Consider the following 71,152-nt stretch of genomic DNA (forward strand, 5'->3'; position numbering starts at 1 on the left):
CATCCCTCTGGCATGTCAACCCTCTGCTCAGCTTGGTGTCATCTGCAACTTGCAGAGGATGCACTGGATCCCACTGTTGATGTCATTGATGAAGATATTAAACACCACTGGTCCCAGTATGGGACCCAGTTGTGGGTCCAGGAGGAGAGTGGACAAGGTGGAAAGTTGACTCCCATTCAGTTTCTGGGGTAGCTGGGTGGATGAGGAAGGCTTTGCACTCTGGTTCAAGGGGCTTTAGAGTTACTGGGTCATAAGGTAAGGGACAGGGATGGCTGCAGGGGTGCCTCTCTCCCACTGGGATGGAGGGCTGTGGGGTTTGGGGACCGCTCAGCATGGCTCATGCATTGGAGGGGAACATCAAGGTTCTACCTTAGAGGCTAAAAAGCCTCTTTTTAGCTTCCCACCTTCAAAACCATTTGCCTATTTTAAGAAAAAGCCTGTCCTGAACCCGAGGGGTCTCCGTACCCCCAAGGGATTGATCCATTCACTTCATCTGCTTTTATCGGATGTGGAGTTTCCTTCCATGATTCCCCCCCTCGTGCTCACTGTCTCTCATCACAGTTAAATGATGCAGTTTTCGAAATACACCACAGTGAAGTTTTCTGGGCTGTGACAGCCCTCCATCTCCATCTGGATCTAGCAATGTCCAGAGCAGGTATGATGCTCCTCAACATGAACTTGATTGTTGGGGTGCTGGGGAGTCACCTGCACCCCAACCAGAAGCTGGAAAACTGTTTGGACTGGTGGCTGGGCAGATTGGGGTAACCTGGTCATGTAGCTGGAGGGGACATGCCTGAAGGTGGGTCATCAATGGCAGATTAGGGTTGTAGGTTGGTGGGGATGGGTGCAGAGATATGCTCCAGCCTGAGTGGCTTCTGCATCACTGTGGGGTGCTTCCGTTCTCCAGGATGGCAGGACAACCATGAGCAGATATGTCACATCCCAGGTATTTTACCCATGAGGTGGCATGGGTCCAAAAGGGATCCCAGGGTGAGCACTGCTGGGTGGTGGGGCCGGTGGCTGTGTGAGGGGCAAGGGGGAGTTTGGGGAAGGTGGGATTTGCTGGCTGTGGTGAAAATCACCCGTCCTGGTGCCCTGGAGTTCTGCACCCCACCATTGGCAGAGCTCACAGTGGGGATGCCCTGACGTGCTGTTCCCCAGCACAGGCTGCTGGGAGAGGTGCAGCTCTGGGAAAAGCCACCTCCAGCACCTGCACCCAGGTACTGCAGCTGTATTTTCTGCCTCTGGGCTTTGGTAGGAGGATGCAGAATTTCAGCTTCTTGCCTGGCAGTGGGGCCTCAGATCCTGCCCACAGACGTAAATCTGCACCTCAAAGGCAGCAGAGGATGGGGTTTTAAAGCAGCCTGGTGCATCCAGCAGCTCCTGAGCACCCAGTGAGCAACTTCCCTTTCCACAGGAGATTTGTATTTCCTGCCCTGTAGAGTCAGTAATGGATTTGCAATAATTCCTGGGGAGGGGCAGTGGGGCAGAGCAGGCGCTGCACTGGGGAGCTGTGTGGTCCCATCCTGTCCTCGAGGAATGTTTTTTTCCAGTGTCAGGGTACTCGTGCTGGGGGTTTGGGAGATATTGGAACCTCTTTAGCATGGAGAGCCCTTCTTTGCCATCCCAACTGGGGCACCTGTGACCCCCATTGCCCTTCTCTATCTTCCCCTTCCTCCTCTCCAGCACTATCAGAGCTGTGTCTTTTAAGGAGCCCTGGGGATCCAGGGACACCACATCTGCTGGGGACAGGAGTAGCCAGAGTATCAGGGGCAGAGCTCAGAGCTCAACAGGTTTCACCACCCTGGGGCCAGGATCTGCCCCGCAGGGCAGGAGATGGGACATCTTCCTTCAAGACATCCCATCCTTGGGAAGCACCAGCAGGGCCATGGCCAAGCTCAATCCTATGGAAACAGGGACTGGTGGGGCTGCAGCCCCAGCGCAGAGGGGCAGGATGGGGAGGCAGTGGCTGTGTTCAGGCAGCCCCTGGGGGTTCGTGGGGGAGACATTCTCCTGTCCTTCAGCCAGCTGGTGGTGATGGGCTGTGAGTAGAAGCTGTAAGCACAGCAGTGCAAGGTCAGGATCCTCTCAGCTTTTCTCTCCAGCACAGCCTGCCCGTAGCTCAAGTATTTGCTCAGCCACGTACAGGTGCTCTCCATGTCGAAGGCAATGAAGTCCCTCCCATCATAGGGGATTTGCCAATACCCCCTGGTGCTATTGTGCTCCAGGAGGTCACAGCCGACTCTGCTCTGCAGTGTGTGAGCCCCCTCAGTGAAATGGGGCTGAGGGGCTGCTGCAGCCCTGGGCCTTCAGCTGGGCAAGGACCCCTGGCAGCACCCCCCACTCCAGCCCTGTGTGAGGCCTGGGGAATCGGGCACTGAAACGAGAGCTGCCGCCACCCTGCCCAGGGCCCACAGCACTTGGGGCACCATGTAAAGCTGTGACACAGACACATTGAACCCAGGGTGTGGGAGCCCCTCTGGTTCTGGGGGTCTCGAGGGCCATGGGGACCATGAGGGCTTTGAACATCCAGCCCAGCACCAGCAGTAGTAGTGCCAGGAGCTGTGCTCCCAGCTTATTGACTGCCTCCCCTGTCTCAGAGACAGGGCAGGATGAGAAGCTGAAATGTCCTTGACTGCTTAGCAACAACTAAACCAATAGGGTGGTTCCATCACCCTAAATCCCTAACACAGCCCTACACTCACTGCAAGATTAACATTAACTCTAACCCTGCTGAAAACAGGAGAGCAACTGTCACAGAACCTCACACGACAGGGCAGGAGAGTTAGGAAAAGAAAAAAAAAACCTACAACAAAAACCCCACATGAAACCTCTCTGGCTCTAACAGACATTAATGACCCACTGGTTCAACGTGTTGCTCAGGATGTCAGTACTACACCATTGACTCAGAGCTCCTAAGAATTATGCTTGATGACTCAAAGCACATAAGCACTCACCGATGGGAGATGAGGTCTGTCAGTTTCTGCAGAAGGTTTTGTGGAGGTCAGTGTTGCTGAGGTGGGTTTGGTGCACGTTGCAGATGTGAGCAACGGTGGGGATGTGCGTAAGGAAGGCTTTGGGGTCTGTTTCTCTAGGTTTCGGTTCCATGAACCCTCAGCACTCCCCGTGTCCCCTCCTCCTTTTCCCTGCTGCCCACTGGGAGCCGCCGCTTTTGACTCCCGGCTTCCCACTGTGTCTCAGTCAGTGGGAGTCGGGAGCCCTTCCGGGCAGCATCCTTTGCCTGGCTGCCCCCAGTCCCCCTGGGGTGAACAGTATCACACCGCACTGACCCGTTTGGAGTTCCCAGCTTTCCCCGTGTCTGGGGCCCTGCTGAGCGCTGCCAGAGCTGTGCCCACTGAGCCAGCTCTGGGATGGATGGGCAGCAGCCCTGCACTCCTGTCCCCCTGGGCTCTGGGTGATCAGCCCTGGGTACCAGCGAGATCAGACCCGGCCTGGGTACCCCCTACTCAGGTGGGCACTGGGTGTTCTGCTCTGGCTTGGACTCAGATCCTTGATGTGTGTGGGCACAGAGAGCTTCCTCTGTTAAGGACAGTGTGAAGTCCAGTGGAGAGTGGAGAGTGACAGCAGGCTGTCGTGGGCTGGATGGAGTCACCCTGCTCACCAGTGCCTCTGTGCTGGACATGCTGGAGCTCCAGCAGGAACTGGAGTCAGAGGCAGCGCAGTGGGACACCCCAGTTGATATCACTACTGGATTTTTCTGGATAACTTTGGCAGAAGAGAGTAGGGCACAGTTTGCTGTCCCTGGGAGGGTGCTCAGTCCACCTGGAATCAACTGCCCCAGGGGTGGAAATACAGCCCCACCATCTGCCCTGGGCTGACCCCGACTGCGCTGGAAGGGGTGAAGCCCCAGAGCACCTGCAGTACTCTGATGACATCATCATATGGGGCAGGAGAGCAGAGGAATTCTCTGAGACAGGGCAGAAGATAGTCCAGATCCTTCTGGAAGGTCTTTTTGCTGGTTTGAACTGGTAAGTTGAAGGACCTGTGCAGGAGATGCAGTACGAGCAGTGCCAGGCAGGAGTGCTTCCAGGTCTGAGGCACGCTGGGTACAGGTGATGGAAGGCACAAGCAACCCAGGGCATGAGGGGCACTGGGCACAAGGGACAGCAGGGTCAAGGGACACCTCCCCCAAGCCCTGGGGTTTGCCCACACTCTCCCCAGGAGGTTTTCACACTTGACCCATCTATTTCACCCACAAACCCCAAGGGTGTCAGAGCCGGGTGGGGAGAGCCATGGGACACCAGGCGCCTTGGTCCCCCCGGGACAGGCAGGTCTGAGGGTCTTGGGGTGCCCCAGGGGAAGGGGAGGAGAGTAGGGCTGGGGTGGAGGGGAGATCTGTGACTTGGGGGGGCAGAGGTGTCCCCAGGCTGGGAGATACAGATGGTATGGGGCCATGGTGGGGTCTGGGGCCCTGAGAAGGTGTTGGGGTAGGGGGGCGTGTGGGGACTGGGCGGTGCTGTGGGGGAGTCACTGGTAAGAAGTGTCTCAGGCTACCATTGGCTGTTGGGTGGTGGCAGAGCCAATCATGGGGTGAGGGGTGGGGCTTGTGGCAAAGTTTGTCCCAGAGCTCCTTATTCTCGTGATATCGGGGACCCAGAGAGGAGTGATGAGCAATGGGGCTGGGCCAGGCGCTGGGGCTGCTGCTGCTGGAGATCCTTGGCTGGGCAGCGTGTGGTGAGTGCGGGCGGGAATCCAGGACCCCCCCTGGATCCTGTTTCTTGACAACAGTTCTCCATTCCCTGTGCACCAGACCATCTCAGGGCACAGGGACCCCTGATCACAATCCCTGAAGAACAGGTGCCCCCTCGGAATAGTCCCCTTCCACCACTTTCCACCCCCTTCCACCCTTTCCATGCCATTACAAGATGGTCCCACAGATCTGTTTCTCTTTGATGCTGGGGACCCCTTGGACCCCTTCCTGGGAACCTTGGGTTTTTCACTGCCATGGCCCCCCTTTCATCATCACCAGGACCCCCCCGGCTTCCCTTCATGGGAAGGAGGAGCCCATCCTGGACACATACCCGTCCCCAACAGACACTTCCCCTTGAAGCTGACCCCCACACCCCCAATCTGCTGCTCTGTGACCCCCACCCAGGCTCACCACCCAATCCTGCACCCCATCACTATGGGAACCCTCACCCTGCACCCCCAACACCTCACTGACCCCTGTGTCCCCACAGAGCTCTACTCCCTGCGCTACCTCCACACCGCAGTGTCAGAGCCCAGCCCAGGAGTACCCCAGTTTGTGTCCATGGGGTACGTGGACGGGAACCTCATTGTGCACTACGACAGCGAGAAGGGGAGGGCGGTGCCCCGGGCAGACTGGATGGCGGCCAACCTGGACCAGCAGCACTGGGACCAGCAGACCCAGATTGGACAGCAGAATCAGGAGATTAACCGTGTGGATCTGGACACACTGCAGAGCCGCTACAACCAGAGTGGGGGTGAGTGTGGGCTGGGAAGGGGCTCTGTGGGATGGGAGATCTCCACTCCCTTCTCCCCCATGAAGACACTAACCTTCCTCATGGTACTGGCCCAGCACGTGCCGATCCTTCCCAGCCCAGTGCTGTTGGCAGAGGGCTCCATGCACCCCTGTCCCCCAGTCCCACACTCCATGGCATACTTTGTGCCAGATCCAGGGAGGCTTCTGAGTGTCCCACCAAGCACATTCTGGCCTTCTCCCCACCATGCCCTGCACCCCATCCCAGACCTGGGTGCTACATCACAGCCCTCACCATCCTGTGGCAGTGAGTACTCTCAGAACCTGAGAACTCTCAGAGGGGATCCCACCCTGTGTCCTAGCCCCGCACCATTCCTATGGTACTTTGTACACCCCACCTCAGAGCCAGAGGGGCTCCCACTACCCGTGCCATCTCCTATCTGATCCCTCTCCCAGCATTCAGGACCCTGTCCCATTCCCTTGCTGTTACACTGTGCCATGGGGCTGGGTGCCAGCCCAGCCATACCCTTGGCACAAGGGGTCTGTGTCACAGCTGTATGTGATGCCCCAAGTGCTGTGGACCCTGGGCAGGGTGGGGGCAGCTCTTGTATCTGTGCCTGCTTACCTCGAGCCTCACACAGGGCTGGAGTGGGGGGTGCTGCCAGGGGGCCTTGCCCCACTGAAGGCCCAGTGCTGCAGCAGCCCCTCAGCCCCATCTCCCTGGTCATGTTTCAGGGGCTCACACACTGCAGAGCACAGTCATCTGTGACATCCTGGAGGACAATAGCACCAGGGGGTATTGACAAATTGCCTACGACGGGAGGGACTTCATTGCCTTTGACAAGGACAGGATGACATTGACTGCGGCAGATGCAGCGGCACAAATCACCAAGAGGAACTGGGGGGGCAGACAGAACTGTCATTAAGCACATGAAGCACTACCTGGAGAACACCTGCCCTGAGTGGCTGAGGAAATACTTGAGCTACAGGCAGACCGTGCTGGAGAGGAAAGGTGAGGGGAGATGGGGACCATGGGGAGCAGCCAGCATGGATGTGTGTGCCAGCCCTCACTGACACTCCCTCCCCAGAGCCCCCCATGGTCCAAGTCTCCAGGAAGGAGACCCAGGGGATCCTGACCTTGCACTGCCGCACTTACGGCTTCTACCCACGGCCCATCACCATCAGCTGGCTGAAGGACGGTGAGGTCAGGGACCAGGAGACCCAGTGGGGCAGCATCGTGCCCAACAGCGACGGCACTTACTACACCTGGGTGTCCATCAAGGCCCATCCTGGGGAGCAGGACAAGTACCGGTGCCATGTGGAGCATGCCAGCCTGTCCGAGCCAGGGGTTTCTGTGTGGGGTGAGTCTGGTGGCCTTGGGCACATGAAAGAGTGGGCTGGGGGCTTCCCTTTCCCCTCCTGACCACCCTGTTCATCCCCAGAGCCAGAGTCCAACTCATCATCCATCGTGCTGTGGGTGGTTGTTCCCCTTGCCATCCCGGCTGTCATCATTGGCATCACTGGATTCATCATCTGGAGGTACAGACCAGGTAAATCCCCAGGGTGTGGGAGGAAGGCAGAGCCAGGGGGGCTGGTAGGGGCTGTGGGCACAAGACGCAACTCTCTGCAGAGCCCCTGAGCCTGAGGGTAAAGTGCAGTGGATGTTCATGCCTCTTCCCCTCTTCTCTTACGTGCACTGTGCCCACAGCGAGCATGAGGTGGCAGCTCACAGCTGTTTCTCCCCTATAGACATGGATGGGAGCTCTGGCAGCTTGGCCAAAGGTATGACATGGGATTGGGGGGGTGGATGGGGTAGGCCCAGCTCTCTGTGCTCCCCCTTGATACCCATGGTCAGAGCGACACTGGGCTGCCTGCGGCGGATGCTGAGGCAACCATAGCAGAGGGTTGGGGACAGGGTCTTTTCCCAGGGTGACACTGTCTCTTCCTGCCATCCTTGCAGTGATCTCAGTCTTACTGCTCCATGAGCAACCGGGGCAGCTGGATGTGGCCCCTGTGGTCTCACCAGCTGGAGAGGCTGGGAGCTGCCTGCAGAGAGCTGACCACACTGTGCCAGTACATGGTTTATTAGTGACCATGCTTGTGTTCTGGAGCAGCCACTGCGTATACTGAAGCCCGGCTGCCCGGGATGTTGCTGGGCATCTCCTGATGATGGGAAATAGCGAATGATTCTTTTGTTTTTCCTTTGCTTCTCCACATGGCTTTTGCTTTTGCCTTAATGAACTGCCTTAGTCTTGGTCCCCACAGGTCTTTTTTCATCTTCTTTTTCTTCCCTGCAGCTCGGGCACCTGATGCCACCAATCATCACCCTGTGCCCACCTTGTGCAGGCACTTACCTTTTCGGCATGAGAAGGGTGCGTGCACTCACCAACACTTCCTGCCTGTACTGCAGTCTCCTTCCTTACACCTTCTGTCTGTGTGGATGCATCATGAATCTTGGCTTTTGCTCTCAGAAGAGTGCCCACCATTTTGGCAGAGACCCAGAGCACTTCCCTGGGCTGTGGACCTACAAGCAGACCTTGATCTCCCCTCTTTCAGTAGCAAACCATGGCCCTTCACCTGCCACTCCAAGACTTGGTAAAAGTCTCTCTCCATCTTTGTTCCTTCATGGGGAGTTGCAGCAGTCAAAGCCAGGCAGCTGGGCCTGGACATTGCTGCCTGCGCAGACTCCCATTACATGTCGAAGGGCTGTGTCCCTGGAGACCATCAAGACAAGGACCAAGGAGACCAGGTGGCTAAAATTGGAGATGCTCAGGTAGACCTGGAGTGGGAAGGTCGTCGTGAGCTGTTCGTAGTTCCATGGGCCTGTGGGACATGGGGGCTGAGACACCACGGACAGCTGGGCTCATGATGGAGGGTGCACCTGACCTGAGCACTGCAGCCATCGCCCAGGTCATGCATCAAGGTTAACAATGCACTGGAATCGAGGCAGTGAAGCTTCCTGGTACAAAGGACAGTAGACACGAGAATCCATCACCAGGGCCTGAATTAGGGCCACCCTCTGCCACTGTTCCCCGAGATCTGTATCCCCAGCTCGCCCACCTCTATATGAGATGGGGGTGAGGCTGGGGACACAGGGACAGTGAGATTGGGGGTTATCTCCTTCCTGTGATATAGCCCCAGGGCTGGTGGGTGATAAAGGTGTGGGCACCCACCTGGGTGGCTGCTACTGTCACCTGCGCCTGGCTCCAGTTCTCCGGTCCACACACGATGCTGCGTGGAGTGAGTGGGAGAAGAGCAGTGGCTCCTGGGGGATGGCAGCCACATGCAGCAGAGGGGATGGCTGGGGACACGGTGGGGATGCCAGGGGGGACATGGTGAGGATGCGGCAGGTTATGTGATGGGAACAGGGCTGGGAAAGGGCTGGGCTCTCAGCAGGGATGCAGAAGGAGATGTTGGGGATGGGTGTGGCAGTACTGCTTCCCTGAGGGAGCAGCAGCATTAAACACCAGCCGAGCGAGCTGGCAGCAAAGTCTTGTGCTGTTTGGTTTTAAATCTGTTGGAAGCAGCAGCACTGAGGGACTGACAGGCTGACTCTTTGTTCTTCCCTCTGCTGTCAGAGTGGATCCAAAGAATGTTTGTCAATAGGTGCATTATAAATAAATAAACAAACAAACAACTAACTAACTAAGTAAGTGTCTATATTTCTATCCCCCCTCACTGCAGGGGACATAGCAGGGGACTTGGCAGGGACATGGAAGGGAAAACTGAGGACATGGCAGGGATGCAGTGGTGACATGGCAGGGACATGATGGGGATGGGAACACAATGGGGATGCAGCTGGGAATGTGGGGGAGACATCTGGGGACACAGCAGGGATGTGTTTGGGACATGGTGGTGACGGCTGGGGACATGTCAGGGACATGGTGGGGATGTCCCATGGGCATGGCAGGGATATCTGGGGATGCTTTGGGGATGGTTGGTGATACAGCATGCTGATGAGCTGTGGTGGGGATGGGTGGTGACAGCAGGTGGCAGTAAGGACACATTGAGGATGGGTGGTGGCAGCAGGTGGCAGTTGGAACCTGTTGGGAACATCGTGTGTGACAGGTGGTGGCAGCACCTGGCCGTGCAGGTAGGAGGGCTGGTAGTCAGGGAGGGGGTGACTGTCCAGGAGCACCCCCTGGCTCTCAGTGTCACAGGCACAGGACCAGGGACACCAGGGGGATCTTCCCTGCCCCCGGGGGGGCACCACCGCCAGCACCTCTCAAAGTTGCAGCTTGAGGGACACACTCTGGGTGACAGAGGTGACACCCTGTGGCCCCTCCCCCAGTGCCCCCAGCCCTCACAATGCAGTTTTACCTTGTTCACACCATGTCCCAACACCCTCCCCACCACATCCATGTCCCCATGCCCTTCCTGCCATGTCCTCACTGTGTCCCCACTGTCCCTGCCATGTCCCCACAGTTTCCCCACCACCTCTCTATCCCCATGCCATGTGCCCATGGCCCCCACCACATCTGTGTCCCCATATGCCCTCTTCACCATGTCCCTATGTCCACCTGCCATATTGCCACCATGTCTGTCCCCCTGCTATGCCTCCAAACTATCCCTGCCAAGTCCATATCCCCATGCCCTCCCCACCATGCCCTCCTGCCCTGTCACTGCAGCCCCCGTCCTTCCCCCATGCCCACCTTGAGGATGGGCTTTTACTGCTCAGGGTAGCAGAACCAGACATCCTTGAGTTGGAGGTGGCCCTCCAGGACATCAGGCAGCCTTGTCCCCATGGCTGTCACCAACTCCTCCCTCCACCATATCTCCACATGCTCTCTACCACCTCTGGGTCCCCATGCATTCCCCATGTCTCCCCATCATGTGCCCCACTCAATGTCCCACGCCCTCCACACTGTGTTTCCATGTCCCCCTCTATTTCTGTGCTCAATCCCTGTGGAGACCAGCAGAGAGCAACACCCAATTCGAAATGAATTTTAGGTGAAGTCGTTTATTGGGTGAAATCCCACAGATTAGAGACATTTGTTACTGCGTGGCAAGCTGAAAAACTGCTAATTGCTTACACACACTGTTCACACCCCACTGATTGGTTAGTGATTATAACGAGTTCTGATAATCCATCTTATTGCTAAATATCCTTAGTTTACCTTTGATGCCTAAAAGCATCCGCACACCGGCTGTTTGACCATCTTATTATGGCTGGTTCTTGACATGTTCCATTACTCCCAAGTTCTTCCCATCACAACTTCTTGGTTTAGGGCAGCCTGTACCCCTGTCAGCAAGGCCACTGTGTTTTGAAAGTGTGATTATTAAGATCCTCTCAGCATGAGTAACTTGTCCTGTCTCATGGGCACACAAGGATGTTGTCAGGGCCTATGTTTTGGGTGAAGAGAGCTAGGCCACTGCCAGGCCCGCTGTCTTCCCTGACAATTCCCCCTTTTTGTATTTGTGTTACAAAAACTGCCTGTAGAGATCTCTGCAGGGCCCTTTGCAGAAAGCTCAACAAACATGGCAGTAAGAGTAAGACAACCGCTACAACTGCTAAAATCAGCAATCCGGTTCTGGCCAGTGACAATACCCATCCTGAAATTCCCCACCCATGAAGCCAATTGTTCAATCCAAAGAATCCATTTTCTTGTAGCTTTTGTGTTTGATCTATTAATTTCTGAAAGCTGGTGTGAATTGACTGAGAGTGGTCAGACAGGTTCCTGCAGCACGTGCCATCAGAATCTTGACACCCGTGTCCGTGAGCCAGTGATAGGAAATCAGTTGCTGCAGGATTCTGTGAGGTGGCAGGTCTCACAGAATCCACATCCATAGCCTTAGCTACCTTTGCTGTTGTATTTGTTTGCTTTGCCAGTCAGGAGTGTCAGGAGTGTCTGGGTGTAGGTAACAGCAGCTTCTCTTCTGGTACAGGCAGCCATTATTGTCCGTGACCTTAGGCTGTGTGGAAGTCACTATTTCACTAATTTACAGGCATATTTCAAAGACTGTTCAATAGTTCAATATTTCCCATAACAAAACTCCAGTCCAGCGTGGCTGCACTTGGAACACTTGAGTTCAGTTCCTGGGACCAGGATCCCATCCTGGTTCATGCAGACTTGCTTTCTTCTGGATCCACAGCTTCATCCACTTGGCTGGTCCCCACTTGGTTCCCGTATCTGTAATGACACAGGCAGATCTCCTTCCCCAAGTTAGTACCTGTAATTTCATTTTTTTTTTACTAACACCTGACATTGACTTTCTTTGATCCCTTCCAAACCTCCTTTCAAACCTACTCCATGTTTCATCATTGGAGGTACCAAACTGTCCTGTGGCAGACATAATTAGTTCAAAACATACAGAACTTTGTTTAGTTGATCAGCTGGGGAGATCTCCTTCTCCCCCTTTTTGTTTGTGACGCAAATGCTTGAGAGTTTGATTCATACATTCCACCATGGCCTGGCCTGTGAGCAAATGTGGTGTCCCTGTGACATGGGGAATGCCCCAGAACTGGAAGAAGGTTTGTGCTGCCTGTGTTATATATCCTGGGTTGTTGTCAGTTTTGATTTCAGGGGGTACCCCAAGTGCTGCTGTGGCAGAGCACACGTGGCGTTGGACATGTTTACTAGATCCCCCCTTTGTGCAGTAGCCCCACACTGCCAGAGAAAAGGGATCTAGACAAACATGGACATACTTTTGCCCACCAAATTCTGGGACGTGCGTAACATCCATTTGCCAGACTTCTAGTGGGGCTGTGCCACAAGGACTGACGCCAGGGCCAAGGCCACTGGTGAACTGCTGACAGTCCAGGCACGACTGTACAAGCCCTTTAGCCTCAGCAACTGACGGGTGGTGTTGTCATTGAAGCACCCTGGCAGATTGGTGAAAGGATTGATGTGATGTCCGAGCCTGTGCACAGCGCTCTGCTGAGGGAGCAGCCCACGCTGGTGCTGCCAACCTGTCTGCTCTCTCATTGCCTTCTGCCAGACCTTGAGTTAGTGCAGTGGGGCTGCAAATATGGGTAATAAAGTACTGATGCTGTTGGTTAGACAGGAGGAGCCAGAATTCCTTAAACAATTTATATAATCTCTCATCTGAAACCCCTTTCAATAGTGCCCGTTCCATTCGGGTCACTATTCCCACCACACACAGGGAGTCACAGACCAGATGAACCGGTTCGGCTTTCTGCTTGTCACACACTCTCACAACCGCCTGCAACTCCAACTGCTGATTGAGGCTTGGGCCCCTTTGAATATCAAATCCTGCCATTTCCCATTCTCCTGCCATGTAATTGCAGCCTTCTGAGTCCTTCCCCCTGCATCAGTGAATACTGGAACACCCTGAACCGCACAGCCAGACAACAAGGGCTTTTCTTCTGTTGGACAGTTCCGTGCTGCTGTAGAGATTCTGTGTGGTGCGTAATGCACTTTCACTTCCCCTGCACGGTCTGATAAAGCTATTTGCAGGGCAGTGCTGTTCCTTATGGCCCAAGCTAAATACTCTGCTGCTAATGGAACAACAATAAATGTGGGTTCTGTTCCTGCAGATTCTACTACCTGATTGTGGCCTTTTACACTGACCTGGGCTGTCGCCTCCAAACACAGAGTCACAGTTCCCTTTGGCTGCATGGGCAGGAATACCCATTCTAACAACCTTAAGGGATCTTTGTCATTAGTCCACTGCATTATAATAGCAACCACATGTTCTGTTTGATTAATGACTGTGACTCCTAAGTCCCACTCAGCATCCCATCGATGGGTATATGTATTTTTGATTTTGTAACCTATGACTTGGAGGGCCTTTTTAGCTTCTTCTGACAGGATTCTCAGTGCTCCTGCACCACCTTCTCCCTTTAGCAATGCCACTAAGGGTTCCAATTCCCTATTCGTAATGCCACACAATGGTCTTAAGCCAGTTACTATCTCCAAGCAGCTTTTGAGCATCATTTAATGTGCTGACCTCAGCTGGGATCTCAATCCTTTGAGGTGTTATGGTACTTTTATCAATCTGCCACCCCAGAGATTTCCACACTGGCTTCTTTTGAATTTTCTCTGGAGCAATCTGTAACCCCTTGCTTTTCAAATGCCCTGTCAACTCATGAATCAAACTTTCAATGTCCAAGTTTTTCCCACAATCAGTACCTCATCCATGTCATGATAAAGGATTAGATCAGGATGCGCTCTTTGTACTGGAGCAAGTGCCCAGGCTACATAAGCCTGGCACATAGGGGGTGAATTTTTCATGCCTTGTGGGAGCACCACCCAATGATACCTTTCCATGGGTTCATTTTTGTTTACAGTAGGGACTGAAAAGGCAAATTTTTCATAATCATCAGGGTGTAAGGGAATAGTGAAAAAACAATCCAAACGTCCCAATTTCTAGGTCTCACGTTTGGAGGTGGCAGACGGGGCTGCAAAGCTCTCGTGTCTTCCATCACGTCATTGACTTTTCTTAACTCGTGCACCAAGCGCCATCTCCCGTCCTGTTTAGGGATGGTAAAAATAGGCGAGTTCCACGGACTTGTGGAGGGCTGGATGTGTCCCTTGGTCAGTTGCTCCTCTATTCAATCTTGGAAGTGGGCAAGTTTTTCTTTAGTAAGCGGCCATCGCTCGACCCAAACGGGGGGTTGTATTTTCCAGGTTAATTTTCAAGTAAGCTGCCCACTTTCTATGGTCACCATCAAAACTCCTTTTGCTCTGTGCCCAGCCTTGCTCTCAGTGGATAAACGCATCCCTGAGCCTGTGGCACATACGAGCAAATGCTGCAAACCGATTCATCAGGAGACAGTGATTTCTGGGTGGGTTGGGTGGGAGGTGTGGATGGGAGCAGTGGGTGTAGAGACCAAGTGGGTCCCTGATCCGATGTCTGACAAGGCAGATTCTGGCCAGGCGGCTTCGGGACCGTCTCTGTAGGGCTTTTGTCCGTGTGCACAGGCTCCTTGTCAGTGTCCATGGGCTCAGGAGGTGCCGTGGGGACAACACTGACCGGTGCTTTAGTCTGTGTTTCTCTGTATCCGTAGCCTTCGGGTGGGTGGGCGGTCGGTCCTGGGACTGGGGGCTCAAACCCTTTCCCAGCAGGCCATGCCATTGCCGCCAGAGCTTTAGCAGCCCCCGTGGCATCTGTCTGCTCCGCTTTTATGCTTTCCAGAGTGGACATCCCAAGTTTCCCAGCAGCAGCAACTCTCTTGCCCTTCTTGTCTCCCCTAGAGACTGCATCCCATAATTTATCCCCCACCCCTTGCCAGGTGTTTACACTGAGCACTAAGTGCAGTTGGAGTGAAACTCCATGGTCACAACCCCACCGCAGCAGACACTCCAGTGCTGGCTCATCCTGTTTTATGCCTCTTTGAAAGGGTTGTTGCTTAAATCCTGACTATGGCCCTTTCCTCACTAGAGAACTCATTCCCCAGAGCTGTAACAGCTGCTCACCTTCTCAGCCATACTGCTGCAGGGTGTTGTTTTCTCTTCTCTCCATCATCCTTGAGCACTGTCTGGTTGCTGCAGGGATTGTTTCCAGCTGCTCTTTCCCTCTAGAGTTTTGCTGGTTTCTTCACTCATGGTATCAGGAGCTGGTCGGTCGCAGGTTCAGGTTGTGTCAGTCAATCTCGGGATCACGTCGGGGTCACCATTTGTGGTGACTGGCAATGAGCAACACCCAATTCGATATGAATTTCAGGTGAAGCCGTTTATTGGGTGAAATCCCACAGATTAGAGACATTTGTTACTGCAAAGGTGGCAAGCTGAACAACTGCTACTTGGTTACAGACACTGTTCACACCCCACTGACTGGTTTGTGATTATAACGAGTTCTGATAACCCATCTTATCGCCAAATATCCTTAGTTTACCTTTGATGCCTAAAAGCATCCGCACACCGGCTGTTTGCCCATCTTATTGTGGCCGGTTCTGGGAAGGAAGAAGCTGGGTGCTATCTGGGGAGGATACCGGGCAGAGGAGCGGCTGGAGAGGGGCGTGTCTATGCAAATAAAGATCAGAGGTGCGCGCAGGGGCTGCTGGGAGTGCTCGGTGCGGAGCTCTCCGCCGGTTAACGGAGCCGGGAGCAGCGGATCCCGGCGGGAAGAGGGGGATAGGCAGGGGAATATGAATGTGAGGGGGACCTGAGGGTGTTTCGGGGCAAATGTGTATTAACCGTGTTTTGTGTGAGTGCCGGCGGGGGTGTGTAGAGGTTCTGGTTGGCTGTTAGGCATCGCTTCTGGGCTTCTTGGCTGAGATGAAGCATAGTATCTGTTCTTAGCTGTTTAATATCTGTCTTCAATTAGAGGACTTTATATTAAGCGATTTTTTAGTCCTGCGTGGGCACTCCGATCACTTCTCCCCCGGAGGGATGGGGGTGCCTGGAGTCGGATCCCGGTGTGGGGGATAAACCCGGCTTTCCGCCTGTCTCTAAGCAGACCGTCTGTCTGCTGACAGGTGGTCCCTGTCTGTCGCGAGTCACAACCTTGCTCTCATTTATTTTGTTCTCCTTAGCACCTTTCCCTCCAAGCATCTTGCAATAGTTAGTGATTGAATTTACTCTTATTTATGTGTAAATTATAAATGCGATTTCTTATGCTCCCTTCTATACGTCCACCCCCATCAACCATGCCACTGTCTTGGGAACAGCCTGTGCAGTTTGCTCTGTCCCCAGATCACAAACGTTCCCTTCACACCCTGAGCTCCTGAGCTCCTTTGTTAATTCTTTCTCCCCCTCCCTCCCTTCTGCCAGGATGTTCAGCAAGGAGAGAAGAAGACGGACAAACAGCTCCTCCAACAAGGGAAGGGAGAATGGCCTGGAAGCCCGGCTGACCCGCTGCCCGCCAGCACCAACAAGTCATGACAGGGAGAATAAGCCCTGCCCTTGTGGTGGGGACTTTGTAGCTGGTGTAAATGGGGCTGGGGGCTTCATCTGCTCTGTGCTGAGAGAGGCAGCATCTAGTTCTAGTGCTGGCAGCCTGACTTGAAGGCAGGAGATTCCCGGTGCTGGCTGTTCAAAGGGATCGATGCTCCTCCCGTCTGACACGGAGGAGTTTTGCCTCGGTGGGGAATCCTGTTCTCCCCGGGAAGGAGAAACGTGAGGTAAACACAGGGGGGGCCGGGACTCTCGGGGTGGAAACCCGGGGGCACCCCGAGAAGCCTCACCCCGGCTGCCCGCGCAGCTCCCTCCCTCCCCGCATCCCCGCCCTTCTGGCTCGGTCAGGGCAGGGGGAGCGGGGTGGCTGCGGGACCCAGCCGAACCCAGCGGGACAGGGGAAACCCACCCCGTTCCCGCTCGCAGGGTTCGGCCATTCCCGCTGGGTTCGGCGGCCGGTCGCGCGTCGCCGTTGCCCGGGCAGCCGGTCCGGCCGGTCCCGGGCGGGGCCGTTCAACGCTTCCCAAGTCCCCGCTCCGTGTCCCGGGACACGCGTCCTGCCCACCCGCCGCTCTCGCTCAGTCGAGCCTTCGGCCATGGCTGAGCCGGTCTGTGCAGCGGGAGCGGGACAGGAGACCGGCACCGAGCGCCGGGAGAGCGCTGGGGAAAGGGCTCGGTAAGCCCCGGGTCTCCGTCCTCTCCCCCGCTGAGCCGGGGGGAGGAGACCGGAGGGGGAACCTGCCCAGGGGCCGGGACGCCGGCCGCTCCCACCCACCTGCGTCCCTCGGGCCGCAGAACCTGCGGTGGGGGGGCGGAGAGAGAGAGGAGAGGAGAGGAGAGAGCCGCCCCTCTCCTGCCCGGGCTCTGCCTCCCCAGACAGGCGGCGGGAGGAGCCAATGGCGGGGCTGCCCCGCACAGCCCTGGGAGGGGCGGCCGGGCAGGGCCGGGCCGGGCAAGCGGGGGGCAGAGCCGGGGAGGGACGGCCCAGCCCGGCCCAGCCCAGCCTGGCGCTGCCGAGGGAGGGGGAGCAGCACCACGCATGCGTGGCCGGCCCTGGGCCACACACACCCCCACCCCACACACCCCCCCGTTGGCTCCTCCGCGTTCTCCCTGCCCAGACAGGCAGCGGTCGGAGCCAATGGCGGGGCTGCTCCGCACCCTGGTGGGAGGGGCCGGGTCGGGCCGGGCGCGGCGCAGGACGGGCGCGTTCCCGCCGCGTGCTGCCGGTGCTTGTGTCCCGATGGCTGCTGGGGCCCCTCGGCGGCCTCTTCGCCGCCGTCCGCCGCGCCCCCGAGCTGTCCCCGGCCGCGCCGCCGCTGCAGAGGCCGCCCCCCAGGTCAGCGATCCGCCCCGAGGCCGCACGGCCGCCCGAGGGCCTCGCCCCGTCCCTGAGGCCCCGCGGCCTCCCGGGTGCGGCCTGCGGGACCTCTCCTGGGCGTTGGAGCCCAGGGCGGGAGCGGAGCTGCGGGTCCCCCCGCCCCGAGAAGGCCCCTGGCGAACCCGCCCCCCTTGGCCCCCCGGGGGCTTTTCCGTCTGGGAAGCGGGGAGTTGAGAAAGAAACGGGCCCTGGGAGCGCGCGTGGGGCAGGAGCAGAGGGCTGTGTGTGTGTGTGTGTGTGTGTGTGTGTGTGTGTGTGTGTGTGTGTGTGTGTGTGTGTGTGAGCAGCGGCTGGGGGCGAGTCCCGGCGTAGGGTGTGTGGAGACACGGGGCTGCCTTCCCGGGGCTGAACCGGTGCCGGCGTCCCGGAGCTCCCAGGCACAGATGGTGGGTGGTTGTGGGGTTGGAAGGGACCTGAGAGACCCATCTTGTTCCGGCCCCCCTGCTATGGGCAGTGATGGCCGTGCCGTGGCTGTGGCTTCTGTGTCCCAGGGTAGAAAGAGGCAAAACTGCGGGTGTGGGTGGTGAAACCCCCGGGGAGAGTAACTCAGCGTTGTACACAGGGGCATTGCCCCGCTGAAGGGCAGTGTGTGGCTTGGGGGGGTGTTAACCTGTGCAGAGTAAAAAAAAGCCCCTTCCACGTTAGCCAAAGCCCTGTGTTTGGTGCTGGGAACAATCGTAACTCATGAAGAAGTATTAACAGAAAGGAATTACCCCACTGTAGTGGGATAATTAGCAGAGCCTTGGCTGGGAGAGGTGGGGGATGCTCTGCGGTGTCTGTGAGTGTGTCTGAGATGATGCCAGGGGGGCTTGGAAAGGGAACTCCAGCAATTAGCTGTGGGAGTTTTGCTTGTGTGAAGCTGAGCCGTGGTTGTACATCCCTGTTCTGTGTCTTCTCTCCACAGCCCTCATCTGCCTGTGGAACATCCTGATGGGCAGGAACCTCCAAAGCTACAACCAGGTGGCGCCCATGACAAAGGTAGTTCACAGCCCTGGTTCTTCTGGGGTTTGGTGTCCCTTGTAAAACTGAGGGGTGTCTGAAACTGCAGAAGGGTGTGCAGCTTGGAATGAATCCCAGTGCTTTGGGTGGGATCGAGGAGCTGGGCTGCCATGCAAATGGCAATCTGAACCCCCTCTTAAGTCAGGCTGTCATGTGTCCTGCCTTTGTTGTTCAGATGCTGCCATCCCTGGGTGTGAAGAGAAGGCTGAAGAAGTTTCTGCTGCTGCGGTGAAGGTACCAGCCAGGGCAGCAAGGAAACGCCGAGCTTCGGGCAGCGATGCCGCTCCAGGAGCAGAGTCTGTGGGAGAGGTTAGCAGAGACTTTCCTGACCCTGTGCAGCCTCAGGCTCTTCTTTGCCCTTGACAGCAGGCGCCTCTTGTGTGCTGGGTTTGCCTCGCCCAGATTTTACCTGCTCTGCTCTGGCACGTGGAGCTGAGGAAGGAGCACCCAAACTACATGACCATGTGAGAACAATCGCCTGCTTCCTCTGGATAAAGCCCTCTCTGCTGGGTTGGGTATCCACCGGCCCGGGAGAGGATTCCCCTAGGACTTTGGCTCTGTAAAAACGAGTCCTGAGCTGCTTGACCCCTTAGTTTGGCTGGGAGGTGCAATGTTCTTTTTCTTACTGCCCCATAGGGTGAGAGGAGTAAGAAACCCTCATGCTCTATTATTTGTCCCTGAGAGCACCATTGACTCTTTGTTTGTACAAAACCCCTTTCTGAGGGGCTCAGCTCTCCCCCAGCCAGAGTCAGGGCTGAACTCTGGAATGCTGAGGAGCTGCCTGAGGGGAACTGGGCAGGAAGCCTGAGGGGGTTTAATCCCTGCACATAAGAGAGCCCCTATTAACAATCAAACCCAAAGGGCAGCGTGCTGGTCAGAGATCCTGCCAAGATCCTTCTGCTGTGCTCTGAGCCAGCAAATCCCAGTCCCTAAATGGGACCAGAGCTGCCTCCCTTTCCAGAAGCTTCCGCTGGCTTGGGCTGGTGTTCAGGTTAAACTCAGGGTGGTGCTTTGTTTGTTTCTGTTCCAGACTCAGGCCCTGTCATCTGAGCCTGCAGTGAAAAGACCCAGAAGTTCTGTGCTGGAGGAAGAACTGGTGCAGACTGGTAAGGCTGACGTCAGGGCGTGAGCTTGTTTCTCCTGCGCTCTTCCTGGCGTGTGGTGCGACTCTCCCCCTCGGCTCACGGACGGGCTGTGGCGGCATCGCCCCTCGGTAGCGTCTGGCAGTGCTGGGGTGGGAACTCAGTCTCTTCCCTGCAGCTCCAGCTGCGATACGGCTGCTGCCAGCTGGCCAGAAGGAAACTGGTCTGGTTTGGGGTGTTAGATCCCCAGAACCCTTTTTGGGTTTGAATCTGGGGTTCAGCCTGTCAATACCTCATGCCCAGCGCAACTTGCTGCAGTTGCCAGTAAGGAAATCTGAGACTGTTCTAAAGCAACAGAATACAGGGAATGTGGGGATGTAGGGGAGAGAGTAAACATTGACCTTTGGGGAAGCTCATCAACCTCCTCAGTTGCCTTTAACAGTGGCTGATTTGCTTATGCTCTCCTCTTGTAGATCAAATGCCTTGCGGGACTCCCTTGGGCAACGGAACACTCTCCCTTTGGGACAAGACAGCTCCTTGTGCCAGGTAAAACCCTTCTGTTTGCTTTGACTTTCTTCTCTGACAGGTTTGCTTTCCATTTCATTCCTGAAGATCCTCTGTGCTGCCCAACATTTGTCTCTGTGTCCGCACAGGGATGTTCTTCCAAGGTTTCCTGGGCTGCTCTCCTAAGGGAGGTGAACCTTCAGTAGCTTTTTATTTTTCCTTACTCCCCTTCCAACTAGAGATGTTTTTGTTGTTTTTTTTTTTTTTTTTTAATCTGGGGCCGTGAAATGTAAGGTAATGACAGGGGATGCCAGGATTTTCTCTCTTCCTTTCCACCTCCCCTGGTCCTTCTCGCACAACTTAGAGGCAGTTTTCTCTTTTGGGTAACCGTGAGGTGACAAATTTGATTCCTGCCCCTCTGGTCTGCCCGAGTTCAGAGTCACCCAGCTGAGTGTGAAGAGCCTCTGCACAGAAATGCCCACTGTGTTTTGTCATGACACCAGTGCAGGATGTTTGACAGTCTCGTTGTACTTTAGGTATTTGTTTTCCTTTAGCTGTGGCTCCCCACTCACATGTAGACAGTTGTGTAGGAATAAATTGTCTCCTTTCTGGTGCTCTGACACGTATCAATGCCAAATGCCGTGCTTATAAACACTGTGGTTCCTTTCTGTTGTTTTTTCCTGCCCCACAGTGCTCCAGCCTCCTCAACTGCTGAGGCCCCCTTGACTGCTCCAGCCTTCTCCCCTGCTCCAGTCTTGTACAGTGCTCCAATCTACACCGTTGCTCGAATCTACTCTGGAGTTAAATCACACCCCAGTCTTCCATCCTACTGCTGTGTTCCATCCTACTGCTGTGTGCCATCCTACTACTGCCATGTGCCATCCTACTACTCCAGCTTGCCATCCTACTTCCATTTTCCATCCTACTACTGCCACATGCCATTCTACTCTGCTGTTCCACCCTTGCTCCGTCTTCCATCCTTGTCCGGTTTTCCAACCTTCTCCAGTCAACCAGTGACAACTCTGTATCAGCTGGACCAACAGAAATATGGAGGAGATCCCTTTCCATCTGGGACTCCAAAGACCTGTGAGTATCCCCATGATTCGTACCTGTCCCACTTGGTGGGTAGACTGTAGCTGCACCACACAGCAGGAGGACGTAGTATCTGGTTGTCGGGACTTGTGGAGGGTGACACATTACTGCACCCCCTTAGGTACCCGCTACTTAACTCAGGCTTGTGGTTACATGGTGCTCTTCAGTCCTTTTTTCATGCTGTTGGTGACTCTCTCTGTGGCAGCAGAGCTTTGAATCCCCGTAAGCTGGTGGTTGTAACACCATGTGTTGGAGGGCAGACAGCAGGTATTGTCCCAGCCCCCGGCCTGGGAACTTCCTCTGCTCAAAAGCTTTTGTATTTCCTCTTCCTGGAGGTGCACCTGGTATGTGGGTACAGGGTGGGCATTGCAGTTCCTTGCTTGGTTCTCCTGTTCCTCCTCTGACAAGGGGTGATCTGGAGGGTTCCTAAATGAGCTTCTGCTGTTGTGGGAGTCTCCTTCAGCAGCTGGCTTTTTGTGGGAATAAATGCTGGAGATAAAGAAGATCTTTTGTTCTCTTTTGGGTTAAACAGCAAATTCCTGCAAGAAGAAAACCGGGAGAAAAGAAAGGTGGAGCTGGCTTGTTCCCAGGGGACTCCTCACAGCACGGAGCCCCACGTAAGTGAGCGCTGCTTGGGTTTGGAAAATGAACTGTGGCTCCTTGTGGTGAGGGTCTGAACCCGTCCGAGTTCAGCCCAAGTCATCAGCCCGAAGCTTCTCCTGTTCTTATGGCACCTCCTCTGGCTGCGAGCGGAGCGGGAAGCTGGGTTGGACTCTCCAAGCAGAGCCTCTTCTTGCTGGCCCAACGCTCTCTTTGCTGTTTTGGGGTTGGGGTTTGTTTAATCAGTCTGCCCCATTCAGGTGAATCTGACTTTGTCCCCATTCCATAAGTTTTTAAGGATCTGTTGAGCCCTTGTCAGAGACCGTAGGCTGCCAAACCCAGCTCTGGGATGAGGATTGATTCTGGCTTGGAGCACAGAGCCCGGTGTGTGACAGAGCAGGGGCTGGTGCCAGTGTTCCTCAGGACATTCCCTCAGAGGGAAAAGCAAGGCCTCAAGCCTTGATTGCAGAGACACGGCGCTGTGCAGAGCTGGGTGTGCCGAGAGCTGGGGGGACCCGCCGAGGCTGCGGGAGTGGGAAGCGCATCCCGAGTTGGGTGCGGTTAGCGCAGGGCTGGTGTGGGTAACGCCTGCTGCTCGTCCTCTGAGGGAACGGCACATCCTCTGCCTTCCTCTGCCTTCCCTAGGAAATCCCTCAGCAGCAGAACAGCAGCGACTGTGGGGGTTTCGCCTGCCAACACGCAGACAGCATCTCCCAAGACGAGCCCATGACCTTTCCTCAAGTGAGCGAAGGTTTCCAACAGCTCCAGAGCTTTTTGCCCTGGATTTTTTCAAGAGCTGGGGGAGGGGAGTTCAGGCAGCAGCCTGGGGCAGGGGCTGAGGGTTTGTACCTCTCCTTGGGCGCGCGCTTGCTGGGGTCGGCACTTTGGGGTGGCCTCAGCAGGGCAGAGCTGCGCTCCCCGTCCCTAACGAACTGGGTGTTTGTGCCTCCTTGCCACCCTGACTTTCTATTTAATGGCTTTCTCTCTCCTCTTTCCAGAGTCACATCCCTCACTTCCACAGGAAGATGGTGTGGGACATAATCCACCAGCAGCTGCTGTGAGACGGGCACCACTGCAGTCACACTGTGATCCCCTTGGACTGACCCTCATTTTAGTTTCTCTTCTGAAGTTTGACCAAGTCCCTGCAACGTGGGGTTGGGTTTGTTGTTCTGTTTTTGTCTGTTAAATGTGCAAAGAGAAATATTTATTTATTTTATTGCATTAAATATTTAAATTCTATAAGAAAAAAAGCCGTGCTGGTGTGAAGCTGTTCGGGACCGGAGCGGCGTTGACCCTATAAACAATATTTCATCAATCATGTTGGAGTGGGTTTTTTGGGGGTTCTTTCTGTTATTTCCCCCTTATATTCTCACAGCTGCTCTAACTCCTTTAAAATCAAAATCGAATCCTACACTAGAACCAAAATAACGTAGAAGTGAAGCTATTTTATTAGGGTGACTGTCACATTTCCCCCTTTGAAAGTTTTGATAATCATACTCAATACTTTCACATACTCAAATTGTGGCTTCATTGAATGTCAAATTGTCATGTGCAACTTCTTTAAGAAGTTGCAATTCAACTTCTTTAATCAAATTATAATTTATTTTTTAGATTGAACTGCTATTGATATTAGATTTGTATTTATTTTCTTATCCAAACTTGTTCACCTGCTTTTACTTGCCAAGTTACAGGTTTGTAACGGGGCCTGTGAGTGTGATAAACAGAGATACTTCAGGTTTTATTCATTCTCACTTCTTTTATTACTATGACGTTAGTGCTATGCCTATTCTCTTAAAAAATAGTAATTAAAAAAAAAACCCAGTCCTGTATCTGCTGCAGATGGACTAAAAAAACTCTAGTTTGACAGGATCTTGAATCTCCTGGCTTTGTCCCCATCTGCAAGATGTGCATCCTGGTTTTCTGCCTGCTGCCCCCCTGTCTCAAGCCAACCCACTAGAGGTCTAGAATTGCAACAGTTGCCAGGGACCTCTGGTGACCAACCAGTGACATCTCTGTCAGAGGGGCATCACCTGGGAGGTCACTTCCCAGAGGGGAAGCACCTCCAGTCTTGTCAGGGGAGATCACCTCCGGTCTTGTCTGGGGAGATCACCTTGAGCAGGTCACACACGACGGTGTCCAGGTAGGTTTTGAGTCCCTCCAGAGAAGGAGACTCCCCAGCCTCCCTGGGCAGCCTGGGAGGAATTTCCTTTTCTTCTTTTCTTCATTTCTTAAATCTTCTCTTTGATGGCTCAGCCGGGTGACAGTAGAGATGGTAAAGCCGGTATTTACTCCGTCTGCCCTTTCTCCAGACTTTATCCTACCTCCTGGGTCTGGGATTCCTGAGGGCCCCTTCTAGACAGGTGGATCCTGTCCCTCTCCAACAGGTTGGAGTCACCAAAGAACATCCCCTTGTTGTCCAAGCCAACCCCCTGGCCTTAGTACCAGCCGTGTAGCCAGGAGTTGAGAGGCGTGAGATTTCCCAGCCCGTTCAGAAAAAGGAGGAAAAGCCAACTTGGGCACCAGTGTTTTCCACTGGCACCCCCAGGGCTTTCTGGTCTTCTTGATTCTGCCTGGTGAAATTGTTTGAAGTATAAAGGTGAAGTCAGGTGAAATCCAGAAGTCTATTGGTGCGAAATGTCCTGATATATGGTCTTGGGTGAGGAACTTGTTGTGTGCTCTCTGGTAGGGACGTGAATTTCAGGACTGGAATTCAGGGACAGAATTTCAGGACTGGAATTCAGGGACTGAATTTCAGGACTGGAATTCAGGGACTGAATTTCAGGACTGGAATTCCAGGACTGGGAAACGACCCTGTTGGTGCTCATAGAAACACCTTCAGGCATTTATGAAGCTTCAGGCTTTGTGTTACTTTCCCACTGACGATTGTAAGGTGCTTTCTTGTTTCTCTTCCCAGCTGTAATCCCTGAGGCTGTGTAAAATGGCTGGGCGCTTCCACAGAGTCCTCCTGTGTGCCATACCTGGAGTGCTGGCACTTGTTGGCTGCTGGTGGCTGTACTGCCAAAGGAGAAAGTCTGCCACCTTTAATCAAGAAGAAAGAGCCGCTGAAGAGCAGCAGGAAACACCAGCAGCGAGTGTTGGGGCGAGAGAGGCAGCCTCCAAGGAAGAGCAGTGCCCAGGGGATGAAGCCTCAGCCTCCCTGCCTCTGGAGATGGCGAGCGTTGCGTCCTCTGGCTGTGCACGTGCATCTGAAGGTGGGACGAGTGCGAAGGCCCCGCCGCAGAAGACAACGTGGTCTGGTGCATCAGGCCAGCAGTTGGATTCACAGAGGGTATCTGCAAGCCAAGATGTGCCTGCTGAGCAGAGCTCAGTACCAAGAGAAAAGCCTCCCACTCTGGCTCTACCTGAAGGCAGCATCGTGCCCCACAGTAAAGGGGTGCATAAAGAGGATGCTCTGGCCATGCATCGTGATGGTAGCAGGGCAGCAGGAATGGGTGAAGGTCACTCAGGAGGTAAGGGATTTCCAAATCCTCCTACAAATACATGGGGACCAAGTGTTTTATGTGCTGTACCCCTTCTGCTTCAGAACATGTCTAAATCTATCCTCTCCCTCTAAATCTATTCCTCTCAGCAGAGGAATATTTGGCCCTTGTACAGGTGGGTATGCATTTGCTCTCAGAATTCCCATCGCTGTTGGCTCTGGGTGAATTTCAGGGTCTGCTGCAAAGGGGTGAATGGGCTGGTCCCCTTTCAGCATGGAGTTTACTGTCTAAAGCTGAGGGTGTGCTTGAGCAGCCCAGTGAAATGGGCCGTGTCTGGGTGCTGAACACCCCGCTGCTTTGAGACCTGCTCGTATGAATGGTTTCTGCTCCCGTTGAGGCAGCCTCCAGTAAGCACGGGGTCCTTCTCTCTTTATGGGCTGCTGCTGAATGGATGGATGGCAGCAGGTTTCTGAGGTGCTGCTGGGCGAGGCAGAGACGTGCTCTGAGGAGCTGTGGTTGAGTCAATCAGTTGCAGACCAAGTGCCCTTGAACCCTGTCAGTTCTGTGTGAAGAGTTGCATGGCCCCCCACGTGCTGAACTCCAAGTCAATGCTGGCCACATGTTTTTACAGCAGCATACACACCCTACTTTCTGTGTCCTGCATAGACTTGGCCAGCAGATGAATGCCTGCTATTCCCAACTGGATATTCCCACTCTGCCAACTCCAGTAGAAGGCAAGTAACTCAACTGCTCACAAGCTGTTTGCTTGAGAAACTTGTAGGGTCATGCAAAAGCCCAATGCCCCTGAGCACGGTAGTGGCAGACAGACTTGAGAGTCCAAGGCAGCTCTGCTGTGTCGCAGCTGCAGGCGGGTCTGATGGAGGGGCAGGGGTGTGGAAGGGAGATGGGAGCAGCAGAAGGAATGCTGTTGGTTCTCAGGAGGTCGCTGTGCAGCGCGGCTGATCCGCCCGAAGGGCTCATTTCTGGGCATCCACTCACCCTGAGCTCTTCTGCTTTGCAGTTGGCACGATCTGCGCGGCTCCGGCTCTGGATGGGGCGTGGTTACGGGCTCAAGTCAATAGGTACTTTGAAGAGACCGGTGAAGTGGAGCTCCGCTACGTGGACTATGGAGGCTACAACAGAGTGAAGATCGACCAGCTCAGGAAGATCAGTTCTGTAGCTCCTCTGCTGCTGCTGCTTGGATTGCTGGGAGCGTGGTCTGGGGTCTTTGGAGGGTCTTTACTTTTAAACTGAATTCCTGCTAAAGCAGTTGATTAATTGCCGTAACCTTCAAGGACACAGGAGAAACTTAAATCCATCTTCTTTGGGTTTGTTCCCTTTTCCTTCAGGTCTGACTTCTTATCGCTGCCTTTCCAAGCAGCAGAAGTTTTGCTGGACAACGTGGTCCCGCTGGCAGGTAACGGAGCTCTTGAGACGTACCCTGGTGGTGTTCTGGCAGGTTTCCCTGGGTGCCAGCTGTGTACCAGCCTTGATTCTGTCTCAGCCTTCTCCCTCCCCTTGCGAGCGCAGCCTCTGAAGGGACTGGAGAGAGGGCTGGAGAAAACGTATTTTCTTCTAAATGTGTGAGTGTGGCACAACCTGTCAGGCTCCAGGGGAGAGATGGGGAAGGGCCAGGCTTTCTCCTGTGTGGAGGGAGGAGAGAAGGAATGACTTTACTGAAGAGCAGGTTGGCAGGACCTTCAGGGTATAGGTGAAGTAGCTGGAGCTACTCTGCCACCTACTGTCCCGAAGGAGTTACCAAGGCAAACTTAGCTTTTAATTTGCTAGACAAACGCCTGAGATTTTCCTACTAGTCAGAGTCAAAACAGCAATGGCAGATGAAAAGTCTGCTCTTCTGCCTTTCAAGCCTCCCAATTCATCAGCTGCTGGAGTTCACATGCAGGTGGCTTTAGAAAGCGCTCGGTCCTTTCCCTTCGGCAGCACAGCAGGGATAATACTTGTGTGACCTCCAGCTGGATAGGCTGGGTCCAGCAAATGCCTCCAGCGTTGGCAGGGGAGGGTTCTCTGTTTGGGCTGCTGTCAGAGGTCAGGCAGGGCTGGTTGCTTAGTCCCTCCTGGCCTGTGAAGCCTGGCACCATCTCATCTGCTGTCTCCCGCTCTGCTCTCTCCACAGACGAGGATCACTTCTCATCCCAAGCGGACGCAGCCGTTGTGGAGATGACCAGAGGCGCAGTGCTGGTGGCGCAGGTCAGTGGGAGCTGTCTGGGAAAGCCTTGCTGCTGCTTTGAGTGCTGCTGTTGGCCCCTCTCCTCCAGCATCCTGTGTGTGCTCCAGGCCAGAACAAAGGCCCAGCTTGGACGCCTGGCTGCTGGGCAGGGCTCTCGTGGAGAAACCTTGGTGCTGAGACCTTCCTGGTGCAGCATCGGCAGCGCAGTGGCTGACGCTGGCCGTGCCAACTCTGTGGCTCAGGGCAGGGCACTGCTGAGAATCGCTCACACTCGCGACTAGGACTGGTGTCTGTCTGCACACTGATGTCGGTCTGTCTTTTCCAGGTCACAAATTATGACAGTGCAACAGGTCTGCCACTGGTAGAGCTCTGAACTCGATGGGAGATGAGGTGTGTCTGGCCACATGCCTGTTTTGTCAACACTCTTAGAGTTGACGATGATGATGATGCAGAGTGTTGATCAGCAACTGGCTGATGGTTCTTTCCAGTGGCTTGTTCACCTTTCTACTTCTTTTCCCCCCCTTTAGATGCTGTCAGTGAACAGAGCTCTAGTGGAAAGAGGGCTGGCTCAGCGGCTTGACCACTAGAGATGCCCCAGATGCTCTGACGCTTATTTCTGCAGAGAAATCTTATTTTGCACTGTTACAATTTGGTTTGGCAAGTTCTTAAAAGAAAACGTTCTCTTACCAGTGTGTGGAGTTTTTCTGGTCTGTTCAAACACATTTCATAGGGAGCACAGCTCGTCCTTACGCGGTGTCTGGGTCACACGAGACCGGGAGATACTTCATGGGAGGATGAACGTGCACCATGTTATTATGGCTTAGACACACTAGGAGTAAAAAAACCCAAACCAACTACTCAAAAACCTACTAAATACAGCCTGGTGCTAACGTGAGTTTCGTGGCCAGCGATGCACAGAAGACCAGCAGTTTGTTGCTGCTTAGAAACATCCAGTCATCAGTTTCCACACAGCATCCTGGAGCTCCTGGTTCCTCACGCTGTAGATGAGGGGGTTCACTGCTCAGGGAACCACCAAGTAAAGAAATGCCACTACCAGGTTCACTTGTCTGTGGAGACAGGACAAGGGGCAATGGCATCTTGTAGGAGCATAGGAATTTCCACACCAACATGTGGAAGAACTTTTTCAGTGAGTGAGGGAGCCCTGGGACAGGCTGCCCAGGGGAGTTTGGAGTCTCCTTCTCTGGAGCTATTCCAGCCCCATCTGTACGCCGACCTGTGTGACCTGTCCAAGGGAAACTGCTTTGGCTGGGGGTTAGACCCAATAAAAAATAGGCGAGTTCCATGGACTTGTGGAGGGCTGGATGTGTCCCTTGGTCAGTTGCTCCTCTATTCAATCTTGGAAGTGGGCAAGTTTTTCTTTAGTAAGCGGCCATCGCTCGACCCAAACGGGGGGTTGTATTTTCCAGGTTAATTTTCAAGTAAGCTGCCCACTTTCTATGGTCACCATCAAAAATCCTTTTGCTCTGTGCCCAGCCTTGCTCTCAGTGGATAAACGCATCCCTGAGCCTGTGGCACATACGAGCAAATGCTGCAAACCGATTCATCAGGAGACAGTGATTTCTGGGGGAGTTGGGTGGGAGGTGTGGATGGGAGCGGTGGGTGTAGAGACCAAGTGGGTCCCTGATCCGATGTCTGACAAGGCAGATTCTGGCCAGGCGGCTTCGGGACCGTCTCTGTAGGGCTTTTGTCCGTGTGCACAGGCTCCTTGTCAGTGTCCATGGGCTCAGGAGGTGCCGTGGGGACAACACTGACCGGTGCTTTAGTCTGTGTTTCTCTGTATCCGTAGCCTTCGGGTGGGTGGGCGGTCGGTCCTGAGACTGGGGGCTCAAACCCTTTCCCAGCAGGCCATGCCGTTGCCGCCAGAGCTTTAGCAGCCCCCGTGGCATCTGTCTGCTCCGCTTTTATGCTTTCCAGAGTGGACATCCCAAGTTTCCCAGCAGCAGCAACTCTCTTGCCCTTCTTGTCTCCCCTAGAGACTGCATCCCATAATTTATCCCCCACCCCTTGCCAGGTGTTTACACTGAGCACTAAGTGCAGTTCGAGTGAAACTCCATGGTCACAACCCCACCGCAGCAGACGCTCCAGTGCTGGCTCATCCTATTTTATGCCTCTTTGAAAGGGTTGTTGCTCAAATCCTGACTGTGGCCCTTTCCTCACTAGAGAACTCATTCCCCAGAGCTGTAACAGCTGCTCACCTTCTCAGCCGTACTGCTGCAGGGTGTTGTTTTCTCTTCTCTCCACCATCCTTGAGCACTGTCTGGTTGCTGCAGGGATTGTTTCCAGCTGCTCTTTTCCTCTGGAGTTTGTGGTGACCGGCAATGAGCAACACCCAATTCGATATGAATTTCAGGTGAAGCCGTTTATTGGGTGAAATCCCACAGATTAGAGACATTTGTTACTGCAAAGGTGGCAAGCTGAACAACTGCTACTTGGTTACAGACACTGTTCACACCCCACTGACTGGTTTGTGATTATAACGAGTTCTGATAACCCATCTTATCGCCAAATATCCTTAGTTTACCTTTGATGCCTAAAAGCATCCGCACACCGGCTGTTTGCCCATCTTATTGTGGCCGGTTCTGGGAAGGAAGAAGCTGGGTGCTATCTGGGGAGGATACCGGGCAGAGGAGCGGCTGGAGAGGGGCGTGTCTATGCAAATAAAGATCAGAGGTGCGCGCAGGGGCTGCTGGGAGTGCTCGGTGCGGAGCTCTCCGCCGGTTAACGGAGCCGGGAGCAGCGGATCCCGGCGGGAAGAGGGGGATAGGCAGGGGAATGTGAATGCGAGGGGGACCTGAGGGTGTTTCGGGGCAAATGTGTATTAACCGTGTTTTGTGTGAGTGCCGGCGGGGGTGTGTAGAGGTTCTGGTTGGCTGTTAGGCATCCCTTCTGGGCTTCTTGGCTGAGATGAAGCATAGTATCTGTTCTTATCTGTTTGACATCTGATATGTTTTCAATTAGAGGACTTTATATTAAGCGATTTTTTAGTCCTGCGTGGGCACTCCGATCACTTCTCCCCCGGAGGGATGGGGGTGCCTGGAGTCGCATCCTGGTGTGGGGGATAAACCCGGCTTCCCGCTCGTCTCTAAACAGACCGTCTGTCTGCTGACAGGTGGTCCCTGTCTGTCGCGAGTCACAACCTTGCTCTCATTTATTTTGTTCTCCTTAGCACCTTTCCCTCCAAGCATCTTGCAATAGTTAGTAATTGAATTTACTCTTATTTATGTGTAAATTATAAATGCGATTTCTTATGCTCCCTTCTATACGTCCACCCCCATCAACCATGCCAGTGTCTTGGGAACAGCCTGTGCAGTTTGCTCTGTCCCCAGATCACAAACGTTCCCTTCACACCCTGAGCTCCTGAGCTCCTTTGTTAATTCTTTCTCCCCCTCCCTCCCTTCTGCCAGGATGTTCAGCAAGGAGAGAAGAAGATGGACAAACAGCTCCTCCAACAAGGGAAGGGAGAATGGCCTGGAAGCCCGGCTGACCCGCTGCCCGCCAGCGCCAAGAAGTCATGACAGGGAGAATAAGCCCTGCCCTTGTGGTGGGGACGTTGTAGCTGATGTAAATGGCGCTGGGGGCTTCATCTGCTCTGTGCTGAGAGGCAGCGTCTAGTTCTAGTGCTGGCAGCCTGACTTGAAGGCAGGAGATCCCCGGCGCTGGCTGTTCAAAGGGATCGATGCTCCTCCCGTCTGGCAGTGAGGGGTTTTGCCTCGTTGGGGAATCCTGTTCTCCCCGGGAAGGAGAAACGTGAGGTAAACACAGGGGGTGCCGGGATTCTCGGGGTGGAAACCCGGGGGCACCCCGAGAAGCCTCACCCCGGCTGCCCGCGCAGCTCCCTCCCTCCCCGCATCCCCGCCCTTCTGGCTCGGGCAGGGGAGGGGGAGCGGGGTGGCTGCGGGACCCAGCCGAACCCAGCGGGACAGGGGAAACCGACTCGTTCCCGCCCACTGGGTTCGGCCATTCCCGGCGGGTTCGGCGGCGGGTCGCTCGTCGCCGTTGCCCGGGCAGCCGGTCCGGCCGGTCCCGGGCGGGGCCGTTCAACGCTTCCCAAGTCCCCGCTCCGTGTCCCGGGACACGCGTCCTGCCCACCCGCCGCTCTCGCTCAGTCGAGCCTTCGGCCATGGCTGAGCCGGTCTGTGCTGCGGGAGCGGAGACCGGCCCCGAGCGCCGGGAGAGCGCTGGGGAAAGGGCTCGGTAAGCCCCGGGAGCCTCCGTCCTCTCCCCCGCTGAACCGGGGGGAGGAGACCGGAGGGGGAACCTGCCCAGGGGCCGGGCCGCCGGCCGCTCCCACCCACCCGCGTCCCTCGGGCCGCAGAACCTGCGGTGGGGGGGCGGAGAGAGGAGAGGGAGAGGGAGAGGGAGAGGGAGAGGAGAGGGAGAGGAGAGGGAGAGGAGAGGGAGAGGAGAGGGAGAGGAGAGGGAGAGGAGAGGGAGAGGAGAGGGAGAGGAGAGGGAGAGGAGAGGGAGAGGAGAGGGAGAGGAGAGGGAGAGGAGAGGGAGAGGAGAGGGAGAGGAGAGGGAGAGGAGAGGGAGAGGAGAGGGAGAGGAGAGGGAGAGGAGAGGAGAGGAGAGGAGAGGAGAGGAGAGGAGAGGAGAGGAGAGGAGAGGAGAGGAGAGGAGAGGAGAGGAGAGAGCCGCCCCTCTCCTGCCCGGGCTCTGCCTACCCAGAGAGGCGGCGGGAGGAGCCAATGGCGGGGCTGCCCCGCGCAGCCCTGGGAGGGGCGGCCGGGCAGGGCCGGGCCGGGCAAGCGGGGGGCAGAGCCGGGGAGGGACGGCCCAGCCCGGCCCAGCCCAGCCTGGCGCTGCCCAGGGAGGGGGAGCAGCACCGCGCATGCGTGGCCGGCCCTGGGCCACACACACCCCCCCGTTGGCTCCTCCGCGTTCTCCCTGCCCAGACAGGCAGCGGTCGGAGCCAATGGCGGGGCTGCTCCGCACCCTGGTGGGAGGGGCCGGGCCGTGCCGGGCGCGGCGCAGGACGGGCGCGTTCCCGCCGCGGGCTGCCGGTGCCTCTGTGCCGATGGCTGCTGGGGCCCCTCGGCGGCCTCTTCGCCGCCGTCCGCCGCGCCCCCCGCGCCGTCCCCGGTCTCGCCGCCGCTGCAGAGGCCGCCCCCCAGGTCAGCGATCCGCCCCGAGGCCGCACGGCCGCCCGAGGGCCTCGCCCCGTCCCTGAGGCCCCGCGGCCTCCCGGGTGCGGCCTGCGGGACCTCTCCTGGGCGTTGGAGCCCAGGGCGGGAGCGGAGCTGCGGGTCCCCCCGCCCCGAGAAGGCCCCTGGCGAACCCGCCCCCCTTGGCCCCCCGGGGGCTTTTCCGTCTGGGAAGCGGGGAGTTGGGAAAGAAACGGGCCCTGGGAGCGCGCGTGGGGCAGGAGCAGAGGGCTCAGTGTGTGTGTGTGTGTGTGTGTGTGTGTGTGTGTGTGTGTGTGTTGTACACAGGGGCATTGCCCTGCTGAAGGGCAGTGTGTGGCTTGGGGGGGTGTTAACCTGTGCAGAGTAAAAAAAAGCCCCTTCCACGTTAGCCAAAGCCCTGTGTTTGGTGCTGGGAACAAGCGTAACTCATGAAGAAGCATTAACAGAAAGGAATTACCCCACTGTAGTGGGATAATTAGCAGAGCCTTGGCTGGGAGAGGTGGGGGATGCTCTGCGGTGTCTGTGAGTGTGTCTGAGATGATGCCAGGGGGGCTTGGAAAGGGAACTCCAGCAATTAGCTCTGGGAGTTTTGCTTGTGTGAAGCTGAGCCGTGGTTGTACATCCCTGTTCTGTGTCTTCTCTCCACAGCCCTCATCTGCCTGTGGAACATCCTGATGGGCAGGAACCTCCAAAGCTACAACCAGGTGGCGCCCATGACAAAGGTAGTTCACAGCCCTGGTTCTTCTGGGGTTTGGTGTCCCTTGTAAAACTGAGGGGTGTCTGAAACTGCAGAAGGGTGTGCAGCTTGGAATGAATCCCAGTGCTCTGGGTGGGATCGAGGAGCTGGGCTGCCATGCAAATGGCGATCTGAACCCCTCTTAAGTCACGCTGTCATGTGGCCTGCTTTTGTTGTTCAGATGCTGCCATCCCTGGGTGTGAAGAGAAGGCTGAAGAAGTTTCTGCTGCTGCGGTGAAGGTACCAGCCAGGGCAGCAAGGAAACGCCGAGCTTCGGGCAGCGATGCCGCTCCAGGAGCAGAGTCTGTGGGAGAGGTTAGCAGAGACTTTCCTGAACCTGTGCAGCCTCAGGCTCTTCTTTGCCCTTGACAGCAGGTGCCTCTTGTGTGCTGGGTTTGCCTCGCCCAGATTTTACCTGCTCTGCTCTGGCATGTGGAGCTGAGGAAGGAGCACCCAAACTACATGACCATGTGAGAACAATCGCCTGCTTCCTCTGGATAAAGCCCTCTCTGCTGGGTTGGGTATCCACCGGCCCGGGAGAGGATTCCCCTAGGACTTTGGCTCTGTAAAAACGAGTCCTGAGCTGCTTGACCCCTTAGTTTGGTTGGGAGGTGCCGTGTTCTTTTTCTTACTGCCCCATAGGGTGAGAGGAGTAAGAAACCCTCATGCTCTATTATTTGTCCCTGAGAGCACCATTGACTCTTTGTTTGTACAAAACCCCTTTCTGAGGGGCTCAGCTCTCCCCCAGCCAGAGTCAGGGCTGAACTCTGGAATGCTGAGGAGCTGCCTGAGGGGAACTGGGCAGGAAGCCTGAGGGGGTTTAATCCCTGCACATAAGAGAGCCCCTATTAACAATCAAACCCAAAGGGCAGCGTGCTGGTCAGAGATCCTGCAAAGATCCTTCTGCTGTGCTCTGAGCCAGCAAATCCCAGTCCCTAAATGGGACCAGAGCTGCCTCCCTTTCCAGAAGCTTCCGCTGGCTTGGGCTGGTGTTCAGGTTAAACTCAGGGTGGTGCTTTGTTTGTTTCTGTTCCAGACTCCGGCCCTGTCATCTGAACCTGCAGTGAAAAGACCCAGAAGTTCTGTGCTGGAGGAAGAACTGGTGCAGACTGGTAAGGCTGACGTCAGGGCGTGAGCTTGTTTCTCCTGCGCTCTTCCTGGCGTGTGGTGCGACTCTCCCCCTCGGCTCACGGACGGGCTGTGGCGGCATCGCCCCTCGGTAGCGTCTGGCAGTGCTGGGGTGGGAACTCAGTCTCTTCCCTGCAGCTCCAGCTGCGATACGGCTGCTGCCAGCTGGCCAGAAGGAAACTGGTCTGGTTTGGGGTGTTAGATCCCCAGAACCCTTTTTGGGTTTGAATCTGGGGTTCAGCCTGTCAATACCTCATGCCCAGTGCAACTTGCTGCAGTTGCCAGTAAGGAAATCTGAGACTGTTCTAAAGCAACAGAATACAGGGAATGTGGGGATGTAGGGGAGAGAGTAAACATTGACCTTTGGGGAAGCTCATCAACCTCCTCAGTTGCCTTTAACAGTGGCTGATTTGCTTATGCTCTCCTCTTGTAGATCAAATGCCTTGCGGGACTCCCTTGGGCAACGGAACACTCTCCCTTTGGGACAAGATAGCTCCTTGTGCCAGGTAAAACCCTTCTGTTTGCTTTGACTTTCTTCTCTGACAGGTTTGCTTTCCATTTCATTCCTGAAGATCCTCTGTGCTGCCCAACATTTGTCTCTGTGTCCGCACAGGGATGTTCTTCCAAGGTTTCCTGGGCTGCTCTCCTAAGGGAGGTGAACCTTCAGTAGCTTTTTATTTTTCCTTCCTCCCCTTCCAGCTAGAGATGTTTTTGTTTTTTTTTTTTTTTTTTTTTTAATCTGGGGCCGTGAAATGTAAGGTAATGACAGGGGATGCCAGGATTTTCTCTCTTCCTTTCCACCTCCCCTGGTCCTTCTCGCACAACTTAGAGGCAGTTTTCTCTTTTGGGTAACCGTGAGGTGACAAATTTGATTCCTGCCCCTCTGGTCTGCCCGAGTTCAGAGTCACCCAGCTGAGTGTGAAGAGCCTCTGCACAGAAATGCCCACTGTGTTTTGTCATGACACCAGTGCAGGATGTTTGACAGTCTCTGTGATAAATGAGCCTTTGTTCAGTAAACCACATGTACCTTGAAACAGGTTGTAACGTTCTGATTTTGTAAGAATGATTGTGTAACGTATATTGTTAGTTGCTAACGAAGCATAGAACTGAGTTATAGGTAACTTAGAAGTGGAAACCATAGAAATTAAGTAGCCAATGAATGAGCTTGCTGTTAAAGATGACCGAATATGGGAGAGGGGTCAACTAAGGGACAAGTGAGGAAGAGGAGCAACTTCATCCCATCGACCACTAGAAGGTAGAAGACGACCCCCTAACAACAACTGGCGCATGTGCAGAAGAAGCCTCAGTGAAACAATCGGGACCCGGAACTAAAGGACTATATAAACCTGAATTCGGAGAGGGACGGTGCGTGCCGTTGGTAGAGCTGAGACTCTCCGGCTGCCCAGCGCTGTTTGCTTAATTGCCGCCTGCTAAATTAATAAAATTAACTTTGTAACTGAATTAACTGGTTTCCGACTGGTGACTGGGAAACCCACGATAACAATTTGGTGCCGTGACTCAGATGGAGAACAACCGGACGTGAGCCTCTGAGCAGGGAGGCGCCCCGCTGTATCAGCGGCCCTGCCAGAGTATCCGCTCGGCTCTCCACCGACGAACCGAAATTCTCGGCAATAAGCAAAGAAAAGCCGGCAAAGCCCCTTAATCTTTGTGCACGAAGTCCCGGACGAAGACGCAGGACGCGTGAGTATAGGCCAGTTTACCGTTCGGTTGGGGTCAGGATTCCCGGGGTGGGAGAGGTACGAACCCCGAGAGGTGGGTAAGAGTACAGACCCCGGATGATGGGACAGAGGAAAAGCAGGCCCACTGTCACCATGGGTGGGGGAGATCCTGTGAATCTTTCCCCAGTACCCCCGAGTAGTCCATTGGGACTGATGATTAAGTACTGGGATGCTCACCCTTCTAGGCGGGGTAAGAGTAAAGTAAAGATGATACATTAATGTATGGAAGTCTGGGCAGGACAACCCATAAGGGGTGAATCTGTTCGCTGGCCCAGGTTTGGTTCCTTTGAGGATTGGGTATGTCAAGCTCTAAATTTGTGTGTAAACGAAAAGGAACCCTTTGGTTTAGAAGAAAGTGAATATGCAGCCCTTTGGATAATTTCTGAAACAAGGGCAAATTTATACACTTTAAGTGAAAGAGAACCCCTTACGAGAAGTGGCAATGGGGGAATGAGAAAATGTTTAAAGAAGACTAGGAGTGTCAAGAACTTTATTTGCTGGGGATAAGGAGTAAGACAGAGCCCCTGGTAAAACTGAAAGTATGTCCCCAGCAGTAAGAAATTGAGTTCCTTGTGGACTCAGGGACGGAAAGATCCACCATCCAAAGTTTACCCCCGGGGATGTAAAATTTCCTCGGAGACAGTACAGGTAATTGGCGCAAAAGGGGAACCCTTTGCGGTACCCATGGTCAAGGAAATACTATTTGAAAGCAACTCCAAAATTGGCTTAGAATCATTGTTCCTGGTGCCTGAAGCTGACTATAATTTACTGAGACGAGACTTAATGGTTAAACTAGGAATTTCTTTGGAAATAAATAAAAAAAACCAATTACGAGTTAAATTACGCTCCCTTAAAGTCGAAGACGAAAAGCAAATTAACCCTGAGGTATGGTATACCCCAGAGACCACGGGGAGATTAAATATTAAACCTTTTGTGATTGTGATTAAGGACCCTGAGGTCCCGGTACAAATTAAACAATGCCCACTACCTGAGGAGGGTAGGAAGGGATTGAAACCAGAAATTAAAAGACTAACAACTTTTACGGGAATATGAGCCGGGCCAAGGAGTAACCCTTGTCCAGTATGTGGACGACTTGTTGTTGGTCAGAGAAGATAAAGAAACAATTAGACGGGAGAGTATTAAACTTTTAAACTTTTTAGGCTTACAGGGTTTAAAGGTGTTTAAACAAAAATTACAGTCTGTAGAAGAAGTAGTAAAGTACCTAGGACACAGACTCAGTAAAGGAACTAAGAAATTGGATCGTGAAAGGGTTAATGGAATACTCTCTATGCCTCTGCCCAGAAATAAACGACAAGTGTAACAATTATTGGGACTTTTTGGGTATTGTAGGCAATGGGTTGAGAATTTTAGTGGAAAAGCAAAATTTTTATATGCTAAATTAGCTGACGATGGGTTGCTAAAGTGGACTCCAGAGGATGGAGAAAAATTGGAAACACTTAAGAGGGAATTGACAAATGCCCCCATGCTCAGTTTACCTGACTTGCGGAGACCCTTTTTCTTATTTGTTAATACAGAGGGAGGTGTCGCATACGGGGTATTGGCTCAGGAGTGGGCAGGAAGCAAAAACCTATAGCCTATCAAACTATTAGACCAGATTAGTAGGGGATGGCCCACTTGTCTGCAAATAATAGCAGCCACGGTACTATTGGTGGAGGAAGCTCTCAAAATTACCTTTGGAGGAGAGTTGAAAGTAATCAGGGGAATATTACAACAAAAAAGTGGACAAATGGATATTAATTGCTTCTCCAAAGTTGTCTCTAGAAACTACCTCTCTGCAGAATCCGGCCCAACTTTTATATCTTGAACCTTATTCACAGACTCAAAATATGCTTTTGGAATAGCTTATACATTTAGAAGGTTTGGGAATAGAGAGGGTTAACAAATTTACAAGGAAAAGACTAATCCATCAAGAGCTTACAAGCCATAAGGGGCCTTAAGAAAATTGCAGTGGTACGCTTGAGGGGACACCAGAAAGGGTTAACCCCGCAAATAAGAGCAAATAATTTAGCTGACCAAGAAGCTAAAAGAGCTGCTTTACTAATTCTGGAGACTAGGGACACAGATATATCGGATAAGAGGCAGAAAGAACTAAATCAACAGGTACCGAAATTCACACCACAGGAGTAAGAAAAACTAATAAAGATGGGAATACAAAAGAATAGTTCAGGAACCTGAGAATTACCTGACAGCCGAGAGGTTTTTCCTAAAACAATGGCCTCAGAATTTTACAAAGAATACACAGCAGTACACACTGGGGCACTCAAGCCTTAATTGACCAATTTGTAATTAAGTATATGTGTGTGCATTGGTTTATATGATCTGGCTAAGCAAATTTTAAGGGGATGTATAACGTGTCAAAGGGTCAATAGACAATATCTAAGAAAAATAAAGCAGCTGAATCCTGTAGTTTCACAAAATGTTTTTAACTAGTATTTTTAACAGTACTGCTGCCTACAACAATAGTTTTCCTCCTGCCAGGCACTGTACCCCTCCCCTGTGCTGGCATCTTGCTGGTGCCAGTGTATCTGCGGGGTGGACTTGGCCAGGGAGATCACAGAGTTACAGCTGCGTGGTGGTGTGCTGACTTAGTATGCAGCTCAGCTGCTTCCCCTGGCTGGTTCACCAAGCAAGCATGGAAGCTGCTTGCACTGGCTGGAGGGAAGCACAAGATGCACATGGAAAAAGCAGGAGGAAGAATCCTGGCCCATAGACCCTTTTTTTTTAATATACAAATTGATTTTAATGATTTGACAACACGAACCACGGCCTGGGTAGAGGTTAAAATATTATTAAAAAAAAAAAAAAAAAAAAATTAATTACTCCCTGATGTGGGATTGTTGAAACTGTAGATTTGGAATTGAGTGACAACACCACACACCATGGCACCCACAAAGTTCTGGCAGAGTTGAAAGAATGAATGGAGAAATTAAAAAACAATTAACAAAATTAAAATTGGAAACAGGGATGTCCTGGATTAGGTGTTTACCATTGGCTCTATTAAATATCTAAACACAGCTGAGAACTGATGTGGGTGTTTCTCCCTTTGAAATGTTATATGGGATGTCATATGACATGAGTAACCTGGGGAATCATCCGCGATTGGAGGATTCCCTAGTAGAGGCTTACAAAACACAACTAATGGCAAGAAGAAAGGAGTTAATAAGAAAAGGAACGCCCCCCCCTTGCATATGGCAATACACAAGATACAACCGGGTGACAAAGTCCTGATAAAGACTTGGAAAGAAACTTCTTTAACACCTCAAAGGGAGGGACCTTTTCTTGTCTTACTTACAACAGATACAGCCATTAGGACTGCTGAGTGTGGATGGACACATGCCAGTCGAGTGAAGGGACCTATTTCGGATTCAACATTGCAAGAGCCATCCTGGAAGGTCACCAATTCTCCTGGAAGTCTCAGAATGACCCTAAAGAGATCTTAAACACCGATGTTCTTATACAGATAAGTGATGAAGGAGAAACTTGTAACTCTAAGTGTGTAAAAACTTTACAGTTAAGTGTGGAGTCAAACGTTGTAATTGTTATACTTTTATGTGTTTTATTTGTAAAATCTGCCAAGGACGGTGGTGGTCTCATTGTTATGAAGGAACCCGTCCTAGGGGAATTTATGGGAATAATTACACACAAAAATTGAAATTGACACAAGAAATATTTGAGTATAAAACAGCTGAAGGGGAAATTGAAAAATGGTCACCACAGTGGTGGAATATATATAGGTTACCAGAATATTAATGTTTCCACCCAAACGAGCCTGTTCCTCTTTCAATAACTCTTGTCCAGGTGTGTTGCCGGAGAGACCTAAGTGGAGTATGGTGCAGCTCCCCAGAGTAAAACGAATAACTGGGAGAAATTGAAACAAAGGTGCGCTAAGAGAAAAATCTCGGAGCCTCCTGAAGAATACCCCTGCTGCCGGGAAGATGGAACACCCCGTGACTCGAAGCAACCGAGCCGACGGGCGAGGCAGAGGTGTAAAAAAACTGTGGAGGACGGAACCCCGAGATCAGAGTAACGCGCAAGCCTCGGAGGAGCTGCCCTAGTGCAAATCCCGGCTTAACACTGCCTCAGGAACACACCCACCTAGGAAAAGAAAAAGGGGGGCTAGAGGGCAATAAATGGGATCAAGAAAAACCTTGTAGGAAATCAGAATACCACCACCCATCCTGGCTGATTGTTTTAATTATTGTATGTATCTGGGAGCAATTAATTAGACCATGTCAAGGACCCTTGTTAGGTGGGAGGATTCAAAGGTCCTTAAAGTTAATGTTAACGGAAAAATCCCTAAGATCACGATCTGAGGTGGTGTTACAGAACAGAGAGGTTTAGATCTCCTATTTTTAAAACAAGGGGGACTTTGTGTAGCCTTAGGAGAAGAATGCTGTATTTATGCAGATCATACCGGCATTGTTAGAGATACTGTGGCTAAACTTAGGGAAGGGTTGGAAAAGAGATGACTAGAAAGAGACTCTCAACAAGGCTGGTATGAATCATGGTTTAACTCTTCCCCCGGTTGACTAAACTCTTATACTAAGCCACCGAGAATTACAATGGTTTACTGAACAAAATGGTGATAAAAACAAAAAGGGGGGATTGTGATAGATGAGCCTTTGTTCAGTAAACCACATGTACCTTGAAACAGGTTGTAACGTTCTGATTTTGTAAGAATGATTGTGTAACGTATATTGTTAGTTGCTAACGAAGCATAGAACTGAGTTATAGGTAACTTAGAAGTGGAAACCATAGAAATTAAGTAGCCAATGAATGAGCTTGCTGTTAAAGATGACCGAATATGGGAGAGGGGTCAACTAAGGGACAAGTGAGGAAGAGGAGCAACTTCATCCCATCGACCACTAGAAGGTAGAAGACGACCCCCTAACAACAACTGGCGCATGTGCAGAAGAAGCCTCAGTGAAACAATCGGGACCCGGAACTAAAGGACTATAAAAACCTGAATTCGGAGAGGGACGGTGCGTGCCGTTGGTAGAGCTGAGACGCTCCGGCCGCCCAGCGCTGTTTGCTTAATTGCCGCCTGCTAAATTAATAAAATTAAGTTTGTAACTGAATTAACTGGTTTCCGACTGATGACTGGGAAACCCACGATAACAGTCTTCTTTTCTACTCTTTGTATAAACAGGTGTAATTTTTCCTTTATTCCTGTCACTGGGGACTTCACCTGACTTCTATGACTTTTCAAATATTATGGAGAGTGGCTTGGAAACTACATCAGCCAATTCCCTGAGGACTCTGGGATGCACCTCATCAGGTTCCATGGGCTTGAGCAGTCAGTTTCCTAAGATGGTCATGAACTTCATGTTCACTAACAGCAGAAGCGATATAGTGATCCCAGGTCCCCCATTACAGAATCATATAATGTGTTAAGTTGGTAGGGACCTTTAAAGGTCACCTAGTCCAAATCCTCAGCAGTACACATGGACATCTTTAATAGATCAGATTGCTCAGACCCTCATCAAACTTGACCTTGAATATCTCCAAGGATGGGGCCTCTGCTATCTCTCTGGGGAACCTGTTCCAATGATCTACCATCTTCATATTGAAGAATCTTTTCCTAATATCTAACCCAAATTTACCTTTTTCTAGTTTAAATCCATTTCCTCTTGTCATATCACTACACGTCCTTATAAACAGTCCTTCCCCAGCTTTCCAGTAAGTCCCCTTCAGGTACTTGAAGGCTGTTATAAGGTTTCCTCAGAGCCTTCTCTTCTCCAGGCTGAACAAATCCAACTCTCTCAGCCTGTCTGCATCAGAGAGGTGCTCCAGTCCTTTGATCATTTTGTGGCCCTCCTCTGGACACGCTCCAACAGGTCCATGTCCTTCTTGTGTTGAGGGCTCCAAAGCTGGACACAGTTTTCCATGTGAGGTCTCGCCAGAGCAGAGCAGAGGGGCAGAATCACCTCTCCCGCTCTGCTGGCCACACTTCTTTTGATGCAGCCCAGGATGCTGTTGGCCTTCTGGGCTGCAGATGCACATTGATGGCTCATGTACAGCTTTTCATCCATGAGTACCACAAAGCCTTTTTCCACAGGGCTGCTCTTCATCTCATCATCCTGCAGCCTGTATTCATAATGAGGATTGTCCCAACCTCTGTGCAGGACCATGCATTTAGGTTGCCAAGTTTGCATGGGCCCATGTCTCTAGCTGGTCCAACTCCCTGTGTGTGGCATCCTGTCCCTCTGGCGTACTGACTGCACTACCCTGCTTGATACCATCAGCAAACTTGCTGAGGGTGCACTCAATCACATCTTATTAGTTATCATTAATAAAGATATTGAACAAGCACAGAAGTGAGGCTGACAGGTTGGTAGTTCCTGGGGTCCTCTTTCCTACCCTTTTTGAAAATGAATGTAGTATTTCCTCTCTTCCAGTCACTAGGGACTTCACCTGACTGCCATAACGTTTCAAATATCATGGAGAATGGCTTGGAAACTACATGAGCCAATTCCTTCAGGACTCTGGGATGCATGTCATCATTATGTATATTCAGGCTCCTCAGGTGGCCATGAACCTTATCTTCAATTACAGTGGGAGGAACTCTGTCTCCCTGGTCCCTGTCTTGTGGGCCATCAACTTGAGACCAGTGAGGAGAAGGGTAACCAGTGAAGACTGAGGCAAAAAAAAAATTGAAAACCTCAGTCTCTTCCTCCTCTGATGTTACCAGTTCACTATTGTAGCTCAATGTGGAGGGTATGTGTTCTTTATCCTTCTTTTTCTTATTTACCTGTAGAAGCCCTTCTTCTGTTCTTGGCATCCTGTGTCAAGTTCAGCTCCAGCCATGCTTTGGCTTTCCTAAACTCGTCCCTACAGAACCTGGCAACATCCCTGTACTTCCCCCAGGATACCTGTCCCACTTTCACTGCCTGTGTAGTTCCATCCTGCTCATGACTATTCTTTATGGACATCTCTTCACACTCTATTCATTTCTTAACATAAAAGGCAACACCTCCACCCCTCCTTCTCCTGTCCCTTCTGAACAGCTTGTAGCCATCGATAGCCACACTCTAGTCATTGGATTCATCACAGCAAGTTTCGTTAGTGGCCACTACGTTGTAGCTTTCCAGTAGCATGGTAGGTTCCAGTTCCTCCTGTTAGTTGTCCATGCTGTGTGCATTGGTGTAGAGGCACTTCAGCTGGCTAGTGGCTGTGTCACCTTCTTAGATGGACATCCCTTTATTCCTTCAAGGCATTCCATGGAAGTTGCTCTGTCATCTCCTATTACGTCAGGAGCCTCTGGGTTGTGCTGCAGTGCCCTTTCTTAACCCTCCTTTTCTGGTTGATATATCTGTACAAGTCCTTCTTGTTATTCTTGGCATCCCTTGCCGAGTTTAGATCCACCCATGTGATCTGATAAAAGGCCTTGTGTATAGACAATACATATCAACCTGAGGGCAGATCACAGGAAGGATAACTACTGTGTTTATGACATTCAGAAACAAAACATGAGAATTTGTGAATTTCAGAAGATCAGGTGAATTTTACCATTTAAATAATTTGAGTGAAATAGATCTCTCTGCATCATAGCTTTCTCATCTGTGAACATGAAATTGTACAGTGCATATTTGACATATACAATTTTTAAATAACAACACAAGGAATGCATAGAAGATTACAGACTTTTATTTCAGTAGATATGAAGATGAAATCTGGATATTTTATCAGCAACATTACAAGTGTCATCCACTGGTTATCAGCATTAATTTGAACATAAAGACGCATTTGGTGCCTAACAGCACCCAGACCATTATGAAGACAGATGTTGGGCTGAGGGCACATTTAATTAGATTAGCTAGCTACATTACTGAGTGAGTTACTATTTCTGTTTGCTCTGACTAACAAATGGTTTCAGAATGTTGTTAACCACCCATTCTTTTGCACGTTGCTTTTAGCAAATGCTGCATTCATTTGTAATCCCCCAGAACACACATATTCTTCAGCTTCTTAGGCACAAGAATCTAGTCTCTAAATAGGACTGGCGGTAGCAATTATAAAACAATGTGGAAAGATAATTTCCTGTGAGAAAATTGTGAGCAAACAGTGCTTTGTTCATTATAAATTTTTGCACAAAGGCTACTTTTAACAATTATCTTCAGGAAAAACAGTGGTGAATTCTAGCTAGAATCTTCCACTTACTTTCCTGCTGCTTTCCATCTAGTTACTTATCTACCTTCCATGCCTATCTTCATTTAGACATTTGTTAGATCTTTGATCTAACCCAGTCCACACTGTATTAGACCACAGATCCACTAATAATCCTGCTTTCTGCAGTGTACAGTTGCATATATTATGCAAAAATGGATACTACATTAGGGGCATGTCAGACAGTCATCCTTGCCTTGACATCTCCTGTCTGTTTCTGTCAGCTGACATTTTTGTCATAGAGGGAAATCTTCAGCTACTATAGGCACTATTCCATTAGCATAAAAAGTCAGTGTGGACATATCAGAAACCGAGACAGAGTTGTAGAATTTTTGAACTGTTACCTTGACACTTGAAATCTATTCTAAATAACATCATTTTGGGTAGTCATCAGGGTAGCAGCTTTTATGACACTTTTTCTACGAGTAAACACACCCAAAGTAAAACAGAAAACAGGCAGAAAAACACTGCTTTGTACCACAGAACTGTGCTCACCTATAGCACTCCTTTGGGCTTCAAGCAAGCCTTTTCATCCCCATGTCAGGAAAGCAGGTAAGGTTAATGGATGATGTATTTTCCTAAGCATGTTTCTCAGTTTGCTATATTGCCCTTTAAAATATGAAGCAGACTCTCTGAAGCCATATAAATAATAGTTTACCAGAGACCTTCAAAAAGGTGGTTGATGCCCTTGCCTTTGGCTGTATTTTCCTGACTCTGTCAGATAGGAACAAGAAGAATTGCTCTGTAAAACAGGTGATTAAAACAAAAAACAAAAAAACCCTATCTACCACCACCACCACAAAGCTTCTTCCATTAATACAAATTAAACTGATGGAAACTAAAACCAATGGGCAAGGATGATAAACCATTCAAGTAGTGCACTACAAATAACGCAGTTATCACTGCACATACTTTTGTAGGGAAGATGTGCACTGTTCTGTCAGATGAAGGCAGGATTACTTCTTGAATTTTCCTCTTGGCATTTGTAGACTGCTAAATTAATTATTGCTATTCAACCTTGTTTTGAACCTTGGGCGGGGTAATGTAGCTTTTATTTCTATCAGGAAATGCTGATAACCCTCATTCTATTTTTGAGCTTTATTTCTTGCATTTAGTGTTACAGATGCCAGCTTTATCAGTCCCTTTCTCTGAGGGAAGCTTTTAAATCTTTTTTTAGTATTATGATTCAGTAACTTATTTCTGCCAACAAGCTTTTCAGGTATGTGTACCAATAGATTTTTTCCAGATTCCCATGTAAGTAGAAATCAGTTGGAGAGTAAGTCTGAGTGACGAAAACATTGCAGAGATCCAGCTCTACATGCTTATTCATTTTTACCACATGCCAGCCCTCATACTTGCCTAGTTCCTTCCCTCACAGTCTCCTATCAAACCAATTTAAATCCACAGCAACAGAATCCTCAGAACTACAGGATGGCATCCCTGACACAGCCTCAGACCCTTCTAGTCAGATGAGAAAAATTTTCTTCTCATTTATGTTTGGTTTATACTACTGACCAGAACAGTGTGATCCTAGTATATTCCACAGTACAGCAAAACAGGATCCAACCTTCGTGCAAGTACCCTGATGCCACCAGCAGGGTCTGCACCTCTGCAGTCTCTGGAAGGGGAAACTGGGGCTGCCCTAGGCCAGATCTTGCCGGTTCCAACTGATTCCAGCAGACCCACCATAGGGCACAACTGAGCCCCTCAGCCATGGGTGGGCACCTCAGGGAATGTGCTGCTAAAGGAGGGCAAGATGCTGCCTGGTGATGAGGAAAATAGAGCTGGGGTGGAGGGGAAGGTGGTTTAGCTTTTTTGCATTTGTTTTTCACCACCTAACTCTATTTTAATTGGCAAAAATTGACATTTACCACAAGTTGCATCTCTTTTGCCTGTGACAATAACTGGTAAGTGATCTCTATCTGTTGGGTGGGCGTCTGGCAGTTGGCCAAGGTCAACCCACTGTAGGCGTTAACACCAACAGATTTTGCTTATGACACCAACAAGAAGTTTCAGCTCAACAAATAGTAAACACAGGACAGTAAAGCTTTGTTTGTCGTTTAATGAAGCTAATATGAAGCTTCTGAAAAGGTTTCAAACACATCAATTTCATTCATGAGTGAGAATCATTAATAAACAAAATTAAAATATCACTAGTGTCCAGAGACTAGTTATTTCACCCTTGCAAAACCTTAACTTGCTCACGTAGACTGTGCATTTAAAGAGAGATGTAATTTTTGTTCCATTATACTTGTAGAATTCTATTTTTAAAAGATAATTAAAATACTTGAGGACTTGACTGAGACATACAGAAGATGTATGGTTATCCTCAACTTCAACTGGGGTTACAGAAGTTTAGTGGCTTGAAAAAGGCAGCCCTCACCATTATACTATTTAAAATATTGGAGACATCTTGCCCACTGCTAAAATGTATTACTATTATGGTGTCAGATTAATCCATTTTGCTTATGTCCAGCAAAGTAGAAAAATTGCCTTAAACAGAAAGATCTCATAATCATAACACAGTTGAGTAGCAAGGGATTGAATCGGGTCAAAAACATTACTTAAAAGCTAAAAGTCAGTTGCAGAAGCAGCGATGTTCCATCCCTTTAGAATACAACTAAGGTTCTACCTCAGAAGACTTTGGATCGTAACTGAATACTACCATAATTCTATTGCCAAGGCAATGAGTGAATACCTTCATCTAGCCATATCAAAAGACAGCTCAACTCAGAGCTGCTGCCTTTTACATCACACACACATTCCACAAACTCCGTGGGCATCAAAAGTGATGGTAGAAAAAGAGTATCTCCCAGCTAATACCATCTGTAACAATTAAAGGTAAGAAAGTATGTTATCTTTATAGCTTAAATTGAGAAATTTTGCTGTTACTGGAACAAGCAGCTTGCTAGGCTTCCGGCCTTCGATCTAAATAAAGAAATAATTCATGCCACTGATAACACCAGAATTGTTACACATGGTTGAATACCAAGACAGATTCAATTGCAAGGTACTATTATTTTCATAAGTTTTGCTTTTATTCCCTAGATGACTATAAGTAAGGAAATGTATTACCACTTCATTCAAAAAATACAAATACAGTAACTTACATGTTTAATAGTTTTTAGTGTTCTGAGGTTATGTCAAGCACAGATGATCATCCAGTGATTTAACTCACATGGATAAATCCCGTTGTTCATTTCTTTTCCCTTCTGTTTCAGCAGAGTTCTATGGATATTACAGTTGTCATTATCTACCCACAGGCATCTTGCTTAGCTGCAGCTTGAGGTTTTGGACAAAAGTTGTGTCATATAGAGCTGCAAAACTTAAAATATGTATATATAAAAAAATATCTGTCATTTTGTGGTATTTCAACCTGTAAGACATATGCTGGAGGTCTAAAGCTGCCACTGGTAAAACAGCCTCAATGTTCCTACGAATTCTACACGAGAACTCTATCAGAAAAACATTGCTTAAGGCAGTCCTATACAAGACAGAAGTTTGAAAGATAAATGGTTCCCTAAGCTGAAACCGATGTGGTTTTTTCTAAGTACAAGTGATTATAGCATAATTTCATGAGCTGCTAGCAAAGATTTTACAGTCCCAACTGGTAATATAAGTAGACACTGTGACTTAATAAGATATTTTCCAAAATGTGACCTATGAACACATCTTGAAAAAAGTATGAAAAGCGTGTTTTGGCAGCATTTTCTAGAGTAAGTGGCAAGGGAGAGTCTGTACCTCGCATAACAGATCACCCTCAAGAAATGCAGAAAAATGGTGCTGGGAAGTCTCAGGAAGCTTGCAAAATTGGTGGAAGACAAAACAGGCTACATTTTGATGTGCTCATGCTTCCCATTTTTCCTGCATTAAGATGAAAATAATGGCATCAATTAAAACCAAAACAAACTATCCTTAACAAAGTTAGGAAGATATATTGAGGTAAATAAAACCTTAATGATATTGAAACTCTGACACTAGATCAGAACATTAAAACTGAAAAATATGAATTATTGAATTTACATTATTCTTCAGTATTTACACAGAAGCAGAATCATTCACACTGCAAGAATAGCAAAATATTTTCTATTGATTAAAAGCTGTGAAGTAGTAATTATAGTAATCTTTCAGATTTTTTTGACTGCGTAAAATCTTATCTGAGAATATTGAAAGATTTAGCTGAGAAGTTTATCAAATTTTTAGAGAAATACTAAAACATCAGTGGAGATCTGGAGGCCTGAAAAGAATCCAGTATTATGTCAATTCCTGAAAATTATGCAAAATTATGAGATGTGAGAAACTAGAGGCAGCATAGCATGATATAAATACTGTTAAAAGAACAATAACCAGGACAGGAGTTACAACTAGAGTAGAACAAAAATGATAATACTCTTGTGATACAAGTCTTGTGGAATCACAAATCTAGTTAATGGAAGCAATGGCATCATCATAATAGTGAGCAAAGGGCTCAGCTTAGTTACACAAGACACTCTTTAAAAACAATGTAAAAATGAGAAAAAAGAGATAACTAGTCAAATGGTCCTGTGAGAGACCTGGATAGAACTGTTACCTATGCAATATCCTGACATCATTATCAAACTCCCTAATCCATACTACTATGTTAGTAAACTTTCTGTTAGGGGGTCATAACTGAAATTGATCTTTAATAAAACAAATATGTAAACTAACAAGTGATTAAAGAGCTCATGGAATGGAATTTTGTTTTCTCAATCAGTTTGATGTCACCTGATGCAACAGGAAAGGATACCATGAAAATTTAACCAGATTTCTTGGTAAAATGAGCTCATCTGAACAATTTACGTTCTAATATGTGCTCTAATACAAGGTTTTTGAATAAAAGCTGTACTTAAAAGGACAGAAGTGTGGAATCCTGCAATGGAGAAGTCTAGATTTCTTCAGAAAGAAAAAACCAACCCTGAAAAGTGAAGTTTCATTTAAGGAAGGGAATAAGGGAATATGACACCCACAGGTATTTCATGAAAGGACTGTAAAAAGAAGACAATGTGTTTAATCATACAGGATTAACCAGACCTTTACTTAAAGTCCTGTTCCTAGTTCTGTCTGCTACAGTTAAAATCATTATGAGCGAGAACGAGCACCTTTCAAATGGAAGTAAGAATTTTTTGTCAGTTCAGTAATTCAAACTGGTACAGAAAATTTCCATGAATAACCAAGTTAAATTCGTTATACAAGCCTTCCCGCTACCCATTCTTCTTCCTGAAAATTATGCTTACCTTCCCCCTGTCTATCTAGGTTGTCTGGCTGACATTTCAGTTCTTCTGAAGAACAGGGGTAGGAGGTGGGAAGAGATAGGTATGATAAGGTCCTTGCTGGGAGGATTCTGCTGTTTATGGTGGCAGGGCTCCATCATCAATGTTGGGGCCCTTTGGGGCTACTTTTATAGATTTTCAGCCATAGTCTTCCTCTTTTTCCAAGCTAAAGGCTACTCCTACCTGTAGCTCACCCACACACAGGGTTACTGTTTGCTACATGGAGACTTCAGGATTTGTGAGCCCTTCGCTGCCTGTGGGACTCAACATCCAGGTCACGCACCAGTCAGGTGGCCGCTGGCAGCTATTAACCGAGCTTCAACCAGCAGCTCATGCCAAAGCAAATCCAGGTATTTCCTGACAACCTGAACAGTCAGAAAAGCAGAAAGCCTGTGTCCATTCACTAGTAATGCAAAATTTTTATGTCTGGGCTACAGTTTACTTTTCTTCTTAAAAACACGGAAAAATGAAAAGAGGCTAGAAATACAAAAGTTAGAGCAATCACATCTATTTGCCAGAGTCTATAGAACTTTGCTTTAGGTACAAAAGTGGCAATGAGATCTGAAATCTCCAAGTTGAAGCTAGATGAATTTAGGCTTGAAATAAGACACGTACTATTAACTGTGAAAAAAATTAACCACTAGGGTTAATTAAATGAATAGACAGAAGGTTTTCTATGTCTTAATTATATGAAGATCATCTTTAAAAAACAGAAAAGGAAAATAGAGGAAGGTATTATTAATGGAAGTATTGAAGGTTCCGACCATAATCTATGGCAATCTTTTCTGTTTATTTCCCACAGAGTGGCTTAATTTGCCTGTAATTCTACAGAGATATGTCTTGCAAAATTTAGCAAAAACCAAGTCCTCAGTTAATAGTATCCCTGCTATCATTCTGAGGGCAAAACCATAACCTTTTAAAAAAGTATTTCATAGTGTTTCTGGCTTTTCCATCTGCTCTCTGTTCAAAGGCCTTGCCTTCTAAAACCTTACTGGCCCAAGACCACAATTTAGGAACCACAGAATAAATGTAGTTAAGAGTTCATTCCTACCGGTGCTGAAAACTGATAACACGCTATGATCACTTTTCACATAATTAAACTAGCAGTTAGAAGCACATTCATCACCACAGAGAAAGAAATTTGTAGCCCCTGCCAACAATCATCTAGTCTCAAGGGCAACAGTAGAGGAGTTAATCTAAAGGGTCTCTAAAAAAACAGCACCAGCGCTCCTAAGGGCTTTCTTCCTTGATACAAACCTCACAATTTTTCCATGTGTTCTGTCCAATAAAAACTAACAGGAACAACATGGACTTGCAGAGTAGGCTAGTTCAGACATGCACCAAATTACAATACATTTTATATAAAACAATTTTTTCCCTACTTTATGGCTTAACAGTGGAGCAGAAAACCAGGACCAAGATTTGGCTTTGTTTTTTCTTGGTTCTGTTTTGCTTGCATTTTCCCCCCCTCAAACATAGTTATAAATCATATAGGATTCACTGAGGCAGAAAGCCCTTTTACTTTCCAAGTTACAACCCTCTACCTTCTGCCCCAAGGATTTAGCTTGTACTTAAATAGCTATGTGCCTTGCATGTCTGTCCAGTTTAAAAATCTAGTTTTTTCTTTTCAATTTACTGATCAACCTGACCTGAGATTTCTATAGCTACAATCCACTGTTGCTTTCTACAGCAAAACTCCTAATACAAGTAGCAATACTGCCTAGACAAGATATAACACAACTCAAGCCTGTCAAACCGTTTGGCAAGTATTGCTTACTGGTTTTAATTCTGCCTTTTTATGCCTGCTTCACTTTACTCTTTAAAGCACTATACGTTCCTCAAATCCACCACTCCTCTTTTTTCTTTTTTTCCCCTTTCTCTCATATTTTAGGATAACAGATTACTTCAACAGGGACACAGACTTTTTAAAAAAATATTTCAAGTTACAGTGATTAGTAACTGTATTTTCCTTTACTGCTTGTACTGGGGTAGAATAAAATAAATGAGCCCATAGGTATACATCTGTTAGGTTTAAATAATACCTGAAGGTAAAAAAGGAGAAAGTATATTTTTCAAGGACAAAATTCTGCGTGTTCAAATGTATTTCTAACATCAAACAGTAGCATTATACACTTATATCAAACCAGAAACTTCTTTCAAAACATAATTATACTGTTCAAAGACAACTACTGTGTACTTTTCTGAGACAATACAATGCAACTACACTATGCAGAGCACATTTCATACAAACTGCATTATGAAATGTACCACTGAGATAAATAATAGTTACACAGTCAAACAACAATAGCAAAGAGAGAAAAACATTAAGTCATAAGAAATAGAGACTATATTCCATATAATTTGAAAAGAGGACAGAGTCAGTAAGACAGGTATAAAGGCATTTCTAGGAGTTAAGAATAATAAAGGTTTTCAGAACAGCTAAAGTAAGACTGTATAAGATACATGAGTTTGCCACTATGTTAGCAAATGGAGTGAGTTACTGTCAAAGAGAAAAGGTCATCATTTATTTTCTGCGATTTTCTAAGTAATTGTAATATTGCCAGTGAAGCATTAATCGCTTGAAACATGCTGACAACCACCAATGAAATACTAAGTATGAAAAATTAGGATGGCAAGTCCAAATAAATTCTGTCAATACTAAACAAAGAAAACAAATGTGCCAGAGGGGCTTATGTGACCAAACACTAGAGTAAGTTAGCCTTTGATATTATGACTGATCTTGAGTTAAAATAAGCCACCTGAAGAAAGTGACTATGCTTGAAGACCTGTTACTGCTCTCAGAGGCTTTGAATCAAACAAAAGATCAGAAACAATGCCTGATGGTCCCTTGAACAATGCTTCAGATGAGTAAATTTAATACAAAGGCCAGAATATTATCTAGCAGAAGCTATACAATAAGAGAGCGTGAGAGAAGGAAACATTAGTAAATTCTACAATGAATTCTGTTGGATATGAGTCAGAGCAAGAAGTAATTTTGATTACTGAGTTAATGATTTTGAGGTCAGCTTGCATTCTAGTTAGTCTGTCACTTGAGTTTAGTGGGCAACTGTAAGGCAACAGTCAGGTAGAACTAAGGTCTATAATACTGCAAGAACTGCAGGAATTCTGGCATTGGAAAGGCAAATCAATTGCTCCAGATACAAAAAAAACCCCAAGCAGGTATTTCCTTTCACCATTAAAGTGGAAATATTTTAGGAGTTGGATTTCTTCTTTCCTCTAGAATTCTCTGTAGCTTGCAATTTTTCCTTACGTAGAAAATTGAAAAAACAGGTGAGAGCTACCTTAAATGAAAGTGAAAATTTCCACCTTTGATTTGCATTAGAGGAAGTTAATAGATTGGGTCTATCAAAGACTGCCCTTTGTATGTGTACAAATTGACTAGGACCATTAGCTATAAAATGTCTAGACAACTTTTCAACCCCATAAATTTTAGGAATTTGACTTGAAAGGTATTCGGAATTAAATAGAAATCCAGGTCAGCAACATTCCTACATAGAAAATAAACATTTCAAGTGAAAAATTAAGCCCTTAAAAACTGTGAAGCTGAGTGAAATGAGAATCTACAGTGCTATCTAGTACTGAAAGCTAGACAGCACTGAACATCCTTCCTTAAAATTGTTTGATGTTACTTGACTTACATAATATCTGAGTTAATCTCATTATCTATGACTAATTTCTCGTTTGCCTGTTCATTATCTGAAAATGAACAAAGAAAATTCTGCATATTTCAACATGGGAGGTAAATCTTCCTTTAGATGAGAGCTATTTAATGATTTAAACTTTGAAAACTTAAAATACTTCCTATAATGCAAAAACTCAAAATCACAGTTGAGTCAATTTCTGGCATTTCACAATGTTGCCTTAGAAATGACTAATGTATAAAGCTGTAAGGGAATATGGACTGATATAAACCAATTAAATCCTCCTAGCAACTTGTTTCAATTGACCTTTGAATCGTGATCTACAACATATCTAAACATTATATGAAATCCATAGTGTCATACAGATTAATCACAACAATCACAATGTTGTGATATGAGAAATTATACGGACCGATGAAAACTGTTGTATCCTTTTCCCCAGATCTAATCAATTCCGATTGACAGAGCAACTATTAGGTGCCAAGATAAAAAGTTGAAGTCAAATTAACTGCTGCCCTCTAACAAGTCTGTCTTAACAATGAAACATACCATACTGAAATAAAAAGTTATCAGCTGAATGCATGGCAGCAGATAAATGCAACAAACATACAAGCAACAATTATCTTTTCAATAAGATTCAGATGCTTTTTTTCTAGGCACAAAAAATTATAGGTCTAAAGTCTGTAACACCTTAGAAGAAATGTGTGTTTCTGCTATACCATGTCAGTTCAGTTTAAATTCTTGATTCTTAGGGCCTCGGCAAGCATTTGTAAAGGCTTTCAAATCCTAGGCACAATTAGAAAAGCATGTTTTTCATGTGTAGGCATGGGTTTGAAATCTCTTTTGTCCCCACCCCCCCACCCCGAGTGGAAAGATGTTCTATTTAATTGGAACTAGAAATTGAAACCGAGTTTCCTATTCACCAGCATTGTTTCTAAACCAGGAATGTATAAATTCAATATTCTGAAATACACACCAAAATTGCTGCCAATTTAAAGTCCATAGGCATCATATGTATGCTCTTCCTAGGAATCAGTAAGTAGTCTCTATGATTTTCTCTCTCCCTTGTACTAAATCTAACAAACCATCTACCTAAGTTTCTTTGGCTTCCCTTCTGCTTTGATTAGTTTGCACTGTTTAGAGTTTTTTTAACAGTTATGCCAAATACAGTATGCAATACAGTTGTAATGCCTACAGTTAGTGCAGGGTAGCTACACCCTACACTACAAATTGAATATACATTCAACAAGCTGCAACTTACAGTCTGTGGGCAGAAGCTGGCCTGTAACAAGAGACAACCACATAGGCAAGTAATAGAGCCTGAACATGCACACACTTCTGCCTCAATACACAAAGACAGAATTGGAACATGTTGCTCCCACCACAACCAACTCAGAGAGAAAGGAGGTGCTGAGCAGCCTTGCATGCTATGCTGTTTGCTCTGCTGCCAGTCTAAACTTATCACCAAACTGGTTCCTACCACAAGTGTGGCTTAAACCAACCCTCACTTAAGCAGTAAGCACAAGGGAGGAATTTCAGAGGTACTATACCATCATACTGCCCTTGGCTTCACTGAGAATCTTTTAATATATCTATTGCTTAGAGCTCTCATTATGTACATAATTTAATATAGATTTATTACAAGTCTAAATTAGCATCTCATAACGTGCCATTTTGCTGTTCTTCAAGATGTTGTCCTAACTGACTGAATTTGAGAGATCTATTTCAAAAGCAGTAACCATAATTCTATTAAGCATATTTTCACCATTTTTTCATTATTGTGATGTTTTATAAGTAGCTTTTTCATCAAAACGATAAGTTTTATGTAATAAATTGCAAGAAATAAATGATAGTGAAAATTTTGTTGCCAACATTGAAGTGTAAGACATAAAACCTCTGTTTTTCCCTCTAGGAGAAAAAAGAAAGTTATGGCTATGGCTTTTCTTTGGTCAGAATTATACTTCGCAGCCTAAAAAGTCTTAGGCTAAATCATTTATTCTACAGTTATATGTGAGCCATTGTTGGACTAAACATTCCTCTGAATGAACAGGTCTTGTAAAAATACTTATTTGGGGATCACTCAGGTAAGAAAAGGATATGTACTTTTTTCTTGATGAAAAGGACGTATTTACCGCACAGATTAAATATCTTCCTTCTGGAGAAATCCAACCCTATTCATCTCTCTCCTAATCTAGATCTTTATTCAATATTAATTTCCTTTCTGTACCCTCCTCTTTTGAAACAGCTAATCTAATCTACTGGTGACATTCACAGGGAATGAATGAAGACCTGTTTACTGAAACCTACAGGATTGTATTAGTTAGTCCATTTAAACTATCCTTCCAGGAATGCATCAAGGATTAAGCAAGTAGCATCTGACATACATTCCTCCAAGGAGTTTTCTCATTTCCAATTCCTCGCAAGAAATCTGCTTATGTTTTAACTCAATTTCTCATCGGGAATTGCCACCTGCCTCTAATTTGATGCACAACAGAAATCTGCAGACTCACAAATACTAAAGTGCATAATTATAATCACAAAATTTTTGTGCAATAGCTTTAAATCTATTCAATATAATGTTGAAAGTTGACTATACTGGAAAACAAGTTTCCTCTGGAACTGGAGAGAATCCAAATCCTTGTTCAACCTGGAAGGTTTGTGTCATCTTGGTCAACCACCAGATGACCCCAAAGCTGTTTATGTGTCTACAGTGAAAGTTACACAAAAAAACACCATCTGGCTGCTTCAACACCTAAAGTTTACCAAAGCAGCAATGGCAAAACTGACCCTCTCTTTACTTAGCCTGCTGTAAAACCCTTCTGGGGATAAAACACATAAGCACTGTTTTAAGCAGAGACTGTATAGTAAGATCTCCTCTCATACAGGTGTATGTTCTCATTTGAAATATTTCTAGGCCATAAATTTCTGCCCACAATCTTCTCAATACTTGCTCAGTGTTTTGGCTGTAGTTAATCCTGCTCCTTGATGCCTATACCTACCTACTTATGCTCCACAGAACTCATCCCCTTCCCACTGGCAGAGCCACAAAGGTTGACCTTACATGTAAATCCTCTAAAGAATCTACACCTTATTCTCTCGCTGCATTTCCCTTAAAGGAAAATGTCACCATAAACACAATAGAAATGCCAGGATCCTCAGGAATGTTAATATTCCTGGCGACAGTAAAACATAAAAGGTAAATCTGTTCCGTTCAATGTGCTAGTAGCAAAAATGAATTTGATTACATATGTTCTGTTAGGTGGTTCTTCAAAACGTCTGTGAAATCAGTATCTGGGAGAAATTTGAGACTGTCACATGAAATAATACCTTCCTCAATGGATGGACTCCTTCAAATTGCTTCCAAAGACTCACTACCAGCAAAAATTCAGAAACATAACAACCACTTTTTTTGAGAAAAAGAAGCAGGAGAGATATGAAGACAGTATTAAGCCTAAAGCACACATCTATGCATTATTATATTATTATTACTGTTATCATAATTACCAGTGATTTCATAACTATGTTATTTCCCCAAGATTTAAAGAGCAACTTATTACAAGACTACTTATACTCTGTTAGACTTGTAGCTTACTTTACATTCTAACCAATATGAACATACTGCATTCAAAATGCTAGTTTTAAGTTATGATTCCTGAAAAAGAGGAAGAATATAAATCCAGCAGGAACTCCACAACGAGACATTTTCTTCTACAAAAAACCACAAATAGCTAACAGTCCTTATTAGTAACAGTTTTTTATGCAAGACAAACTACTTATTCTGGAGATTTTATTGTTTGCCTGTATGAAAAAAAGATGAACCTAACATTTTACTAAGACAGGTATTTTGTCAAAATTACTACTATAGAAAGCTATTGCCAGATTATGAAATGGTTGTTCTATGGTTTTGCAACCACCTGTAACAAATCCAGTGGAAATTCCAATAATCAAACATGATTGGCTATCTCCCAGGTTTGGATGCAGCTCACAGCTTAATATCTGATTACAAATTCAGAGCTGCATTCATAATCAAAACTCAGCTGAGTAACCAGGAAGTTAGTGTTTCAAAAATATTATGGGATCACGTCAATATTTAGGTCTTGCAATGGTATACATTTCATGTCCAAGAGAGAGTTTGTGAATATTTCCTCAGTGCTCATAGCTTCCCCACAGGAGGATAAAAATAAGCAAAATACAACCTGCACATTCAATTATCCTGAGTATAGTAACACGTTTAAAAGAAAACAATTTCCACAGAAAGCTTTTGGTTAAGAATTCCATATAGATTACCGCCTTTGATTAAGCTGTTCCTGTATCAATGATAGCAAAAAAGCAGAGGTTCTGTAAAAAAAGCTTGTAACATTAAGATTTTAAAAGTTTGACACAGCTTGTTTTCTCGAAATGGATGTCCTACTAATCCTACCAGATTAGTAAATGTAGGTTGGTGCCTCTGTGACAGTACCCCTCTTCTCTCAGGTACTGAACATAAAAATCTGTTACATGGAGTTACCAAGAGCCTGGGGCAAGCCACTGACTCACACCCACGCTGCCTGAATCAGGTCATCAGATTTGACTTTGTTTTGTGAATCCATTTTAGAACTGATGCTCACAAGCATTAGCAGAATGGTAAGGAGCAGGCTGTATCACTCCTCAGCAGAGCTTTGAAAACATCCCTTACAGTCTGGCAAAAGAAAGACACAGAGCCACCACAAGGAGCATTAGGGATTCAGGCCAAGCAGTCTGTTTCCTGAATAGACCTGAGATAAATTGGCAACAACACAAAAAAGAAAAAATACCTCACAGAACTATGGTGTGGTACTGTGAGGTATTTTCCAAAGGATGACACGTAGCCATGACAAGCATACTTCTGCCCTTCCAAAACTTGCTCTGTTCCTGTGCTGCTCAGCCAGTGCTGCAGGAAAAGAGCTCTTGTGGCTGCCCCGTGTGGGTGCAGCGAGCCGGGAGCCCTTCTCAGCAGGGGCTGTTTTGCCCAAGCAAGATCCCCTGGGGAAAGCGAGCCCTGTCAAGGGGCTGTGCTCAGTGCTACCGAGGAAAAGAGGACAGTCCTGGGGGGGCCTCCCTTGGGGCCCGCCCGGGGGTCCAGAAAGCTTCCTCCCCCGGCACGTGGGGCACGAGTGCACCTTCGTGGGGCCCGAGCAGCGGGCCCCGAGCCAAAACGGCCCTAAGGAGCCCTGGCAAGGGACCAGCGCACTCAGTGCCACAGAGGCAGGCAAAAAACCCCGGGGCACAGCTACTAGCCCACCGTGGGGGAAAAAAAGCCCTCCTCTCCCCAGCTGCAGGGCACGAGAGGCCACCTTCGTGGGGCACCAGCAGCAGGCAGTGACCCAGCCCAGATGGTCGGGAGGGGCCCTGGCAAGGGGTCCTGCTCAGTGCTGCAGAGGAAGGCAAAAAACCCCCGGGGACCAGTGCCAATCCGCCCCGGGGGAAAATTCCTTCCTGACCCCAGCCGCAGAGCTGGCGATCGGCTATTCCCTGAGCAGGTGAGCAAGACCGGCTCCCTCCTCCCACCGGCTGGTCACGCCTCCCAGGAGAGGCCCGAGCCCTGTTCTCCCTCAGCCCGGAGCCTGATCTCCTCCCCGGCCCCATCAACTTGGGGGCAAGGATGCTTCCCGCGCCTGGCAGGGTGCCGGCATGGGCTCCAAAGCTCTGGGACGCCTTCAGAATTGCTGCACCCTGGTTGCTTACGGCTGCTGCCCCTGGCTCCGCGGGGGATGAGGGTGGTGAGCTCTGCAGGCTTCTCAAGAAGGCATCCCCTTGCTCTTGCCATGGCCTTCCAGCTGGAAAGGTCCATCAAATGATCTTCAAAGGCAGCTCTGCTGTGAGCTGGTATTGCATTAGAAGACCTCCAGCAGCCCTGTCCTGCCCTTGGAGTGTCATCCTCCCTCAGCCCCCTTTTCACCAGCTCCTCTAGGAGCTCATCCTCCTACATATGCCTGGGGCTGTCCCCGGGACAGCTCTGGCAGGGGCCTGGCAGGACACCCCCTTTTACACTGCCCCGGGGCATTGTGACTTCACTGTTTCCTGGCGACCGGGTGTGACGGGCAGGCCTCCCCACACCCCCCACCCCCCCCCGCCCCCCGCCGGCCATGCACAGCCCCGCCAGCTGCAGCCCCGCCCAGCACCCTTAGAGGAAGGCCTTTGGGGTGCTGGGCCCCAGGCAGTCGCTGTGCCCAGGAGGCACAGGGGCTGTCCTGGCCTTTGGTGGCCATGCAGCGGGCACAGCTGCTCAGTGTCCCTGACCTGTCCTCTGCCCCTGAGCTCCCAAGGACAAAGCCAGTGGCCTTAGTCTTCTCTCACAAACCAAGCATGACACAAACCAATCCTGTGGCACAGAGACCATCCCTATAACCCATCAGGTAGTTCAGAACTCTGCTTCACATACTCCTCAGAAATATACCTAAATTTTTACTACACTAGATTTTGGTTTAAGAAGAACAAGTATTCATCATGAACAAATAATCCACTAGCTCCAGAAAATTATTTCAGTAACATACATTTCCATAATAGAACGACAGACTGATACTCAAGTTAAAATAAAGGATTTCCCCCCTCCCCCCCCGCCTGCTGTTTATCTTAGGTTCTTTAATTTTAGAATTAAATACAAAACAAAGAACAATTGAGGATTTGGGTATTTCGAAATGTTTAGGCATCCAGCTACAAGATTATGTATAACCCACAGAGTTACATGAAAGAGTCTCGTAAAAATATTATTGACTATTGTAACCTGTATTGTATAAGTTAAAGTGAATAAAGAAAAAGAAAATGGCAAATGTATAAGCATAAAATAGTGTTCAAAGCATCTGCTTTCCAAACCTCCCTAAATCGCTATTGAATGCACTATTAAGTTATTTAACAGTCTGGGTCATTAGTCATACTGTTCCACACAGGGAACCTCACATGCTTTCCCCCTTCTGTCCATGTAATCCTACTCCATCCCTTGGTGCTGCTTTTTTTTTTTTTTTTTTGGTGGCAGCTTCAACCATCTAATCAGGATCATTTTCTCTTTTTGAAGTTTTTAAGCTCCATCATCCAAGCTCTAAAGTGATTATAGTTCTTGCTGAAAAGTACAGAAAAGAAACCAACTATCTTCTTTCTCACCCCCTCCATGAAAGAACACTTACATCCACTTCACATGTTGGTTCCCTGCACATACTTTGGTTTCAAATTCTATAAATTACACCTCTTAGCATTTAAGCAAGTAATACTTTAACATATTCCACTCATCTCTCTTGAGATGAAGTGCGATGGTGATGAACCCTAAACATCTAAAACCCCTTTTTTCCTCCTCAAGGTATATCCTAGCTTTATGAACACGTTTAATACATTCCGTAAAATGACCACCTTGCTTAGAACAGAAACTGTGCCCTTCCTTTTATCTGTCATTTCAGACTTAACTTGATTAACTTGATATCTGAATCATAATGAATGTCAGTATTTCCATGTGCAGTTTACATTAAATTGTTTTAGAATGTTTGTGAACATTTGGAAAAAACAATTAATTCAATTTGTTTGTGTTTCTCATGGGTTTTTTTTTTTGCAGTTTTAACAATGTCGTGTGTGTGTCCCCTTTTTTTTTAATGTGAGATAATGGAGGGGTTTTTTTCACAGTAAAAAAAATATTCTTGCAGAAAACTAAAATACACTTTGAAGAGAAAGGTAAATAAACCATCCCTATTTTCTGGCCAGCTCTGTAGCGTTGGTAATTTCCAGCTGTCTTGATTTGTTAAGTAATATGGCTGTTGTGACACACTTGTACATAGAGGACAGTATTAAAAGTACCATCACTGTCACCTATCACTGTCACCTGAGCTACAATCTATGTCTATAAAGTCACCTTTCTGGATTGAATTGCATTATGAAGTAAATGCATTTGAATCTCTTGTTGAAAGGCAGCTTTCACCTCCATTTCTACATGTGGTTCATATGGTTCACAAGAGAAGTGGGAAGAGGGAGAGCAGAGGAAGAAGATGCATGTAGGAAGTGGCTTCCACCCACATGGCCATGAACATCTTCAGATGAAGTAATGATACAGATTCAGGTCTTCCCCAGTGCTATTTTGCTTGTTTTTTTTCTTGGGACTACCTCAGCTGTAAAGCAGGTGGTGGGCATTGTCATGTCATCTACTTCTTATGCGGAGAACTACAGGATGGTGTCTGGGTTATTCCTCATGGTCTCCCTCACCACTGAACTGGAAGAGGGTGAAGTACAGAGAGAAAGGCCAGAAACATAAAGTCCATGTAAAGAGCCTGAAGTGACGAATTTTAAGACTGTTTGCAATGATGATTTTTAATTCCAAAGAAATTCTGTCATGCTGCCAATGTTACATTGTGGCCAGTTTCATGCACCAACATGCTTGCTATGTTTTGTTATTTAAATGAATTATTTCAAATTTTAACTGGGAATCACGTAGTCTAGAGAATGTGGCAGTATGGGAATAAAGCTGAATGCTGGCACTCTGTCATACAGAGTGCATCACTACAGCAGGTGAGCAATAATAACACAGAAATATTCTGCTGCCCATTTCTGATTACTTACATTAATACTCAATGTGGTACCGTATTTTTTTCCCTATTTGTGTCATTTCATCTCTTATGGTACACAGATTTTCGTTAAAATTGGCATATGCTCTGCATAATCTACAATGCCACTATATTTTGAAATCATTTCAGTATCATTGTGATTTCGTGATTAAAATCCGTAATTCTGGCCACAACAAAGGCAAGCTTTAGAATTCTCTGGGACAAATTAGTTGTGAGTAATAATTCCTGTTCAATGTCCTGTGCTAAAATCCTAAAGTACAACTGTACCATCTGGACTATAACAACAAGTTAGTTTGTTAGTGATAAGTAAAGGAGGTGTACAGGGACCTGTGCTGTCACAAGCAGTACAGCATGTTGATCGCTGTGACAACAATGCAACTTCCATTGCTAATACAATTAAAGTTAATTAAGTTACAGAAAGAGGGATGATTATTTTTTCTCTGTAGCATTTTAACTGCCTGTAATTACTATATTATTACACCTACATGAAATTACATGCATTTATACCCTTTGGCCTCTGGTGAAAACAAAATGTTCCTTAGCTTTGGTGTTCCCTTTTAGTTAGTAAGATCTCTACAGTCTTTGCAATAGTGAAATGCTCATGTGAGCAGGGGAAGACTAAAAATAAAAAGACACTGGTTCAACACTGTATCTCCCAAGTACAAGTCTAGTACTCTAACGTGATTGTTTTTCTAATGTCTTAAAAGAACCCTGGAACCAAAATGCAGAAACCCTTTCTGTACAGGACTGGTCTTTAGCTTGGCAGAACCTGGGACTTCAGAGCAGTTACCTCCAGGTTGGTGCAAATGAGAACTCACCACCCTTGGGACATTCTGTCATATTCTTATAGAGAAAACTGTACCTTCCTTACTATCTGCTCTGGCTAACGATGAAAAATTCCACTGTTTACAACTTCACATATTTTTTCCCCCAACCACATGAAATTTGCAGTAAGAATAATTCAGTGTGACAGCTTATCTTTTTGCCCAGTGGGGGGTCTTCACCTGAGTGTGGCTGTGAAAGCAATTTCCATGTTGATGATGACCGAAGCCTTTATGTTTCAGAGCCAAACAAGTTAAAAGAAGCGGGATGATACCAGTATCATAGTCACAAGTATCTTCCTATTTCAAAGGAAATGAAATTAAGCTAATAAACAGCACACATGGTACTCGAATCCTTTAAAATAAATCCACATAAATAATGCTATATATAGTGGCATACTATAACAGAAATGCTTGTAAAGTCTTATTTGTAGATGTTAATAAGACAGTCAAGATCTAAAGCTTGGCATTATTACTTCTTAGTCAAAGGGTTTGTTTTAAAGTGCAAACTACAAAGAAATAACCTTGATCGTGGGAGAACAGCAAACTAGATTACATCTCAATCCTTAAAGCAAAAAACAACCCTAACATACCCTCTAGTAGCGTATGGAATGCCACGTTTGGGAGTGCTGATAACACAGGGATGTTTCTAGTTGTTGCCAAGCAATCAAGGACTTTTCAGTTGTTCCTATTTCCCTCCACTCCCCGCCCCTCTTCCCCTTCTCCCTCCTCCCACCCTCCCCCGTCTGTGGCTAACGAGAAAGGAGGGGAGACAGCCAGGACAGATGACCCGAGCAGGCCAAAGGCGGTATTCCACGCCAATTACGTCATGGGCAGCATAAACGGGGGGGGGGGGGGGCTGGTGGGGGGAGGAGCAGGAGGCAGCTCTAGGATCAACGGTTTTCAGGGCTGTCCTGTGCTATATGACCTGAGTTTGTGCGGTTTGGTGGGACACTGCATTGTGTATCACCAGTTTCATATATTTTGCTATAAAGTCCTGTTATCATTGTTATATCTATCTTTCTGCTCTCCCAGTAAACTATCCCAACCTGCAAGGTTTTGGTTCCTTGGTTAGGTTTTTTTTTTCCCGTCTCCCCCTCCCTTAACTCCTCCCTCCCCCCCCACTCCCTTTTAAAGAACAAGGGGCTCCTTAGTGCTCGGTTCTCAGCTGGCACAAAATCATGATAATATCTAAACCAATTGTATTTCTATTAAAATATATTGTAAATATAAAGCATAATCATAATTTAAAATAATAAAAGGCATGTAATATGCCTTATGTATGATAGATGGCATTATATGATATGTTTGAATACATATTATTATCTGTTACAGAATCACAGAATTGTTGGGGTTGGAAGGGACCTCGAGAGGTCATCAGGTCCAACCTCCCTGCCAAAGCAGCTCCCCAGCTCATATTGCACAGAGAGGCGTCCAGACGGGTCTTGAATATCTCCAGAGAAGGAGACTCCACCACCTCCCTGGGCAGCCTGTGCCAGGGCTCTGTCACCCTCACTGGGAAAAAGTTCTTCCGCATGTTGGTGCGGAACTTCCTGTGCTCCAACTTGCAGCCATTGCCCCTTGTCCTGTCTCCACAGACCACTGAAAAGGGGCTGGCCATTTCCCCCTGCATCCCATACTTAAGATATTTATAAACATTAATAAGGTCCCCCCTTAGTCTTCTTTTCTCTAGACTGAACAGTCCCAGCTCACTCAGCCTTTCCTCACAGGGGAGATGCTCCAGGCCCTTAATCATCTTTGTAGCCCTTCTTTGGACTCTCTCCAGGAGATCCCTGTCCTTTTTATACCAGGGAGCCCAGAACTAGACACAATACTCGAGGTGGGGCCTGACCAGGGCGGAGTAGAGGGGGAGGATCACCTCCTTTGACCTGCTGGCCACACTCCTCTTGATGCACCCCAGGATCCCACTGGCTCTCTTAGCCACCAGGGCACACTGCTGGCTCATGGCCAACCTGTCATCTACCAGGACCCCCAGGTCCTTCTCTGCAGAAATTACAAAAGTAAGTAACTTATAAATAGTAACTTCTACATGAAGTTCACTTTAAAACTAAGCAGTTTGACACAGGAAGCCTTAAGTCCTGTTTTTCAAAAATGCATTGTAAAGCTCTTGAGTCTAATTAACTTACATTGTAAGGTAATTACATTGTAATACATTGCAAAAGCCTAATTCTGATTAACTTCACTATGATGGAATTATTTCTAATCAACATTGGCATAAGTGGATTCAATACGAACTGTCACATAAGCTTAGATTTTCGGGGGGGAAGCAGAGACTTAATTAGATATATCTTCACATCCTTCTTGCAAGTCAATTTACATTTCCGAAGACAAATATTCAAAATAAACTAAGGATTTCAAGCTACCAAATACTAGCCCTTTCTAATTTCAGTTGTATGTAAGGAAACAGAACAAACTCCTTCCCTATGATAGCATCTCTTCCTTCCTTCACTATGACTAACCCTCCAGAGGCCTGTGAGAAGCAGCAATCCCAAGTGGCCAGACATGCCAGAAGAACTCACTGGTGTGCCATAAAGCACGCTCCTTAACACTGACATTACTCAAATGGTTTACTGGGTCTGTTGGGATGAAGTTAACTGTCTTCACAGCATTGTGTATGGTGCTGTGTTCCCCATCTAGAGTGGTGGTAACACTCCAGTGTGCTGCCTGCTGCTGAATGGCACTGGCACAGTGTCAAGGCTGTCCCTCCACACCTTTCCCTATAATGGTCAGGAGGCCAGGGATGAGCAGAATGATAGGAGGGAACAGCTGACTTAAACTGACCATAGGAATTTTCCATACAATGTCATACTCAGCAATAAGAACTCAGGGAATGGAGAAGGAAGAGGAGGTGTTTAGTGTGATAGAGCTTCCCTTCAGCCATTACATGTGCTGAGGCCCTGCTTCCCAGAAAGCGTCTGGACATCTGCCTGCTGATGTGAAGGAGTGAATTAACTCCTTATTTTTGCTTTGCTTGTATGTGTAGCTTTTGCTTCTCTTATTAAATTGCCATTCTTACTAAATTGTCATCTTAATCCATAAATCATTTCACCATCCTTCCATTTTTTCCTCTATCTCCTGGGAGAAAGGAGAGAGCAAAAGGTAAGAAGGGTTGTTTGGCTGCTGAAAAATGTCAACTCACCACAACACGTTTAGTGCAAAGTGATTATCAACATTTCAGGAAGAGAAGACATTTTGTGTGACCAAAGCAATATGCTATGTTTCATTTATTCACAGTACCATTTATCTCTTTGAGACTCTCTTAATTTTCAGTAGGAAAATAAAAGCACATATATTTCCTTACTACAGCTATGCAGATCTTTACTGATGACATTCAGAGTCAGTTGGCCTGTGGAATCTCCATCCATGGAGTTACTCAAAACTTGACTGGATATGGCCCTGAGCAACCTGACACAGCTTTGAAGTTTGCCCTGCTTTGAATCATGTTTGGACCACACGAACTCCAATGTTTGCTTGTTACCTCAGTTATTTTAGGGTTCTGTGATAATGTAATCTTTGCTTCTTTGAAAGCAGAATTCTAAAAGGTCACTTTCAGCATTCCAGCAGACTCACAGAGGGTTTAATAAACCAAGCTGCCTGCATTAAGGAGTTGGGCTACTTGCTTTTTCCCTGTCTTTCCTAGTTTTCTTCTTTTATGGCAACAAAGAAGAAATTGTTAATCAGGAGTAACAGAAATTAACTGGTTGAAAGGGTGGGGCTCAAAGAGAAAGCCTGCAATAATTATGATCTACTCTTCTCAGTTTGTGTCCTGGTTTCGGTCAGGATGGAGGAAAAAAACCAAAAAACTAAGCATTATTTTAATAATGTTTGCACAGTTGTGCAAGTATGTGGACCTATTTCAGTTCTCAGAGAAATTCAGCAAAGCCAGAAGGCACTGAAGCCAGGAACCACAACTGCTAGTTGCAAAAAGAACTCCATAGAAATCATCTAAGAAATCAACAAAATGTGTGACTTTTTGGGAGAGTTCCCTCTATTCAAGGCAGCCATATTATTGACCTGTGGGCTTAACTGAACTTGAAAGAGCTTTTCATCTCCTCTGCCCGAGACTAGGGATATTGGAGATATGCTTTCCACTGCAAAGTGCAAAATCTACAACTTACAGCCATCATCTCCAGTTCCCACTGCTAAAAAGGTAGGGATGCTTTGACGTGATCACTGGCAGTGTCAGAACCATCCTTTCTGTATCACTGTGTATTTGCAGAATATGCAGGACATCTATCGAGTATCAGAGATGTCTCCACAACTCACCTGTCGATAATGGCACACATGTCAATGGGAACGTTGGCAAAGCTTCCCAGCTGCCCGTGCTCCACTGCGTGCAAGTCCACCAGCTGGTCATCCACATGAATAAACTGCATGCATCCTTGAAACGAATGTTGGAATAGCCAGTGATCCGAGTCATTCATCTGCAGCGGAAACCCTGCAGAGCAGCAGAATAAAGAACATTATTAGCTTCCCATACTATTACCCGAGTCAGTATTTTTTCACAGGAAAGGACGTGTTTTCTAGATGAAGGAAGAAAAAGGCAAGTTGGGAAGGAAATATTATACAGTTATTAGATTACATTGCAATGTTATTGATGTAAGTCATTGGCAACTACCTGCAAGAATTCACACTGGTGACTCCCTAATTTTTGTCTACAGGATGGAAGTTTTCTCCAACCCTTCTCCTTCTACAGCCCCCTTTTGCAGTTTCTCGTTAGTTCTCTCTTCATACAGAGATTAAGAGAAGAAGGATTCATTGCTGAATTTTAGGAATCATATTCCCATTCCTCAGATTTTTCTGAGAAAAAAGGATTCCATGAATCCCATGAAGTGAAGTTCCAGTTCAGCTTTCTCTAGAATTGAGCTTCTTGGGCAATGAGTATTTGTGCTGGAAACTTTCTACAAAATTGAAACTAGGCCTAAAATCTAATGTCTTGGCCCGTTTCTGAAAGATCTGATGACAATCTGTAGTATTTTCATTTTCACACTGAATACATTCATTTGCCTGTCTTTCTGAAGGTGGTTTATAAGAGGTGAGAATGAATTAGTGTCTTGACTCAGACTAAAAGGCAGGAAGCAGAGGATGTTTGTATGAAATTGTTTAACTGAATACTCTTCAGAAGTGAATGTGTCAATTTACTTGAGAAAAATGTCCTTGATAAGACAGAACTTGATTCTCTACTTATAAATCTTTGCCAATGAAGTCCCTGAAAACGCTTGAAGAAAATAATTTAGAATCTGTTTAAGATGAAAGCAGGAAGGGAGAGGAGTTAACAACAGTTTATTGGTACAAAAGGTAGAAAGTTTGAAAAATGTAAAAGGGTTCTGCAGACTTCAGCTAGGAAGACGACTAGCCAAGCAGTTCTTAATGGACAATGGTAAAAAAAGATTCACATAATCTTGTTTTGTTAGCCAAAACAGATAATACAGCTCCCCTTCCTTCTCCCATTTTCCTACCCAACTTCTGATCCACAACGCATTATTGCCTTCTTCAGTAACATGGAAACAACTATTTGTGGAGACGGTTGAGTAACAGATTATCAAACGGACAATGTTTGAACAGCAACAGGAAAAAGGAATAAGCATAATTTTAAATTCTGTTCCTGAATACAGTTTATCACGTGCCTCACCAATAGTTGGCTTGGCTGAAATAAAGGGCAATGGATAGAGGGCAGTAATGAGTAATTGGAGCTTGAGGACAGATGCTACTTAATGTAGCACCTATTACTAAAAATAACTCAGCTAACGTAAGTCCTTCCCAAAATACAATTAAAAACCATCATAACTGAAAGGCTTTACCAGAACATTCATATGACCAGCATTTTAAAAAAAGAATAAAATTCTACAACAGTCTTGCCCATCAGCCAAAAATTACTGCTGGTAGCTCCTCAATTTCTGTGTTCACATCAGTGAACACTTAGGAGTTCACTGGTGGCACCGCAGAATTATCAGAGATATTGCAGTAATTAATCAGTGACCATGCTAAATATTAGCTCTGACAAGCATTTCAAGAAATTGGACAAAGACTTGGCTTGAGGTGGTATCACCTTCAGAGCAAAATTATGATACTATAGCAGTGAGCCATAAACTGCTATGACAAAGGTAAATAACCCTCTCCCACTAATACACATCAGATGGAGAATAAAAAAACTCCTAGGGATCCCTCAATTGCCTAACTAGTGCATAATACCCTCACCAGACCAACTGACTCCCACCAAAATGGTGCCAATCCTAGACTGTGTGCATTGTTATTTTGGATTGACAGAAAAGTAAAGTTGAGGAACAGGATTTATCTTCTCTTCCCTGCATGTGCATTGTCTTATCTGATGAAGAGAGGACAGTGCATTCAGAAACCTGCCTCACAGGGTTTATTAACTTGCTATTTCTAGTGACTGATTAAATCAGTTCATCTGAGGCTTTACAAACAGATCAGAGAGACAGAAAGTGCAAGTTAATCCATTGTGTGGTGGATGCAAACACAGTATTTGCAGGTTCCTATCAGGTGCTTTCTCCAGTTATATTTAAACAGCTAACTTTTTGGTATAATTGTCTGTTTTTCAAGCTGACACTGAAACTACCCTGAACTCCTCAACAAGAGCCCCAAACTAACACCAAGCACATGATCATTTAGATCTTCAGTGCATTGGCAGACCTGTGCAGGAAACCTGTGTATCAAGTTCCAGTTCAAAGCATTTCCATAGTTTCTTTGTTTTAAATATTAAATTCAAGGTCACCAAGACTGAAGTAAATTCTTAGTAGCATTCATGTAAACTCAGAAATTCAAGGACATTATATCAGTGTATGTTAATATAATGAAAGATTATCCACGATCCTACAAGCATTAAGATCAAAGGCTAGAGCCACCATTTACTCCTCACATAAAAAGGAGCACGATCCAAGTAACTAAGCCACAAATGTATGATTAGATTCAGCAATATATTCCAAAATTTATAACCAATATTTGATAGCATTTGAGAACTATGGAGGCATTTAGGTATGTGATTCTCAGTTTCACTGCATCTGATTATCAGTTCTTGTCCTACACAATAATAGCCACAGTTATTACTGGTCTCTGGAACATGTTCTTCAGCTTCGCTGCTGGTTGAACCTGCAAACAGGAATGTGGCAGCTGGCTCACTCAGCCTGGGACAGACACCCCAGGTCCCTGGGTCCCCAGGCTGAGCTGCGTTGACTGCAGTGGAAGGAGTTATATGGGCTGGAGTGGCTGGAGATGGCGATTGCTCCTACCCTAATTACATAAACCAAGCTTTCCTCCATTACCTAATGGAGCTGCATTCATTGAACATTAGTCAGTTTGGGATTCTGAACTTTTCTGTATTTACCAATGGATGAAGACTATGTCTTTGCCTATCTTCCTGCTACTCCCTTTCCTGTTTCTAATCAGGTAAGGAACTAGAAGAAGAAGGGATTTTATGCACCTGTACAGCACCTTGTTTAAATTGTCTGTCAGACTGACTGGCTGCCTCAAGGCACTTCAGTCATGCTATACTATAACAGATATGGAAAGAGATAATTTCAAAAACCAATTTGCTCTCCAAAGGGAATGGAAGAATGGTGATTTTTTGAACCATAAGCTTCTCACAAACTGGCCTTCTCTAAGACCATTTTTTTCTTGTTTTACAATCATTGCCATAGCTTTGACAAACTTTTCAGAATGCAGTTAATAAACATGCTGTTAAGTAAAGAGTTTAGCATGTAGTAAAGCAACTAGATAAGCCTTGTGTGTAACACTTACATTGTTTCGAACCATTAGGCATACAGTCTAACCCTCAGTACTATTGGTGTGACCTGGACAATTTGGACAACTCTAGTCCCAGGCAATTGGGGCAAAGCTTCTGCCTCAAACATATATCTAGAACGACCTTCTAGTTGTTATTTCAACATACAGAACAACACCTTCCCCTTCCTGATTTCCATTACTGAGACATGATTCACTTCATCATCCTTCCTACAGTGAATGAATTTTTAATTAAATGAAGTTCTGTAACCAAAGCTGACAGTAATGCTATCACTTGAAAAATTAAAAATAATGAATGAACAATTTGGACAGCACTGTATTGATCTTGCTGACAAGAAATTATTTACATTTTCCAAATGCACATGAAATACAGTTTGGACAGTTTAAAACAATGTTCATACTTGTGATTACAAATGCACCTTAAAGTCAGGTACTCTCCTTTACACTCCAATATCAGGATTAAAAAACAGCACAGTATTGTTCAAGTGTCAACTAATATTCAAATTTTCTATACATAATCATACAGAGACAAAAGATGTTATTCTGAACCCACAGAAC

General features: G+C 47.8%; 2 protein-coding genes, 1 long non-coding RNA gene and 1 pseudogene across 5 annotated transcripts; all 4 read left to right on the plus strand.

Moving 5' to 3' along the window:
* Positions 1-4,634: 4,634 nt before the first annotated feature.
* On the plus strand, positions 4,635-8,330 carry LOC311204485 (class I histocompatibility antigen, F10 alpha chain-like; annotated as a pseudogene). Its single transcript has 6 exons — positions 4,635-4,695; positions 5,202-5,465; positions 6,197-6,473; positions 6,550-6,822; positions 6,904-7,011; positions 8,101-8,330. The product of its transcript is annotated as a class I histocompatibility antigen, F10 alpha chain-like (transcript).
* Positions 8,331-16,856: 8,526 nt separating this feature from the next.
* On the plus strand, positions 16,857-20,735 carry LOC311204486 (uncharacterized protein; the record flags this gene model as incomplete). Its single annotated transcript, XM_084280904.1, has 6 exons — positions 16,857-16,936; positions 18,543-18,616; positions 18,813-18,946; positions 19,668-19,743; positions 20,193-20,265; positions 20,373-20,735. 6 exons carry the CDS (start codon positions 16,857-16,859, stop codon positions 20,407-20,409), a joined length of 474 nt encoding a protein of 157 aa, XP_084137030.1. The 3' UTR covers positions 20,410-20,735.
* A 334-nt stretch (positions 20,736-21,069) lies between these two features.
* LOC311204483 lies at positions 21,070-23,101 on the plus strand. 2 transcript variants are annotated; one of them, XR_014618062.1, is made up of 4 exons: positions 21,070-21,309; positions 21,848-21,932; positions 22,561-22,656; positions 22,914-23,101. It is a non-coding gene; the product is annotated as an uncharacterized lncRNA (long non-coding RNA). The 2 variants fall into 2 exon arrangements; XR_014618063.1 differs by lacking the exon at positions 22,561-22,656.
* A 6,781-nt stretch (positions 23,102-29,882) lies between these two features.
* LOC311204488 (uncharacterized protein) lies at positions 29,883-35,978 on the plus strand (the record flags this gene model as incomplete). The annotated part of the gene is made up of 7 exons (XM_084280905.1): positions 29,883-29,914; positions 32,460-32,678; positions 33,339-33,412; positions 33,608-33,741; positions 34,463-34,538; positions 34,988-35,060; positions 35,732-35,978. 7 exons carry the CDS (start codon positions 29,883-29,885, stop codon positions 35,733-35,735), a joined length of 612 nt encoding a protein of 203 aa, XP_084137031.1. The 3' UTR covers positions 35,736-35,978.
* Positions 35,979-71,152: the final 35,174 nt, after the last annotated feature.

Source organism: Gallinula chloropus, assembly GCF_964237585.1.
Source record: "Gallinula chloropus genome assembly, contig: HAP1_SCAFFOLD_82, whole genome shotgun sequence".
NCBI lineage: Eukaryota > Metazoa > Chordata > Aves > Gruiformes > Rallidae > Gallinula > Gallinula chloropus.